General features: G+C 41.3%; 1 protein-coding gene across 1 annotated transcript; it reads right to left on the bottom strand.

Moving 5' to 3' along the window:
• Positions 1 to 7,144: 7,144 nt before the first annotated feature.
• Positions 7,145 to 19,552, bottom strand: PHAX (phosphorylated adaptor for RNA export). Its single transcript, XM_061376627.1, has 5 exons — positions 19,369 to 19,552; positions 15,474 to 16,093; positions 12,701 to 12,821; positions 10,795 to 10,878; positions 7,145 to 8,709 (listed from the first exon to the last, which is right to left on the bottom strand). The coding sequence occupies exons 1-5, from the start codon at positions 19,471 to 19,473 to the stop codon at positions 8,440 to 8,442; spliced, it is 1,200 nt and encodes a 399-aa protein (XP_061232611.1). The 5' UTR covers positions 19,474 to 19,552; the 3' UTR covers positions 7,145 to 8,439.
• Positions 19,553 to 65,123: the final 45,571 nt, after the last annotated feature.

The following is a 65,123-nucleotide window of genomic DNA, read 5'->3' as shown; positions in this document are numbered from 1 at the left end:
CACTTAGAGGACAGGAAACATGACACGCTTGTCAGGATTCTTTTAAATTAGGGGCTTGTACATGTGTGTGTGTGTGTATACATATATTAATTATTTTCATTTTCCTGTTGATCCTGAGCTAAGGGGATGGTGAGAGCCTGCATCTGAATTTCAGTGAGCCCCTAGCATTACTTTAAACCAGGGCTTATTGAGTTTGGTTCCAGGTACTGCTGCTAAGACCTCTGAACATATTTTAGACAATAGGGTGCTGGTTTCCTCAATTACTCTTCCTCTGAAGCTTGGAATCCCAGCACACAACAGAGACAGGTTTCCTCTTAGCTGCCTCACATTCTTAAATCAGAGGTGTTATCCTGCATCTGGAGAGGATTTCCTTCCAGAATGCAACTGCTTACTTTGGTCCTAATCTCACATTTTCAACCTGAAGTTCCATACTCACTGAACATAATTCTTTCCCGTATGTCTTTTCAGTTTAACAAAATACAACCAACTTTTCTCAGGTCTCCTGAATGACTCCTGGCAGCTCAAATACTCATAGCCCTGTGATACTTAACATTTGAACTTTTCTCCAGCAAGGTGGAGCAAGCTCACTCCTAAATGAGGCTGAGCTCTGCCTCCTTGAAGGTCTAACTCTGTCTTCGCAATACTCAACAGTAAATAGGGTACAAACTGTTGCTCTGATTTGATTTGAAATATTTAAAGATGTCCCAGGGGGCTGTATCCTGCAGCAGGAGTATGACCAACTTTCAACACAACTGGAGGAAACACTTGGTTGTACTTGCATGGGGAAGAATGACAGCCAGTTGCAATGAATACCAGTATTCCAGAGAGAGTTGTAAGCATGCAGAATTGCCATACTTGTATGGCAGAAACAGCCATATAAGTAGCTCAGGTGACACAGGTGACATTTTCTCACATGTTACTCTTGAAACACTTCCCATCCACACAGCAGCAGTGAAATCTCTCAAAGAATATCGCTATTCCCAACACAACTCTGTAGACAAGAAGGGTCTATCACTGCATTAGGAAAAACAACAACAACAACAACAAAGAAACCCCAGCTTTTTCTGAAAAGAGCTTTCTCAAATGGCCCTAGTACAATTTCACAAATGCCAATAACATTCCATTCCATTCCATTCCATTCCATTCCATTCCATTCCATTCCTCACACTTTTTAAACAGCTTGCTGAAGGAGCCTATTGATTTCAGTTTTAGAAATTTCTTGGGCTATCTCTTTCATAAGTGGTTTAATCCCATCTGTTTAACTTCTCGTATAACTGTTAACATGAACTCAGAATTACCTGTCTTGTGCACACACTCCTTTGTGGGGTTGCTGTACAGACAGAATTGTAGCAGGCCTACATCTCCTTTCCTCATGTGAAAGCTTTTTTTGCTAAGGACTCATGTGCCTGCGGGCTGTTGGGAAAAACTAAACAAAACTCCAGCAGGGAGGAAGGAAGCAAGGGAGGTTTGCCTTGAGGCCAGGGTACTTGGCATAGCGCTTATCCCATGTATGCATTTTCATCTATCTACAGGAAACTCACGGGGCATTAACACTGCCAAAGATAGTAGCTGAAAATTCTTGAGACTCGAGGCATACTGCCAGGGCAGGGAGAATGATGCAACAAAAAAACACCTATTCCGTTACCTGGCTAGAAAGGGTAGGGAATCCTAAAGCCTCACTTTTCCTGCTTGCATGGGACCCTCTTTTAATTCAACCATTCTGAAAAGTGCACAGATGATTACAGCTCTACAGCTCTAGTTCTCAGGTATTCATCTGCTCTATAGTCTTTTGGCTAAACTGCAGGCATACAAGCCTGCAACTGTTTCAGAAACCTAAGGAACCCAAGAATATCTTCAACTTGTAACCCTCAGAGGAAAGAGACTGAGATGTGATACCAAATACTGCCAGACAATTTCTGTGGGAAATTTTGCACAAGGGTACTCAATATTCTTTTACTCCCAGTCAGAAGTATTTTCACAAAGCAGTAGTCATAATTAATCCTTAAGAAAAAAACAACACCCAAAACAAAACACCAACCACCAAACAATCCCCCAGGATGTGGTAACTACCATTCTCTTTCCACACATACGCATTCGGGTTTCTTTATCATTCCAAAATGAAAGCACTAAAATAGAGCCCTATACAATCAATAATTCACTGCAAAATAATATCCTAATCACATTAAAGGTGTAGTTTACCTCCACAGATTTTGTTAAAATCAAGAAATGATTTGACCAAAGCATCAGTCTTTTGAGAGGTTCTGTAGATATTCTTGCTTAGAAACTAATCTTGAATTACTTTCACTGCATAAAATCTAGATAATGTAAGAAATAGAGCAAATTTCTGAGAAAAGGCCTCAGAGAAATGCATAAAAAATTATAACCAAATAGAAACAGAATAAGAGAAAATGCCACGTTTTCAGAGCAGTGTAATAGACTAACTTAGCATTAATAGCAATGATGCATTAGCTCCTTGTTATTAACTTCTGTAGAAAAGAAGGTTGTATTAACCATGTATTTTTATCCATTATGAAAGTTCTGCAGGGAGAAAAGAACCAAGGCACAGGGTAGAGTAGACATATTTTCCTAAGTAAACATAAATGCAGCTTTTTTAGATTTTAGACCATTTAATTAAAAAAATTACCCTATTTGGAGATCAGTATTTCTATGTACACAAAATAAAATGGATAGTAATGATGTAGGAATCTTACAAGCCTTTCTCCTTTGCTGCTGTGGCAATTTTGCATTTCTGTTAGTAAGTACATGTGGATTTGAAGCCAGCCTCTGTCCACTGAATTTTAATAGACTTGATTGGCTACAAAACAGAATATGAAGTAGTAATTTGGAATAAAACACACTTTTCAAGAAAGTAAGCTAAAATTAAGCTTTAGCATATCATATTTTAAATATGCTAAGACAATAACAGAGTGTCTAGAAAAATATTACAATAGACAAACTTGTAACATAGCAGCCTCCCAGTATCTGAAGGAGGTCTACAAGGATGCTGGAGAGGGACTCTTCATCAGGGACTGCAGTGATAAGACAAGGAGTAATAGGTTAAAACTTAAACAGGAGGAAGTTCTTTACTGTGGGGGTGGTGGCACACTGGAATGGGCTGCCCAAAGAAGTGTTAAATGCCACACTCCTGGCACTGTTCAAGGCCAGGTTGGACAGTCTTGGGCAACATAGTCTAGTGTGAGGTGTCCCTGCCCCTGGCAGGGGGGTTGGAACTAGATGGTCTTAGGATCCTTTCCAAACCTAACTATTCTATGATTCTATGTACTGCAAAACCAAACAGGTATCCAGGATATTTAAAAACACTTCCTGGAAAATTTACAAATTCTCAAATCCTTGCAAAATTTAAGACATTTCTCTTTAGATATCTCACTTGCCACCTTCCAGCTTGACGATTTTTTATTTACATACCATAATTGGAGTGGAAAGAAAGTCACAAGACAAAACTGAATGATAGCTACCTCTTCTTAGATGTATACATCTCATTTGAGCTGACAGCTCTACACAGAAGGCATTTGAAGGGCTGGAACCAACTGCTGTTATTTCTGGAATTTATTTATGTTATACCTGCATTTACTTCAGCTTATTCTTCACTTAGATATTCAGCACTATTTACCTGATGGCCCATGAGTGTCTTTCTGCATTTGTCTTCTTTTAAGAGGCATCAGAGACTCCAGATAAGAAATTTTTCCTTCAGAAGATCTTAATTCACTGTAGTAGGCTTGGGAATAATCTCTCCTACAGAGGATTTGAGTGTTTTATTTATGCATCAGTTAGGCAGAGAAATAGGAATACTACTTAAAACAAGTTAAAAAAAAAAAAAAGAAGTAAAAAGGTGAGGTGGGTCACAATAGTATCTCCAGAAAGGCAAGGAAAAAAAAAAAAGAGCAGGGCCACTTCAAACAGTTGCAGGAAGAAGAAAAGCAAGCTATCAGAACTTTATCAGAAGGAGCCAACATAGGATTGGGCTGTTACATCTCTCCTGTACATCTACATGGACATTCTGCTTTTCTGCGAAAATCTTGAGTGAGTCCAACATATTTTGGGTTCTGAGTTTTTTGTTTTTTCTTTTCTCTATAGAGCAAAAAGCCTACTTAACAGTTTGGTGCAATTTTGTATGTCATTTAAAAGTTACATACCATACCATATCAGCTTGTTTATAAAAGGAAAAAGCAGGTAATAATTTCTTTGCATGCAAAAGCAATCACATTTCCCCAGTATCTGGAAACATGGGAATGCATGAGGACACCAGAATTAATATTAACCAAGGCATTAATGTTTTTCCTTGGAGGCTTTTTCTTTCATTTTTCTTTCCCGAGTGCTCCAAGAATGAAGTGTCTTCCAGAGCCCCAGTATATATATTTCAGCAAGTTCTCTATGCTGAAGACATTCCAGTGGTTGAATGTTGTCAATACAAAACTTGTCAGCAGTAAGTAAACAGCAACTGTAAAACTACTTTAAGTAGCTGTACTATAATTTGAAAAATAACTGACAGAGCAAATGAAAGACTTGTGGGGGCAAATGAAAAAAAATGCAACTTCTGGGAAAACATGAGAACACCTTTCAAAGGGAGGATGTTTCAAACAGGAATGCTAATATCCTGAATGACAGATGAGCTTTCACGGGAAAAAAGTATCCAGTGAAAAGTTTTCAAGATAAGAAAGATTCTTCTGTTTATTTAATGGTATAAAAATGTTTTGCCTTTTTTTAATAACTGAAAAAAATAATCTCTCTGCTCAATGAAAACAAGCAACAAACCAACCAACCCACAAAAATGTAAAAGGTAGCATCTAGAATAGCTAACTTATGTCTAGAGCCTCCTGTATAACTTTAGATATGCATTTCTCATTTTTGCCAGTATTTAGGCCTGGATGTCTGTGATTTTAGAAATGTGTTTGGTTAAATCCATCACAGTTGAGTGCTCCTTCCTCCTTCTATAGATGTGAAACAGTAGCATCTATCAGTATAGTGGATAAGGACACAAGAAAGCTTCAAATGTGTCATTTCTAAACATTGGGAAGTTTTGTTCTGCAAGAACTTCCTAGGGCCTGGCATGTCACAGACAGGATGCAGCAGGCCCAACTATCAAGGGGCCACAGATTCTGCAAAGGTTTTGCTGCTGTGCAACATGTTCTTTAGCTGCCTGCTGAGTCCCAGAGGTGGTGTCCTAGGAAACCACTGCCATTGCTTCTGCCAGGTTCTTGAATCCCTTAACTATGATGCAAAGGCTCCAAGACTGCATGTTCCCAGAACCACTAAGTACCACAACAGTTCAGAAATAGTCTTGAACTCTGATGTGCTGCTGACCAGTAGGATTTAGGAACAGGAGTGGGGTACCAAGTAAGTCCATGTTGACTGGAGCCACGAATACAATTCTCCTCTGTACACTGAAATAAACTATGCTTTAAAAAAGTGCCTCGGGCAGACTCCCTGGTGTCAAAACTACAGCAGAAGAGGATGGTGTAAGTTAAGGACATAACTAATGAGGGTTGTGGTTTTATGACAGATCAAAAAAAGAAGCCTTTTGAAAACTCATTATTACTCAGTCTACCCCTCCACACCTTTACTCTAACAAAACACAAAGAATTCAACTTCTCCATAACAGCAGTTGTCGTAATTGAAGTACTTATCTCACTTTTCCTATAACCATTATACCCTGTTATTCCTGTTTTCCCCATCCTCTACTCTCCTGGCAGGTCTTTCAGAAACCACAGTCCTTAGTAAATGTAACCCCTAATGTCTCTAGCCATTTCTCATAACATAGCAAAGGAGTCAGTCACACTGGCCTTTTTTTATGATTAAAAAAACTCCAACTCAAACCCCAACAGAATAAGATTTAGACATGGTTTAAACAGTAATAAGCTTCAGGATGAATTGTTCTGCTACCAGTATGAAGAGGAATGGCAAAAGCATTGCCATCTTGCCTGATGTCTGGAACTAAATTCAGTAAAAGATGTTGCAGATACCCATCAGAACCATAGTCATATGGGACAACTTTTAAGTCCCATTAAGTTTTCGTACACAGTACAAAAACACTTGCTGATCTCAGTAACACCATCTTTAAATTCAAATTATTCTTCATACCTTCTTTTCAAGGCATCATAGCCAGCACTGGGTCTTTCCATGCTTGCCTGAAAATTTTGGCAAATAGCAGCTCATGGGTCTGGACAACATAAATACATTTTAATGAGACAATCTACTCAGAAGGGGAAGAGAAATTGAATCATTAACTAATTTTACATATGATACCAAAAAACATTGTTTTCTCATTTGAACTTATGATATAAAGACGAAAATCTTTGGTTACAAACAAGTTTTGTGTTTTCAAACCAGAGCACATTTCCCTCTTTCCCAGTCCATTGCAGGCAAGACAGAGACAGCATATTAGGCTGCCACAGCATACGGGATTGAGGGTGTTTATCTCAAGAGTCTACATTTGCAGTACAGATGTTGTCTCAACCACATCTGCTCAAAGAAACTTGGTAACACAAAGCATCCTTATATGTGCATTTTTTTGTCTATAAAACATCAGCTACTAGATGACAAAACACACCCCACACAATCCAGTTTAGGCACAAGTCACACTCAACTGACAAAAACCACAGAGCTGACATCTCTGAAAACATCAGATCAGGACAGACTAAACACAGTGGACATGGGGGAGAAAACCTCCAGCTTTACCCATGCTTCATACTCTTGCAGTACTTTTTCAGGAGTAAAAAAAAAAAAAAAAAAGAAAAAAAAAAAAGGAATGAAAAGCTGCTTGATGATGAAGATGAAAACAACCATACCTGAATTCCTCTCAACACCTTCCAGCACCTGTGCCAGATGCGAAGAGCCAGATCTGTAGCAATACACAGGAATGTACCAGCCTGTTCCCTCTCACTCCAGCACATCTCCATCAGTCTCTTTGGAAACTCTGGTGACTGCAACACCAGGCTCCAAAGCCCTGGGCTCCTCAGCTCCAGCACTGCCCATCGCAGCTTTGTTAGGGAAGTTAATGAACAAATCAAAACCTTCTGTTATTTCAGCAACTACTACTAACAAAGCCATGCTTCACGTCTGGTGAGCAACTTCCTAACACCAGGGAGCTCTCACATGTGAACATAAAAACACAGAAAAGTCAATATTCTTTAATCAATATTTAATTAAATTCAGTGAAGCATAGAATGGAATGTGCTATATGATTAAGAGTCCTTGACAGTAATGAATTGTTCATTATAACTTCACTATGTGTTTCAGTGATACGGTTTGCTTCTAAAGTCCAAGGACTCCTGGTTAACAAAATTAACATACAGATGTTTGTTGACAGGTTTTAAAGTGAATTCAGTCATACTTCAGAAATATTTTATGCTGGAAAAGTGTCTAATCAGAGAGAGCACAACTTATTAGTGAGAGTTTTAGATACCACACGTATCAGTGTTGCACTTGTTTTTCAGCTATATTCAAAATGACATTCAACACAGGAGTTGTCTTCAATCAAACTTAGAAACCAATCTTCTGCATCAAGGTAAAAAAAAAAAACCAAAACAAACAACTCATCATCTGCTACTAAAAACTTGAGAACTTCTGCAAGATGCACAATATTGTACTGCTCAAGTGAGAAGCATGGAAACAAGAACTGCAAGTTAATAGGTTTATACTTGCATGTGGAGTCTACAGACCATTGAGGGAAACACAGCTTAGTAAAACCTCACTGCTCAGAAAGCATCCAGTTGTATTTGTTTTCAAACAAAAAGATTGAAGATGTGTGTGTGTCTAGTCATGGAAAAAGTCTAGACAGAACAAGTAGAAAGCTCAAGCTACTATTATAATAAAAAGGATTAAACCGCTGCAGAAATTTCAAACATATACTGCTCAACAGTGCTTATTTACAAGATTGGTTTGTGAAACAAACAATTTTAATGGTCAGTGACTTTTAAGAAACAATCTGTTTTTCCAGGTCTTTAATTCTATAAACTCTGGTATTCTTCCCAACATACTGCATATAGGCACACAAGATCTTTTCTATCAAGACTAACTTTATACTGGATTTTCCTGTTCAACTGTATCAAGGAGCATTGCTCACTTCATGACTTTGACAGTGTCAACAAATTAAAATTGATGTATCTGATTAAAGCATAGCTTTAACTCTGATTTTAATCTAAAACATAGCTAACATGTGACCAAGAATTTCCTAAGGAAGAAACATGGTGATGCAGAGCTGTTACCTAGAAAAATTTTGAAATCATTTTGAGGACTCAGCAAACAAATAATAGGACAATTTGAATCTTCCATGCTGTAGAATTCAGCTAAGAATTATTAGATGTTGTTCAGCACCTAATATTTCGTATGTTTTTGCAGGTTATGAAAAGAAATCATGGGATTATAAATGAGCTAATTTAACATGTTTTACAGAGACTTTGTTATCAAGAACATTAGTAACTAGAAGATCTCCAAATCATGAGCATTATCAATTTCAATAATATCTTCAGGGTCCATCTTTGCTTCGTGATGCCCCTCCTGTAGATCATCCAGGGAAGCCAGAGCTTCGGTCGTATCGCTAGCGAAAGTCTCACGAGATGCGTCATCATATTCTTGCAGGTTGAGCCCTCTTATGGCTTTTTTCATCTTCTTTCCTAGAACTTGTATTCTCCTCTTCTTAGCAGCTTTTTTGTTTTCATACTCCTTTTGGTTCTCCAGGTAGAATATTTCCTTGAAAGAGAGCAAAACAAATTTGGGCATATTCAGTTTACTAGTGTTTACCGAAGAAAAATAAAGTAGTTAAAAAAAATTACAAATACTGTTCAGTAATATTTAACTAACATTATTGGTAATAGAAACATGAGGATAGACTGCACTTAAGGAAAATGCCCCCAAGACAATAAAAGGACTGGGAAGCTTGCCTTGTGAAGGAAGCCTCAGAGAATAGGGTTTGTTAAGCACAGAGAAAAGACGGCTCAGGGAAGACCTTATCATCACGTTCCAGTATTTAAAGAGTGGCTACAAAGAAGATGGAGATTCCCTTTTTACAAGGAAAAAAGAAGGGTACACAAAAAAAAAAAAAAAAGAAAAAAGAAAAAAGAGGAGATTCCAACTGGACACAAGAGGGAAATTCTTCACTGTGAGAACTATCAGCCACTGGAATCACCTTCCCAGGGAAGTTGTTGATTCTCTAATGTTGGACACTTTTCAGATTCAGCTGGACAGGGTGCTGGAACATCTTGTCTAGATCGTGCTTTTGCTAAGAAAGGTTAGACTAATGATCACTGGGGTCCCTTCCAACCTGGTATTCTATGATAAATTATTTTATTACATAAATTCCCAGCAATCCCACAGTATATGCAAATAAGCATCACTAAGTTTTCACTTCAAGTATCCTGGTGATACAAAACTGGGAGGAAAGGGTGGTTGACCAGAGGGTCACACTGGACGCGGAGGGACCTATTGAGGAAATGCAACCAAATGTTTTATCACAGCTTGAAAAAAATTTCCTCCACAACTGATATTTGAGTTCATATCTCATTATCTGTACTGTCAAGAAGTTGTGAACTTCATTAACATCTTCTCTACTGCAAAATATGACTGTTACAAGTTTCCTCTATATTTGAAGGAATGTAGCAAAACTAAATGCTGCTACAGACCCCTCTTTCTCTGGTTATTTTGTTCTCCCTAAAAGCTGCAAGCCAAGTGCAAAGGATGCACAAATCTGTGATGCTGGTGTACATGACAACCTCCATGATGACAGGATAACACATTTTTACCACAGTTTTGTATAACAAATGAAGTCCCATACCATCAGTGAAGCTCATTTAGTGAAAACTGCTGTCTCATTAAACACTTACCAGAATCACCAAATGAAGAATGAGACACAAAAGTGCAAGGGTATGGAAGAGGTGTTAGGAGAGCAATATTTTTTTTTTTAATCAAATTTGCAACTTTTTGCAGCTTTAAGCTATGAAAGGTTTTTTTGTTTGCTTGTTTGCTTTGGGGGTTTTTTAAATTTTTTTTTTTTTTTTTAAACCTAAAATGACAATCACAGTTTACATTTATTTGTTTCTCAATTCCCAGTACAAAAGGTTAGGATAGTTTGCAGAGTGAGCTGTAGCAGCAAAATAAGTATTTCTTTTATCGAAAGCTTCAATGAATTTAGGAAAAAAAAAAACAAACAAAAAAAAAAGATCAACCAACCAAACCTTCAAAAATCCCCCAAACCAAGCCAAGCTGTTTAAAGTGAATGAAAAAAATACCATCTTCATACCTTAAAAAGAAAGGCAATAATATTTACAAGCTGACCAAGCTGATTTGGTGAGAACAGAAATGATGCCAGTGAGCAATTCAGACTAAGATCAGACCAATATCCGACTTAATGGGAAATACCGCCTGGCATAACAGTTGGAGCTATATAGGAAAGTATTCTGTTATGAGAACTCTGTTCAGTTCATGCACAGTGACAGAGAGCTCCAAAAGCAGAAATACAACTGCAGATATCATTGCTGTGAGGTATACACAAACTGAAGAAAAATCCAATGTTCATCTCTTCAGATTCTACACTCTCAACATCCTCAACAGGTTTTTGTGACTGATAACATGTAAGAGGTGTTCTCACTACCTAGTGTAAATGGTGATTCATCTTCCCAGCCTCCCTGCATTCCCCATAAATTCTGAATATGAAAAGCTGGTTTCTTTGCAATATAGAGTTAGTTGCAGTAGAATTTGAAAGAGATTAAATCAACATTTCTTGTAAGAAAAAAATTAAATCCTTTGGACCATCATTTGCACTCTTGTTGACAATTTTACCTTGATTTGCTCTTCTTTGATACTAGGTGTGTTCTTCAGCAGGTTTAAATAAACGCCCCCTGGTGTTCTCCTCCGAGTGCCATTCTTAATAGGGAAAGAACAAATACATAATAGCAAGCTAAGTATGTAAGTGTTGATATAAATACAGCATCTAAGACGATTCTTTGTGTTGAGACAGAATAATAAAAAGTGTTGTACTGGGTGAGGTTTTACATTTCTGACTGAACTAGTCATAAAAAGTTCAAAAAACAGGTTAGTACATTTGGGTAGGTAAATTACAAGGTTGCAAAAAAATTGCTCTAGAACATACCAAACTGTTCAGCTACATACTAAAACTGATTTTAGTAGTGAAAAAAACAAAATGTGAATAGTATTCTAACTATTATCACAAGGATCTACATAAATGTATATGCTAGGTTGAATATTCACAACATTCATGACACCTAAGACCAGTAAAACATCAAAAAATGAATTTAATAAAATTATAGATAACTTTTTTTTTATTGTACTCTGCAATTCTACAACTTACCTGCATATCTCCAGGATTTTGTATTTCTGCCTAGGTAGGAAATGCAACACGTACTTTGTAGTTTCTCCCCATAACACATTAGTTCCATGCTTCAACAGTTTTTACTGAAACAGCAGCGGTGCAATATGCCATACCACACTGAAGCATGAACGGACTCCACTCTGAAACCTTTGTAAATTCTAAGCACTAATTATAATACTACTACCCAACTGCCCTTGGCAGTCTACGAAGTTGAACTGTTACTCCAGTGCTCTGATATTGTACTAAACATGATACTTTCTGCAAAATAACAAAGTAAAACAAAATCCAAAAGTTCCAAGAACAGAGAAGGTAATTTTTAATGTCCTTGAAGCAGGATGATAAAAGTATATAGCATTTGCTACCAGCACAAATTCCCAACAAAGAAAAACCAGTATGATCTGCCTTTCAAATAGTGTGCTCCGATCTGCAGCCAAAGGAACCTATGCCACCAGGATTGGTGTCCTTTCATCTCCTTGGTTAGCACTTGTCAGTAAGTACTGTAATATTTCAAGACAATAAACTGCTTCTAAGACAACCTGGTAGCTGTAAAGTTGTTGTCTTCTTGGGGTGGGTTTTTTTTTGTGTGTGTGTGTTTTTAATCATCCCCTTTCCTCATCTGCTTCTAGTGCTGGAACTTAAAAGACAAATTATAAACAAATGCCTGAAAGCGCTCATGAGTTCCCTCTTTTTTTCTTCTGAACTTTTGCAGTGGGGCTCATTATTTAATAATAAAAACACCCCAACATAGTGAGAAATTCCAGATATTTTTACCACAATTTTTAACAGAACTCAGTACTCATTTTTGCTCTACTTATACACAAGCCAAAGGTTCTCTACTAAAGCTGACATTCCCTTCTGAAAGCTACTCTTAGAACATGGCATTAGAAATGCTCACTGCTGAGTACGGTGAACTCTGATGGCACGCTAACCCACTAGATGTATGTTTGGCAGCACCGACCTATCTGACTTCTTGAAATGTGCCAGAAGCTTCACATTCCTAATGTCACAGGTTTTTATTCAAGCTTCAGAACCCATCCCACTTAGTTCTCTGCTGAAAGATTCCAAGGGGAGGCAGGGTAACAAATACAATGTTGTAACTGTAAATCAGTTACTAACCTCAGTACAAAGAATTGGGTAATTCCCAGGTTCATTCATGTTATTGTTCACTCAGATCCTGCTGGACGATTAGATTACCTTAATTGTCAAGCTTAATTGTCAAGAGTTTCATTGCAAGAGAAGGCCATGAAACTGTGTGAGAACCTGGCCAATGAGAAAGCTGTGCAATGGCCCTACATAAATATTCTACAAGTTGTGTGTCTCCTCACCCACAAACCCAAAACACCTCACATTTCTTACCACTATGAACAGTCCACCATTTTGTTCCACTTCAGATGTTTCCATAAGCAGTTCAATAGCTTTCCTCTTCCCAATTATTTTCACTACCCGGGCAATTAAATCTTTCTTTGGCTCACAAAGGCTGGGAGGAGGGCGGAAAAAAAAAAAAAGAAAAAGGTACATTTATTGTCAGTTTAATTTCTTGAGTAAAATGGACCACAGAAGTTCCACAATGAGTAATTCATTCTGTGAAATATAAACCTCTGCTAAAATTAAAGATCGGTATATTTTAATGTGTTTCAATGACTTCTTGAATCAAACTTCAAAGTACCAAGTTTCTGAGCGATATTTTTTTTCCTAAAGCATGCATTTTAAATTTTTTTCAGTGAAAATGCCTTGAGTTATTGTTTTCCTGCCACAGACATGTGAAAAATTAAACCAAGTAAGAAACTGCAAAGATCTATACAAATCTCTGAAATTAGAGTACTAAATTCTGTTGTGCATTTAACAGTTAAAATTGAAGCTACCTCACAGTTAAACCAACTATCCAGACACAACAGTAAGTGTAAAAGTTCCCCTGTATCATGTGCCATTCAGACAACAGTAAAAAAACCTACGTAGAAAAAAAAAGAAATCAGCCTACTGATTAATCCAAGATAACATATAAAATGCAAACAAGAAAAAAATACTGCAGTATTACCAAGTTAAATTGTATTCTGTTAGTAAAAATGACTTCATACAGAAAATTTTGTTGTCAGTCTGCGCGAAGGAAAAGGCTTACAAAGTACATACACTCTTACTGGAAAACACTGTAAGCCCACAAATCAATACCACTTGCCCAGAGCAAGAGTTCAAATGCTAATTCTCATTTTTTAATGACAAAGCTTCTCACTAAGCACTTCAGTCCTAAGCACCACAGCTCAGTGGTTTTACATTCTGGGGACCAAGAGACCACCATCATTACCAGAATTTCTTGAAGACAACCAGCAAGCCTCATCTCTTCAAATGACATTACAAAGCTATAAGGTTGCATGTGCTACAATAACTGCATATAGAAGGTGTCTGAACATAGTGAGGAACTATTCAGATCACCCAGGCTTACCTTCAGCTGCTTCAACTGTATGACTGAAGTTATCTGAAATTAAATGTTAAACCTCACGTTTTAGTGACAATTGCCCCAAACATGAAAAGGATTGCCCAACCTTTTTATATGACTGAGTTCTAAATTGTGGCTTACTGGAAGAGATGAAAATATTTCTCAAAGATGCAGAGAATTCGAGATAACCAGGACTCCTTAGAAAGCTGTTTAAATAGACCTTGTGTTAGCAGCAGTGGCAGTTTAAACGACCAAATCCCCACTTAGTGTTCGTTCTGGCCCTGCACAATCCTCCGGTATGCATGCTTTAACTAGCAGCTGTTCACTGCAACAGGAACTGAATGAGGTAGACAATAAATGGCATAACACGGCCAGAAGAACTCGTTGATTTCAGTTCACTGTCTGGGCCAGCACAACAAAAAGTTATGAATCCAGGCACAGACAGCACAGCACAGATGAAAGAATAGTGCTGTTACATGTATAACCACAATCCTACTGATGCAGTTCATCACTGCTACTACTACAAAATTGTGAAAGACAGGCTTCTGCCTTACTCTGATGAAGCTCAATACAGCAAAGAGAAGTTTATTACAAAAGACATGCTCAAAGTTTTCAGATTCATAAATGAGAAGACACTGAGAGCTAACAACAACATTAACAATTGTCTAACTGCTGTATTTCAGCAACCGGTCATACCAACTAGCACATGTAAAAACAACAATGACCAATAAACTCATGCTTTATTTAAAAGTCAAGCTATCAGTAAATCCTTAAACTCTTGTTCCCTGTTTAACCTAATTTTCTTCTGTGGCAGTTTAAGTCAATCTAGAGTAAGAATGACTGCAAAGCATGTCCCTCACTTGGGAAATTATGCAGCAAACTCGCTCAGGAGACAAATCTGTCTGCAAACTAGCACTTGAAAAGATTGGGAAAAAAAAAAAAAACAAGCAGCTTTTTTTGTACTCAGCTCACATACAATAAGTAAATAGCAGGACGGTGAAAAGAATTGGATGGTGGTAGTGTGCATATGGCCAGAACTTCTTAATCCTAACACTGGCTTCCATAAATGAACACAGAACTGCAGCTCAGTTTAACAACATAGAAAGAAACAACTTGATTTCAGTGCTACTGTCTAACCTTGGTACAGCCCTTTATTACAACAGCAGCAAAACGTTTTCTTCAGACAAGCATGTTCTACATTAAGAATATGTGTATTTCAGAAGCTGCGTTCTCCAAAACACTACACAACAAGTAATCTATAATTTTAAAGGGTTTATAACTTAGCCAGATTTTTATGGTGACCACAGAAGGCACTTATTGGTGTCCAACTCCAAATACACATTCTCACTCATGAAGTATTTCCTAAACACAGCCCCACTACTAAATCTGTACTGTGAGAAACAGGTATTTTTCCTTGCCATTGTTCTCAAATAACAGAATATTTTGGTAGACCTTAAGGAGGAGAGGAAAAAAAAAGGGAAAAAAATAGACAGTATTACTGGATGCTTCTACAAGAAGCTAGCCATAATGCTGTATTTTAATCGTAGGATTTTGGAAATACACACAAGGCACTCATGCTGTTGTAATGTTGAATGCCATCTTACATATTTAAAAGCAAGAAAGTTCTTCCCCCTCTTCTTTTCCATCAACAGTTTACCAATACCTACAGAAGTGAAGATATACTGCTACTAAACTCACCGATAAGCGATTTCATCTGCCACTTTTTCCTCTGAATCTTCTTCTGTTATCTCATACCTTCCTTTATATTTCATTTCTTGTCTTTCACCTAGTCTATCTTTCAGAGTTCGCTTCCGTCTAACAGAGCCGTGTCCATTTTCTTCTTCTGCTGGCAATGTTTTCTTATCATCGTGCATGTATTCATCCAGTTCTTTATCTAAAGTCTCTGCCTCCTTTTGCTTAGCTTCCTTCATCAGCTTTTTAGCCAGTAAATAATTGTAAGTCTCAGACTGCCTGCTTCTGTCAATACTACCATCCATGCCTAGAATTCCAAGCTCATTAGCCACTGCATCCTGACTCTGCTCCTGGAGCACCATACCCCAAATGTTGTTGACCTTCTTGCCACCTACAGCAGTTTGTTTTTGGTGGCTCTGGCTAAACTGAAAAGGCTGAGATTTAGCAGGAGGGAAGTTGAAACACTTTTGTCGTTTTCGTTTCCACAGACAGCTGTCATCATCAGATTCAGAAAAGCTTTCATCACTTGAATCTACACTTGTGGTTGTTCGGTAAGGAACACTTGGTGCACATGATGAAATGCTGCTCTGGAATGGTTTGCCCAAATCATTGCCATCAAGTGAATTCTGAAATGAAAAAGTAAATGCCCATTAACTCAATTACTCTTGTAGATTAAAACAGCTGTCAAATCACACCAAAGATTTGACTAGCTCACTGATCTCATAGGAGTCACTTTACGTCATCTTTGTTGACTGAAATTAAAATTATTATGAGACTGGAAAAACTACTAAAATTCCCAAATTGGACAAAGATACAACACGCACAGCACTTTCAAAATGTAAAAACCAAACCACCACAGCAATTTACCACGGTGTTTTGGTTTATTTTTTTATCTGCAAAGAAACTTTTTTCAGTTTGAAAGAGGTCAAAATTAGTGATCTGCTATGAGAGACTGATCTGAAATCAGACTCCACTGTCCACTATCTTAAAAGATCGGTATGAGAAACTGAGATGGGATTCAACCTATCTTTTGTCTCAGAGATAGGTGGGAGGAGTTAAGATTCCAATATCCATTGCCCGAGGGATGAGTGGGAAAGAGCTGAGGGAAGACTCTTGAATCCATTACCTCGGGGATTGGTGTGTGACATTGCTGCCCATTATTCCAAGAATTGCTGCAGACCCCTGCAGCTGAAGAGCTGACTGCAAGATCAGGGAAAATGGTCCACCAGGAACATGCAAGACATGACATGAAGAACACAGGCATGCCCCCCAGATCATTAGAAAAGGGGGAGAAAAAGTAATCTGTCCACTGATGACTACTATGGACCCTGAGGGGCACCCTCCATGAGACATCGCTGTGAGGGCAACTCCATGAGACACACTCCACTCTGCGTACCTTCAAAAGGATGACTCCAGAAGGTTGCCTTCACAGGGCCACCCACCTTCGATGACTACTGCAGACTCTTGGGGGACACCGCTCTGATATCAGCTACCATCCCTGAAGGGCTCCCACCACCAGTGATGACAGATCCCTGGGACACCACTGGATCCACTCTCTCACTGCACCCAGAATCCTTGCTTCATTTCCATCCTTTTTCCAGTCTGTCCTATCGGTATCCCCTTCATTAATAGCTGTCTTTTTGTAATACACCAACTGAACAATAAAGGTATTTGACCTAGTTTGTCTTAATTTCACTCTTGGGATCACAAGCTGAAACAGGGCCCGACACTGGGGTTTTCTCCAGTTGGACCCCGACACTTGCAACAACAGTCTTCCCAGAGATTCAAACAAGAAGAAAAAAATGATCAAAAGAAACCAAAAACAAACCCACAAAACTTGGATGCTGCTCAGACTTTGAGAAGCTAACAGTGCATTGCGATTCTGGTTCAACCAGGACAGCACATCATCAGCTGGGGACACTAGTACTTTACAAATTGAGGTTTGCTTCCTTTAAGCCAACAAAGCACAGACTCACTATGGCTTCTAAACTGATTAGGACAAACCCCTTAAAGTTTCAACATACTTCACAAAAAAAGAGTCCCATTGCTATAAAAATACTCACAAAATGTTGTTTCCATATACACCTGACAAATAAACATTAAAGACAAGCCTCCTCAAATCTGCATAACCTTCAAAAGCACCACAGGTAACATAACCCAGAATTCTTATTCCCAATTGCTGGAAACTTTCAGCCACGCTGTCTGTGCTAATCCGCAGTAAGAATTTTCATTACTCATAATCCCATTTTTTTTCCCAGCTGGCTTCCTATCTTAAAGTTAGGTGCTATCCCCTGATGTCCTGGGTTCAGCTCTAACAGTTATTTTTCTCCTTCTTAGTAGGGTGCAGAGCTGCGTTTTCGACTTTAGCCCGAGGACAGTGCTAGTAACACACTGATGTTTTTAGTTGTTGCTCAGTAATGGTTATTCCAATCAAAGGCTTTTCAGTCTCATGCTCTGCCAGTCAGGAGCAGCACAAGAAGCCAGAAAGAAGCACAGGCAGGACACCGGAGCCAGACTAGCCAAAGGGGTATTCTGTACCACAACACATCATGCCCAGTATATAAACCTGGGGGAGTCACCTAGAAAACCCAGATCGCTGCTCTGGTCGTACTGGTTATTGGTCGGCATGTGGCAAGCAATCGCACTGTACATCACTTGTGGTCATTGTTTTCTTTTCCCTTTTCCCTTAAACCACAACACATGATTTTTAGAAATGGCCTCTCTTCCTTTAATCTCAGCTGAAATTAAAAAAAAAACACCAAACAAAACCCAACTTTATTTAACCTTACTGCCTTCACCACCATTATAGCACCATTTCTTCATCCTCCTATTAGCAAACAAAAAACACAGGCCTTCAACTAATTTTATCATGTTATGAACTACAAACCGTTAATTTAAAATTTATTCTGTAAGAAGACAGGCTGAGAAAGTTGGGGCTGTTCAGCCTGGAGAAGGCTTTGTGGAGACCTCATAGCAGCCTTCCAGTGTTTGAAGGGGGCCCGCAATGGGCTCAGACTTAAACAGGTTAGATATAAGGAAGAAATTTTTTTACTGTGAGGGTGGTGAGGCACTGGAACAGGCTGCCCAAAGAACTGATAATTGCAGCATTCAGGGCCACGTCGGGCAAAGCCTTGGGCACCGTGGTCTAGTATGTGGTATGCTCGTGCCAAGGGGGGTGGAACTAGATGATCCTGAGGTCTATTCCAACCCTAACCATTCTATGATTCTACACAAAACACAAACACACAAAAATCCCATATCTGCAATAATTTGTGTTATTACACCTCCCAGAACTATACTGCTAATAAATCAAAATAACTACAGAAAATAAACATTCTTACACACGGAGCGTCGCATACTGTTTTACCTTATTTTGAAATCTCTTCCTGCCCACACACCACCATGAATTCCTCATGAACTCCATAACCCACTCTAACCTGAAAACACTGAGACACTCGGCAACAAATAACATCTCAGCTATTCTCAGGTGCAAGAGTTGTGAAGCGCAGGGAAAGCAGCAGCCGGCACTCGGCGTGCTTGCTACTACGGGTTAATTCTATTGTTCTTACAGCAGCCGGCGGTACCGGTGAGCGCTCTCCTCCGCTCACCAAACCCAGTGGCCAGCAACAATAACAACTCCACCAACCCGCCCCGCATCATGCGAGCTTCCCAAGAGAGGCACTGCGGACACAAGCCGGTTCCTGAGCCCAGAGCGACCTGTAAGTCCTGAAGAACGGCCCCTGATGCCCAGCCGCAGGGCCGGAAACTCCTCCGCAGGCGCTCCGCACCGCCAAGCGCGGCTGGGCATCAGGGGCCCCGGTCCGGCCTCTCGCTGCGTTCTCCCGGTAGGGCCTTCCTCCTGGAACCGAAGCCACGCCGCCGGCCACCTCGCCCTCCTCACCTGCTGCGGGTGCCCGGGGGAGCCGACGCCAGGCATGTCGGAGTCCGAGTTGCAGAGCTCGCCGTCCTCCACATCGCCTTCCATGCTCCGCACCTCCAGCGCCATCTCAACGACGCCGAAGCGCGCCGACAAGCCGAGAAAAACGGTGCGGGCGCAGCCGTGGCACCTCCCTCCCACCAATAGGGAGAGGGGGCGAGAGTGACGGAGGCCGTGGTGCGTGTCGGGAGCGCCGGCGAGCGGGTGGGAAGGCGGGAAGAGGGAAAAGAGAGATCTGTGGGGGAAGTGTGACAAGGGAAAGGGGAGCGGTTGGAGCGGCGGCGCCGCCGCCATGTTGTGAGCGGCAGGCGGGTGCGAGCGCTCCGTGCCCGTGTTCTGCCGCCTTGTGTCGTCGTTGCAGTAGTGGAAAGGCGCGGTGCTACACAAAGAAAGAAGTTAGGTGGAAACACGGCTTCGCTGCCTGCCCAGAGCGGCTGGTAGGGCCTTCGGTACCGGGTGCCGTGTGCGGTGCCTCAGCACCGAGGGAAACAACACCAACAACAAGAAGCAGCAGCTGTATTATCGAGTTAGTAAGATGGTCCGTTTTGATCTCGACAGCAGATTCTTGGGGCATTTCTTCACAAATCGTGAAAGAAAAGCGTATCTACTAGCACAGTGTCACTCAAAACCCCCTAGACGCCGGAAGAAACGTCTTGTTCCCTGCTAGTGAAGAGGAAATAAGTGACCTCCCTGGTTTCCTTTCAATGTAAATTACTATGTAGTATTATGCTTTTGTTTATGTATGACTCAAGCCTTCCATTTGTGCACTGTAAAACAAAATGTCACTCCCCGAGTCTGTAACTGGATCTTTAAAACAGGACACTGCATATTAGGTGATGTTCAGTTAAGGGATTGATACTCTGAAATTGAGCTATTTTTACTTACCACAGGCTGGCAAACTTAAATTTCTGTTCAGAACTTGTGTGAGCAACTAAAAGAAGTCTGGTCATGGAGTTTAAACTCTCTCCTGACCTTGTGTGTAATGACACATAAATGAGGTGGTATTTGGTGACCAAAGAATAAATCAGTGGAGATGTGAGTGTGAAAGTGATGAATGAATATAGACAGCATTGGTCAGATGAACCAAGTGTCCAGTATTCTCAGGTGATATAAACAGATGTAGATATACAGTTTCAGGTGAGGGCAGGCCTGCATCTCTAGAAATTTAAATGCAGTGCACATTTTACATCTCTGCTCATGGAGATGAAGAGAAAAAATCCATTTGATTGTCATGTCTTCACAAATTTTCATGGATACTGCTTCTTGATAAAGGGCAAGAAATCATGCTACCGTCTTTTGTCTAAGAACAGGTGTTTTACCCAGTCGATGTGCTACATAAATGGAAAGACTAAAGAGATTGCTGCTAGGCATCCTTTAATCTGAACTTGAGAAAACAAGCATTTACTTCAGTGATAGACTGTGATGGTCAGTGGTCAACAAATAAGGGAAAAGAAAAGCAGTGTTTTGGTGGTGTGTATGTTCATCCTGCAGGTAATGTCAGCAGAGATGATGGAGCAGACCAGTTACTAAAGTGCTCAAAGTATTTTTTCCTGTAAATAAAAATCTGAATTGAATCCCAGCCACAGACAATTAAAGACATTTTTATTTTTAGCTTTCTTCTTGAGCACACAGCACCTGGATGGAGCTTTTCAGTCTTCAGAGCTCCTGTTCTGGCTCCAGAGACTATTTCTTTCTTAGGGATCCCAGACAACCCCATCACTGGGCCTTCTGGCATTTTGAGTGGTATTTGTTGTTTGTTGTTCTGTAGGACTGTGTGGTATACCATTTTTCTCTAACACTAGAAAAACTTCTGAGCAAGTGCAGGCTGTTCATTTTGCCTAATTCAAGGATAAAATTATCATTAAGAATGTGGTTGGGACCAGTTAGGTCAGGAAGAACAAAACCCCTTTTAACCCATTTCTGAACCACCTGTGTTGTCAAGCTGTATCACATCCAGGTGCATGTCACCTTCCCCTGCGCGGCACTCTGCAGGTATTGTTCACATTCAGTGATCCAGATGTTGGGGCAGAGTGTACCCTTGGACAGCTTGCAGTTAGCACACAACTGGGAGGAGAAGTTCATGTGCCAGAGGGTCATGCTGTCAACCAGAGGCACCTTGACCAGCTGGAGAAAGGGGCTGAGCAATTGGAGCTGGCTAAGTGCCCTCAGGGTGAAGGCAGCTGACTGCATCCTGGGCTGCAGTGGACAAAGCATGGCCGTAGGTGAAGGGAGGTGGTCCTTCCATCTGCTGTTTCTGCTCTGGGCTCCCAAGGGGAAGCCAGACATGGCCACAGTGGAGAGAGTCCCCAGGGCCCGTGCCTTGCCAGGACACACCCTCTCTGCATTGATCAGTTGGGAGCCAACAGTCACCAGTGCTGGCAGGACAGAGCTGTAACTGGCCCAGAGCAGTGCTGGAGGGAGGCCAAGCAGCACTGCTACAGCACTGGCACCAGCACCTTGCTGCCATTCTCCCTGTGCCCAACTGGGCTGCATCCTTGATGCAGGGTTAGAGTCCTCCTGTCCCAGCAGGATGGGCCAGGAAAACCGCTGCTGTGACTCCAGGTGGGCTCCCCTCACAGGCATCTCAGGAGCACAAGCCACAGTTGGGCCCCACAGCAGTGGCTTTGCTCATGCTCTGGGCTCTGCAGGGAGGCTGTCACTGACTTGAGCTGGTGCTGAGCACGAATATGTAGCTGACCCGGGGCAGCAAGAGAAGCATGAGGTGCTTACTTCTCCTCCAGGAGGAGCTGGTCATCGCTAAACATGCAGTAAGACCCACCCTCAGGGCCCAGCTGCCTGTCCCCCAGCCCTGTACCTGGGATGAGAGCAGGGACCCATGGCATCAGCCCCAGCACCTGGGGCTTGGGTGCTGGATACACCAATGCGCATCCCAATGGCAGCTGGGGGACAGGGCTCTGCCTGTGGAGACCCCAAGGAGACCACCTCCAGCTCACCTTCTGCCTCTTCTCTCTGCAGCCATGGCAGCATCATGCGCCCACAGCTCTGCCAGGCCCTAGACCATCTGTGGGTGCTCAGTGGTGGGAAGGGGGCAGTGGAGCAGAAGAGGAGCAGGAGGAAGGCAGTGATGAGAACAGATCCTACCTTATCCTCATGTGGCCCACTGGCTCCTGTGTTGCCACTTCTGGGTGAGCTGTGGTGCCACGTGCCATGGCAGGGCAGGAGAAGTTGGTTCCAAACATGCCTATGCCACCCTGGGAATGGCCTCTGCCCTCCATGCGAAGCCTGGGCAGGGAGTTGGCAGCACAGCCCATTGCAGGGAGGGCAAGGGGTGTGTCCAAGCCTGGCATCTCCTGGTCACCTCTTGGCCCCCAGAAGGGAAGTGCAAAAGCAGCTGCTTGGCATGGCTTGGGCAGCACCTCTGTCCTGCCCCACAGGTACCTACCTCTGCCCAGGGGCTTGGGTACTGGGTCTTACACTGGTTCTCCTCTCTGCATCTCCTGGCTGCTGCAGGAGCCTGGGGTGGGGGGGGACAACACACTGCTGGGTGAGATGGGGGATACTGCAGGTACAGGCACATGGGGAACAGAGCTCCACAGCTGGGAAAAGGTGCCCCCACTGCTGTGGGCAGCTCTCAGGCAGAGCTGCCTGGTGAGAGACAAGAGGCAGTCTGGGGCTCCCCCAGCTCTCTCCCTGTCCCTTCCTGGTGCACAGGACAGCAGAAGGAGCAGAGAGAGCCCCAGTCACTCAGTTTCCATCCCTCAAACTCCTAGAGGAGGAGTTTGAGAAGGAGCAAAGCTGCTGCCATGCTGTGTCTCTGGTCTGGGCTCTCTCTGTCTGGGGAGGACCAAAGGGGCCTCTAAGGAAGATGGGGAAAGACTTTTTAGTAGGGCCTTTTGCGATAGAACGAGGGGTGAAGGTCTTAAACTAAAAGAGGGGAGATTCAGGCTGGATGTGAAGAAAAATTCTTTAAAATGAGGGTATTAAATGGCACAGGTTGCCCAGATTGGTGGTGGATGCGCCATCCCTGGAGACATTCAAGGCTAAGCTGGATTTGTTTCTGGGCAACCTGATCAAGATGATGTCTCTGCTCATTGTTGGGGGGTTGGAGTAGATGAGCTTTGTAGGTGCCTTCCAACCCAAACTGTGCTATGATTCTATGATTCTGTGACCCATCAATATGTGCTTGCAGGCCAGAAAGCAAACGGTAGGTGTGGCTGCATCAGTAGGAGTGTGGCCAGCAGGTCAAGGGAGGTGATTCTCTCCTTCTACTCTGCTCTGTTAAGACCCCACCTGGAGTATTGCATTCAGCTCAGGGGCCCCCAACAGAAAAGCCACTTGCTTGAGCAAGTCCATAAGGAGACCATGAAGATGCTCAGAGGGCTGAAGCACCTCTCCTATGGAGACAGGCTGAAAGAGTTGGGCTTGTTCAGCCTGGAGAAGGCTCAGGGGTACCTTGTAACAGTTTTTAAATTCCTAAAGGGGGCCTACAAAGAAGCTGGAGAGGTACTTTTTACAAGGGCAAGAAGTAATCAGACAAGGGAGGTTGGTTTTCAACTGAAAGAGGGTAGGCTTAGATTAGACATTAGGAGGAAATTCTTTCCTGTGAGGGTGGTGAGACACTGGCACAGGTTGCCCGGAGAAGCTGTGGCTGCCCTATCCCTGGCAATGTTCAAGGCTAGGTTGGATGGGGCATGGGGCAACCTGTGCTAGTGGGAGGTGTCCCTGCCCATGGCAGGGGTTGGAATTAAATGGCCTTAAGGTCTCTTCCAACCCAAACCATTTTATGGTTTTATGATTTTCTAAAATCAGGGGAGAAAAAGTCCTGATCATCAGCCTAGAAAGTTCAGGTCCTCTGAGAAGAATAGCAGCACCACCACATACTGAGACTTTCTCATTCTTGCAGGATGTTCCAATGTGGTAAACACAAATGCAAACCACAGAAGTTAATGATACTCATCCTGTCCTTATCCTTCTCTGTAAGAACTATATGTGCATATATAAATTTATGCATAAATATGTATCCCATAAATATGTGACGGTGCCTCCTCCCCCCTTTCCTTGGACCTCTCTGCTTCCCCAGGAGTTCTCACTAGGCGCCAGTCTTTGCACAGGTGCAGGGAGTTGGCCGGCTGGGCACTCTCTGGCTGTACTTGGATCTCTGGTTGCTTAGCAAAGGTGGGGAACGGCACACAGAGATCTGGACATTTTGGCACTCCTTTATTGTACCACGAGCTCTTTTGGGATTATCAGTCATTCCGTGACAGCCTGGAACATGGCTGTTGTGCAGCTGATGGAACTGACACGGAATTGAGGCCAGGATGTCCTGGTACTGATGTAAACCAATCACCTTACAACTTATGAATAGTGGTTCCAAAAGAGGGACCCTTTGAGGACCACAGTGGGCTGCAACCAGGTATCTCCCTCTTGAGTGGGATGTGTCTCAGAGTTTGTAAACTATCAAGTTTATGAAACAGGAGGACCATTTACATGAGCTGTTAGTTCTGCTCACTGATACTCAACTCTTCATCCATTGAGGAATGCTGAGAAAGCCGAAGTGAGTATTTTCACTGTGGCTGTGGGAAATTTTTAGCAGGATTCTTTGTGTAGACACACACACACATAAATATTGACCTGCCTACATACATACATTATCTATCTATCTACCTACCTATCTATCTGTCTTTGTGTGTGTGTTGGTTTAGGTATTTGATTGCAAGTGTGTGTGTGTTAGCTTTAATCAAGTGATAGAAATCTTGCGACTCACCTTAAAACTGCAAACTGCTACTACATGACACTTGTGAACCTTTAGATGAATTCCACTGGCCATCTCTGAGACTAAGGCTAGATCCAACTGCACCCAGGCTCTGTCTGGAGTTTAGAAAGCAAGGGGGTCTGTTCTGAACTGTGTGACTCAACAAGAGAATCTCCCTTATCCTTGGATGTAAACCATTGGCCACGTTTGGGACTAGAAGTGAAGCCACCTGCACCTAAACTGCTTTCTAAGAAGGAGTTTAGAAAGCAAGGGGGTCCATTCTGAACCTCTTCCTTATTCCTTTACATCCCCAGTTTCTGTATACATCACTCTAGTTCAATTCTGTATAACTTTAGCCCAGTTCTGTATAAATCATTACAATTTCTGACACAATACCCTTTTGTACGTAGTAGTGTGAACCTTGCCCTTGAATTCTGTTGAGTCACACTTTTATAAATTTGTATAAATTCACTTTTGCTAATATCTCTGACAGATAACCGCTCTTTTTGCAACATGTGTTTATACATACAAGGATAAACACACTTTACATACACACACACACATATATGTGATCCTCGGATTCTTGGAAAAATGTGTCCAGAAGTCATACTAGACCAATAAAAATGAAAATCAAATCTAGAGCAAGATCAGTGGTGGTAAAGGGTTCCTAATACAGAGCCAAATGAAGTTATACTACCTTGTGCAGTGCAGATAAACACATTTTACCAAAGGCACCCTCTTGTCAAAATGGATCAAATGGGCAACCATTTTTCTGTTCAGAGTTAAATCTTAGTGTCACTAACAACAGAACAGGAACAAGGACCCTTGCAATCATAGCCCTAAGTCTGCTGGAAGTCAGCTGTAGGCAACTCCAGTGCAGTCACTTAGCTTGAAGGTACCTCCTGGTATTTAGTCAAGGTCTTCAGGCAAAAGTCCAGTTTCCTGAAGTCTTCACATTGTGCTGAAAATTATTTTTCCTAATCCCTGTTGAGGTCTCTTGACACTGTTTGATGAAATCACATATCCTTGAGTTCATATTTGATGAGTCAAACTACAAAAAATAAGTAACACCAGTGCTATACATCTTGTATATGAAGGGTTGGCACAGTAGTTGGTGCAGTTCTTTGGAAGAATGTAAGGAGTGAACGATATAGTAATGTCATTTTGTGTTCTCATTCCTCAGACAAAAACTCAGAGGAAGTAAGAAGTAATTTTTAAGTGGCATTTTAGAGACAGCCTCTTTGAAGACATTTAATTGCAGAACCATTTCAGAAAGAAAAGTAAGAGGTAGCAAGTATTAGGTATCAGCTATTGTCTATTAAGAGCTATGAGAGGCCTCAAAAAAAAAAATGAAGTAAAGGTGCTACCAATAGTGACTACTGTTAACTGCTTAATATTTTTCTGTCTAGTAAGAGTGAAAAGCAAGCAGTTGTAGTGGCAGCTACTGCTGTGTGCATTCAGATCATGCAAGCTTCCTGCTCCACAACATGCAAGGGAGACACACATATAGACACGTATATCCTTAATATTAATTACAGCTTGGGAAAAACCCCCAATATCCAAGCAAATGTCTCATAATTCTTCAGCATGTATCACCTGCTATGTAGGGACATTTTACTAAACAGCAAAACAGTATTGTTGATAAATCAGTTCTACTGGGAACATCTTTTTGCATTTGTCTCCATGAGAACATAGTTGTGATTTTCCTGAGAACAGATACATCTTTATCTGAACCACAGCTAAACATTTAAGCCCTTAGGGGCATGGACCTGAAGACCCAACATATTTAGGAGAAGCAGTTTTCCATTCCCACTTTTAACAAGCCTCTGTCATGCATTTTAGATCTTATCTGAGGACTGCTAAGTACCAGTGCTGTATTGCCTCATTCTAAATTCCCTTAGTGGTCTAATTGGATTTCAGTGCCTGGACACCTTTAACACCTATGAAAATCATTAGAAGCTAGTTCTCATTATGAACTACCTGGTCAGGCCATGGAAACCCTACTTGACATTTTTCAGCATCTTTGGATAGCTACTTTCCTTAAAAATTTGAATCCTGGCCTTAATTCTCCTGTCATGTAGACTTGGAAGAGAAGTAGGTACAAAGTTGAAGAAAGATCAGGAACAGTTAAAGCTCCTTTCCTGTATTGCTGTCATTATTCAGCCTGGTACCTCATATCAGTCCTACTGCAATGCTTCAGAATTATTCAACAAATCAAGTGAAACCGAGTTAAATCGTTGTTTGTTTGTTTGTGTTCCCTTTTCCATCATATTTGCAATTAAGTCTTACCTGTGTGATTTCACCGAGTTACATGGTGTTCCTGGGCTGAAGCGGAGTTTCAAACTGTGCAGACGGGACATTTAATTAACCCTTTAGTAACTCCCATGAAAGAGTTCTCTGTCAGCTTAACACTTACATGATATTGCAGCCTCCTCGCCCCCCCAACCTTCAGGCTAGTTGGACAAGAATTACTGATTTAGGCCGTTTATAAAGCTTCCAGAAGCAGGACCAAGAAGATAAATCAGACCACAGAACAGTTTACCAGACTCAAAAGAAAAGATGACATTTTTTCCTCCCACCTCTGGCACAGTAGGGACTGTACACAAGACCCTGGTAGAGATTCAACAGAAAAGTTCATGGTTAAACACTGATCTGAGTTGTGCTCTCCTAGATGACTTTTATGCATGCCTTAATTTTTCCCTTTATCAAAACCAACTGAACTAATGAAAAAAGCTTTGAAAAAGCTGTCTGAACAAGTATAATATCATATTCAAAATATTTTAGTATACTGAAAACTCATATACTGAAGTTGGACAAAACACACGCCTGCTTTCTGTAGCTCCTCTCTGCTGTTTCCATTACTGCAGTCTTGTGAGATAGAAACCACAGCACTGTAAGTCCAGATAAAGCTCAAAAGATGATTCATCTCTGATTACAAAAGGTTTACTCAATCAAGGCAGGGTCCTACCAAATTTGTAGCCGTTACTTTTTCATATGCATAAAATGAAAATGTGCAGTATTATTTAAAAAAAGTTGAATAAATTGTGAGAAATTACTCCTCCCATGCTCTGGTGGATGGTTCTGTACTTCTTGCAGCAGTAAGTGACTTCGTTTTAACCTCTTTTTGTGTTTGTGGCAATCCCTCTTTACAGTCTGTTGTTCACCATTTACTGGCTGTATAGGCACTGTTCAAAAATTTCAGAAAATGTTCCCTAATTAGTGGATTTGTTTGTGAGATCTATTCTGGTTTCTTTGCCCTAATAAGCAAGTCAAACAGACGGAGAAAATTTATTTTGAGAAAACTAAAGCAACTGAGATTCTCATGGCTTCCTCACCACATCACAGGTTCAGTTCACAATAAAAAAGCCAACTCCTCCAGGATTTTTTGGAAGGGATTCAATTTGTAGAGATAAGGCCGAGCAATCTGTTCACCAGTAAAGTATATCCCAGTTTAACAGGATGTTCATTTGGAAAAGGCATTCATCAGAAACACTTTTGCTCTTTAGGAGGGGTTATAGTAACCTGATACTGTTCACCTGTGCTTCACTCATGAAAGATCTTGATATTTCTAATCCAGATTTAATTTAGCTGAAGAAGTTCTTAAACTTTCCAGTTAATTGCAGCTATATGTCATAAGCAGTCATCATACAACTCTAAATTTGACATGCAAATACCTGTTTAATGAATTCCTAAAAAATTATGAAAGAAGTTGGAAAAGCAGCTTGAGCAATGAGCTGTGACTTGCTTGCTGCATATTTGGGATACACTTGCTTAACTTCTTTATTTTTACACCTGCAATTTGGAGATCTTATGGATTTAACTTAAAAATTAAAAAAAATAATAAATCAAGCACTAATCATGCCAGAAGCTGTGATATTATCAAAACTTTGTTTCATAACAGAATCGTAGAATCATAGAATAGTTAGGGTTGGAAAGGACCTCAAGATCATCAAGTTCCAACCCCCCTGCCATGGGCAGGGACACCTCACTCTAAACCATATCACTCAAGGCCTCATCCACCCTGGCCTTGAACACTGCCAAGGATGGAGCATTCACAGCCTCCCTGGGCAACCTATTCCAGTGCCACTCCGAAGTGGCAGCACTAAACTTGCAAGTTCAGGTGCTGCTAATAAAGAAAAGTTGGCAAGCACATCACTTCAAGGGTATGCAGTGTGCCAGGGTGTCATATTTTCAATGTGGCTGAGAAACAGAACAGCAGAACCACTACCAGCATTTTCTTTTACAAGAAGATTTGTTCAGTTAAGTACTTTTTTGCTGATAAAACTAGATGAATATACAAACATACAAGTAACAGTAACGTAAATAGCTGCATTAGGAGAGGACTTCTATGGTGTGAGTTAGTGAAGACGAGTACTGGTCTTAAAGCTCTTCCAATGTATTTGCAATATGCAGCTGTGCAGTCCTGGTTAAAATGAAATCCTTTACAGTAATCATAAACTGAAAGGGATGAATATGCACACAGGCACTGAAATGCTCTTTAAGTGAGGCCGTGATGAAGAAACCTTTTAAAGAAAGAAACATATAGAAACCATCTCCTAGGTCTTCATAAGAAGAGTTTTCAGGTTCTTAGGCACATAGTTTAGTTACCTTATTTGTTTTAATTATTTTTATTATTTTTCACTATCCTACCTGGTTACAATGAATTGGTAATAATAAACTCCCTCAAGTCTGATTTGACTGTTTTGGTAGTTGGTAAGTAATCTCCCTGTCTTTATCTTGACCCACGAACATTTAATCATATTTTTCTCCCCTGTTTTGTTGATGGAAGGGGGGGGTGCTAGAGCAGCTTGTTAGGTACCAGGTCGCCAGCCAAGGTCAGCCTGCCACAGAAATAAATCTTAATCTCGCTATTTCAGTTAGGTATGTTCTTTCTACTGATTATTTTATTATTATTCACAGCACTGATTTGTGACTGTAGCCTGAAAGGCTGCAGAGTAAAGTGTTTACTGAAAAGTTCTGTGAAACAGGAAGGTGTTCTGGAAATACATTTGCACTTCAACAGTTACAAATAACTGTTTGGTTTCAATAAAGCAGTTACTGTAAAAATATAGGAGTAGGAAGGAAAAATGAACCTGGTCACTCTAAAATTTTTGCACCAGCAATAAAATGTTATTGTAGCATGTTAAAACTATGTATTTAAGACTTGCACTTGGAAATAAATAGCGTATTATTAACAATGCTTACCACGATTAAGTAGTTTTGTCAGTAGTACAGATGTGCCACCGGAGGATGAAACAGGTCCAACAGAAAACCAATTGAAAATTGCCAAAATATTTTTTTTATTTCCAATACATTCCAGTACTTGTAAAACAAATACATGAGTTTGAAGATTTAGGAGGGTGTTTTATGGTTTGTTTGTATTGGACCTGGTAAATTAAGTACTGACTTGATCTTCTGGTGCTGCACTGTTTTTAAGTATTTCAGACTGTTCAAGTCACAGAGTTCAGTCTCCTAAGTCAAAAGATGACACTGAGTTGTAACATTCAGGATGGTACACTCCCTAAGCTGCTAACCAAAGGCCTGTGGATTTGCAATGCTTCAGCATTGAAAAAGTAATCATTTGGGTAAAAAAGTAGTGGATATATTCCTAGATGCACCCTAGTTCTGGGCATTTAACAGATAGTCAGTCTGTTGATTTCCTTTGAACTTATGTGAAGATTTTCCTGGGTGTATAGATTATTTTGATAGTCCAGCTTCCATTATGCATCAAACACTCCACTATAAGTGATGGCTTTTTCATAATTTTATTAGATTATCCATTTTTTCCATGAGGAAGTGTGTTTCTGAGAAGAAACTGGAGTTGATTTCCCTTTCCCTCTGGAATAAAAAAATAAACAATTTCTTGAAAGTAAAATATTAGGTCCCTTAAAGGTAAAATGTTATGTCCCTTAAAGGTAAAATATTGTGTCAGTATGCATTTTCTGCTTCAGTGCCATGGAATAATGTATGGAAATATTTTGTGATTGAAATTTTGTCAGTGAAGTACATAATTACAAAAAATAAGAAAATAGAGACTTTGTCACTCAGAAACAATGGTTTCACAGCTGATAATACAGTGTATGTAGAAAATATTATCTGGAATAAGCAGGATTGTTAGAGACAGTGAAAAACTTGCAGAGTTTAAATCCTTTTGTTCCCAAAACACTTTTTGTTTGCCCTAGAAAATGCTTTTACAGTGAACTTGGGGAAAAGAAAAAAGTTATTCTTGGTTTCCAGATAGAAATCTTACTTTGTACTGGAATATTCCTTTTAATAATAATAATAAGAAAAGATACATATTTATTTTGAAACTGAGGGGAATTTGAACTACAATATATTGGCCCAAACAGAAGAGATTTTTTTTTCTCTATCCTACCTACTTTATTGTATATTCACTAAGAAAACCACCCTGGCTGGTCAAAGATACCCAGAAGTTTTTGTTTTATAGACCATTCCCCTTACTGAGGTCTTCATGCAGAATCCTTTTGGTAAACCCTACAAGGGTAAATCGTGCATGCATTACCGATCTGATGTAGCAGGAAACAACAGGAAAAGGTGATCTTGCATTATGTTTCTGCTGCTGCTAGGGGCCCTTGGGTATCTCAGACGTTTCAACCCACTGTAGATAGTGATACACAAATGAAAGCCATAAACTGGCCTTAGAAAGCTTGCAGTTTACCAAAAGCTCTCCAGGTTCATTTTTCACAGCATTGGAAGAAACTGCTCATGACGTGTTACACCCTGGACACTGAGACATGCACACAGTACAACCTTTTTTCCTGTTGCGGTTTTAACAGCTGCACCTCAGAAATTGGCCTTAAAGAGGTTATCTGACTGCTACCATTTGGCCTAGTGGCTGTTTGTTCTATATTTCCCAGGCTTTTTTTTCCACCACATATCTTCATCGTAGCCTGGGATAAGTTAAAAGAGACAGCGTTTTGAGGAGACAGCATCTGCAGTTCAGCATTCAGTTCCTCTGCTCTGATCTTTACAGCACCTTGGGGTAAAAGGCTATTTATTTTAGCTTTACTTGTCATGGTGACCTCTGGAAGAAAAGGCCCATTGTACAGAATGCTGTGTACCAGGATTGAAAAAAGACACAGCTTGGTTTATGCCAAGGTCTTAGATCTCTGTAGCATTATGTGTGTTTGCAGAACTGAGTACTGATTGAAGCTGGCTTTGAAATGGGAGCAGCAAGAGCTTTGATAAGTGGTCTAGACAAGACTGTCGCATTTCACTTACAAGCACAGATCTGAGTCTGAGTCTACAGATGTCGTCAGATGTCTGAGTGAGAAATATGAATATTTCAATGTCAAGCAAGATAATATCTTCACATAATCTGCTAGGCCATCCAGAATTTGATTATCAGAATATAAATATATGTTTACTTATGGGAGAGAGGGTAAACTTGTGCTACTCCCTTAATATGCTCAGATATTGCTAAATTTTTGTTACTTCCTTAAAAGACTTGATACAGAGGAGGCAGCTGAAGTAAATACCCACTGTTCCTAAAGGCATTTCATGGCACAGTTTTGGGATTTCTTATTCTTGATTGCTTCAGAATGGAAGCCCTCATCAGACATATGGCACAGTCCCTCAGCTTGCCTCAAAAAAATACTGTTTTCCGGTCCTAAATGATGAAGAGTGAATAAACCTGTTTGTACAGAACACTGTTGTGGGAGAAGGGAAAACAGAGAAACACAATTATTCATGCATGTAATTATATTTCCCATTCCCATTTAAGTTTCGCAAATGCTCTGAATCAAAAGGACTGTCACTTTTCAAGCCTTTATATTAACTGGGGAGTTGGATGAGTCTGCAGCACCCAGAAAGAGGAAACGTAAGCCAGTCTCTGTTTTGGATTTGCATGTGTGCATGAAGGGAAAAGTACCGGAGAAGAAAACAACACAGCTGTTCATAACATTAATAGCTCTCTTTTTAACGCTTTTCTCCTTTTTTTGATGGCGTTTCCTAATGTAACGTACTCCATATTCTGATGGAGAACTGTTAGAAAATACATGTGAATAAAAGATCTGAGCTTCATAATACATAAATAGCTTGGGGTAAACATGAACAGTGCTCTGAGTAGTTTCTAACACTATCTTTGGTTTAGGTCCTGCGATCACAAGAGGACACAAAGAATGAAACAGTTAAATGTGTTCATTTCATTTCCAGACCATCTTTGCTAAAACAATGAGTTGTAATTGGTTTGATTTTGGGTTTTTTTTTACAAGCTATAGGTTTTGAATTACGTATCACTTTGTCCTAGTGGGAAAACCATGTCAGATGCTGCAAAAAATGACTTCTCATCTTCCTAAGCAGGATATTTTTCTGAAATTGACACAGTTTAGAACTGGAACAAGAAACATCTTCTTATGAATAATAATGTTATCAAAAACCTGAAAAAATTACAGGACATATAATGCAGATTAATTATTTTAGTAGTTGGGGCATTTACCAATTAAATACAAACTATGCTTCGTATAGGAAAAATGGCAAAAGAGAAGTATTTATGATCTGGACTAACAATACAGGAGCTGGAAAGAGACAATAACCCTATAATGCAAGGCATGAACTGGTTGTTTTTTTAGCAATGAAATGTGATAATTTAGAACTGGAACTTAAAAATATGGTGAATTTCAGGTAAGAAGGAAAAACCAACATGTTTTAAAGAAAAAAAATGTGCAAGCAACAGTACATCCTATGTTCCCTAAGATCCTTAAGCAATTTACAGAGCAAGAAAAATACATAGATAAAAATAAACCCAGAGACTAAGCAGATGAGATAAAAAAAAGTTTATGGTAAAAACAAAAATGTGAAGGAAGGTGAGAAGTAAACAGAAGTCAGTGAACAAAGAAAAGAAAAAGTACTTTGAACACTAAAACACAGACAAAACATGTATCTTAAGGTGGTTATATTTTTATGCAAGACTATTCCTTTCAGGCTGAAGGGTAAAATCTTGGTGCAGGTTCATATCTTTGCACGTACCCCAGAATTATGAGTCCTTTAAGAATCCTTCTGAGAAGCACAAATAAGATATTTACAAAAACACTCCAGAGTCCAACGACAAATCTTGACCTGTAGTGCTCTTGGTAGGCAGCTGCTTCCAGCAGGATGCACAGTTAAAATAATCTCACAGAAGAGTGTCCATCCTAACCTACTCTTCATGTCAGAAATCTTTTAGAGACATTAGTCCCTAGATCTGAGGTGGCAAGCACACAAGAAGATAATGTGGAACCTCTCACTGAGTCAAATTTTCCCTTTACAGAAAAGGGGTGTATTTAGCTTTTCTGCATTGACATCTGTTTTTCTTTCTGAAGTGTACTGTTGTTCCTTTTGACTTATTTTCCTACACCTGTAGTGACCTTATTTTGCTGGCAATGGATTTTAACCAGTAGCAGGCTCCTACTGGATGCATTACTTTAGAGCCACTGATTTGAATGTCTTGGTACAACCATTGCAGTTATAGTCCGTTGACTATTGCTACCTTAACTACTCAGCAGCTATGATACTGAAGTCCTACTTATTGTAGAGGAGAATATATAATATCACAGTATCACAGTATCACAGTATGTTAGAGATTGGAAGGGACCTCAAAAGATCATCTAGTCCAATCCCCCTGCTGGATCAGGAACACCTAGGTAAGGTTACACAGGAACGTGTCCAGGCGGGTTTTGAATGTCTCCAGAGAGGGAGACTCCACAACCTCCCTGGGCAGCCTGTTCCAGTGTTCTGTCACCCTCACTGAGAAGAAGTTTCTTCTCAAGTTTAAGTGGAACCTCTTGTGTTCCAGTTTGTACCCATATCATATGATACTATGATACTGCAGCATCTTTGCAATACCAATTATGGTTAATGGTGGTGTATAATGAGACTAGGATTTTCTATATTGATAATAGTGTCTTGCTGGCAAAGTAAGATTAACAAAATCACTTAGCAAAATAGGAATTTGTATAAGCAATGCATTCCTTACTAATGACCCGAACCTTGAAAGAAGAACTGGAGGACTGACAAAGGGGGAACATGCTGCCCCAGAAGGTGACGAAGACTAAACAATTACTAGAAAAAAAGAAGTCAACAGAAACAACAGAGCTGGGTAAAAGGCAAAGGTAGCAGGGAGAGATCATGACCACGGACTCAAGGACTGAAAAGGCTGCCTTCCCCCAGCATGCATGTTAATTTACACAGCAAGCAAGGACAATTTAACCAATAGAAGATAGAGTACTAATTAATAATATATTTAATAACTTTTTGACTAACAAAAATTGATTTATTTGTTCTGTGAAATGTATATTATTTGATGTAGGCAGAACTAAAGCTTGCTAGCTTTTGTGGGGCTGCCACTGAGTACCTTGTCTTGTGGAAAATAGAAGATAAATAAAATACCTTCACTCTGTGTGTGTATTGGCATTTCACACACCAACTAGACAATCTTGCTTTCGGGACAGCAGTGAGAGAAAAAAACCCCAAAGGATATTTTGATGATGTCCGTTCCTAACATTCCTTTTTTTTTTTTTTTTTATTTTGGTAAGTAATTTGTAGCTATACAGAGAAAGATCAAATTCTTCCCCCATTTTTTTGTTAGATAGCATTATTTCCCTTTGGGCCAATATCTATCTTGTGTAATCATTGGTCAGTTGTTTTTTTTTTTCTCTGTGGTGAAAGGTTCTATGGCAAATAGATGACCTACATTTGGTAAAATGGGTTATTGCCCTTATACCACAAAATCTCATAATAATGCAGATTGAGGGTTTGGACACCAAACAAGCTTGAATGAATAATGCCATGGGAACTGAGGGCAATGGCCTCTCTAGGTAGACGCTTTTCCAATCAGAAATTACTGCCCAGCAAGTAAAACCAGAAAAGAATGAATAGGAACCAACAAGGAGAGGTGCCATGCTTGACCTCGTGCTCACCAAGAGGGAAGGGCTGGCTGGAAATGGGATGCTTCAGGGCAGCCTTGGTTGTAGCAATCATAAGATGGTCGAGTTTGAGATCCTCAAGACAGTGAGAAGAGCATGCAGCAAACTTACTTCCCTGGACTTCAAGAGACCAGACTTTAGCCTCTTCAGGAACCTGCTTAGTAAGGTTCCATGGGATATAGTCCTAGAGGGCAGGGGGGCCCAAGACTGTTGGCTGATTCAAGGATCACCTGCTACAAGCTCAGGAGGGTTGTGTCCCAACTATAAGGAAGTGCAGCAGGAGGGCCAGGAGACCTCCTTGGATGGATAAGGAGCTGCTGAGGAAAATTCAAATGAAAAAAAGGCACTTACAGAAGGTGGAAGCAAGGGCAGGCGGCCTGGGAAGAGTACAGGGATGTTGTCGGGGAAGCTAGGGACCAGGTTAGGAAAGCTAAGGCCCAGTTAGAATTAAACTTGGCTAGGGATGTGAAAGATGACAGGAAGGGATTCTATAGGTATGTAGCAAATAAAACACAGACTAGGAACAATGTGGGCCCTCTCCAGAAGCTATCAGGAGAACTGGCTACCCTGGATTTAGAGAAGGCTGAGGTTCTTAAAGACTTCTTTGCCTCATTCTTCACTGGCAAATGCTCTGACCACAGTGCCCAAGTCTTGGAAGGCAGACGCAGGGACTGTGGGAACGAAGAACTTAGGCCCACTGTAGGGGAGGATCTGGTTCGAGACCATCTTAAGAACCCGAACATGCACAAGTCCATGGGACCTGATGAAATCCATCTGCGGGTCCTAAAGGAGCTGGCAAATGAAGTTGCAAAGCCACTGTCCATCCTATTTGAAAAATCATGGTAGTCAGGTGAAATTCCTGACAACTGGAAAAAGGGAAATATAATCCCCATTTTCAAGAAGAGGAAAATGGATGACCCAGGGAACTACAGACCAGTCAGTCTCACCTCTGTGCCTGGCAAAATCTTGGAGCAGATTCTCCTGGAAGGCATGCTAAGGCACATTAAAAACAATAAGGTGCTTGGTGACAGCCAGCATGGCTTCACTAAGGGGAAATCCTGCCTGACCAATTTGGTGGCCTTCTATGATGGGGCTACAGAACTGATGGACAGCAGCAGAGCAGTTGATGTCATCTACCTGGACTTGTGCAAAGCATTTGACACTGTCCCACACCACATCCTTGTCTCTAAATTGGAGAGACATCAATTTGATGGATGGACCACTTGGTGGATAAAGAACTGGCTGGATGGCCGCATGGAAAGAGTTGTGGTCAATGGCTCAATGTTTGGCTGGAGACCAGTAACAAGTGGTGTCCCTCAGGGATCGGTGTTGGGACCGGTCTTGTTTAACATCTTTGTTGCTGACATGGACAGTGGGATTGAGTGCGCCCTCAGCAAGTTTGCCAATGACACCAAGCTGTGTGGTTCGGTTGATACGCTGGAGGGAAGGAATGCCATCCAGAGGGACCTTGACATGCTTGTGAGGTGGGCTGATGCCAACCTCATGAAGTTTAAGCATGCCAAGTGCAAGGTCCTACACCTGGGTCGGAGCAATCCCAGACACAGCTACAGGCTGGGCAGAGAAGAGATTCAGAGCAGCCCTGTGGAGAAGGACTTGGGGGTGTTGGTCAATGAGAAACTGAACATGAGCCAGCTTCAATGTGTGCTCAGAGCCCAGAAAGCCAACCGTATCCTGGGCTGCATCAAAAGGAGTGTGACCAGCAGGTCTAAGGAGGTGATCCTGCCCCTCTACTCTGTTCTCATGAGACCTCACTTGGAGTATGTGTGCAGTTCTGGTGTCCTCAACATAAAAAGGACATGGATCTGTTGGAACAAGTCCAGAGGAGGGCCATGAGGATAATCAGGGGACTGGAGCACCTCCCATATGAAGACAGGCTGAGAAAGTTGGGGCTGAACAGCCTGGAGAAGAGAAGGCTGTGTGGAGACCTCATAGCAGCCTTCCAGTATCTGAAGGGGGCCTATAGGGATGCTGGGGAGGGACTCTTCATGAGGGACTGTAGTGACAGGACAAGGGGTAATGGGTTAAAACTTAAACAGGGGATGTTTAGATTGGATATAAGGAGGAAATTCTTTCCAGTTAGGGTGGTGAGGCACTGGAACAGGTTGCCCAGGGAGGTTGTGAATGCTCCATCCTTGGCAATGTTCAAGGCCATGTTGGACAAGGCCTTGGGTGACATGGTTTAGTGCGGGGTGTCCCTCCCCATGGCAGGGGGGTTGGAACTTGATGATCTTAAGGTCCCTTCCAACCCTAACTATTCTATGATTCTGTAACTGTCTAATACACTACTTTGAAAAACTACAGAAAATGGGTCTAAATTATGCTATAGATGGGGGGGATGAGGAAGGGTGAGAGGAACTGAGAAAGACATGGTTCTGCTTTCACCCCTTCTGTAACTCTGAAAGGTATGCAGCAAAGGTATTTTTTAAAGAATAGCTTATGTTCCTGAAATTTATTTCAGTGTTACTGGTGCTAAAGTTTCTTTTCACTCACTGGCACAGCAACAAGATTATTTTGCCCAGCACCACTGCAGTCCAGCTTTCCCTCACTACTTTTTGATAAATGTTAACAGCTCCAATTCTGTAAAAGACACAAAAAATCTTTAAATGGAAGAGAGAGATCTGAATAAACAGTCTATGATAGACTTTATTTCCTAAGCTACTGGAACTTCCTGTACAACATATGAGGACAGAGTGATGGTATCTACTGCATACCAGGAGTTCTGTGAAAATGAAAATTTAGTTGTCTGCATGGAAAATGTCAGCATGATATTATGGACTAAAAGTCCATATTATGTGCAATATTAATAAGCAATGTCTTCTTCAAGAAAGCAGTCTAAATACAGAAAAGCACATTAAAGCCTCCCTACCTCCTATTTCACCGACCTCTTTAGAACATCTCGTATTCAGTTATACCTCTGTGTAGGTGCGTCACGTATTAGGTTGTATTGATTATGTTAATTATGAACATTAATTTTTCCTTTGTGATCCATTTGACCAGTTTCACATATGCTGTATCTTTGCCAATACTGCACTGACCTGTTTATCTCATTTAGAAATTAGATTAAATGGAACTCTAGTCATTATACTGGCCTTCCAGGTAATGGCTAGTCTCCCACTTGTGCTGGCTGATGATAGAAATGAATTTGCCTATCTACCATAACATTGCCAAAGTTTAAAGATAAAACTGAAAACAAAGAAGTAATGTGTTAGGAAACTTGACTTACACGATATGCATAATATTAACTGCAGACTTAATTTCTAGATTTTACTTTGAAACCAGTGAAAGTGAAGTACAAAAATATACATGTACTGCAAGTGATTGAGGCCAGAGAACAGATGTATTGGTGGGGTTTTGGTAGTGAGGGTGCTGCAGGGGTAGCTTCTGTGAGAAGAGACCTGGGGATGAATGCCTATGTGCCTGACATAGAAGGTTCTGGCTGGCTCCAAAGTGGACCCACCATTGGCCAAAGCTGAGGCCATCAGTGACACTGGTGGCAGCATGTTTAAGAAAGAGCAAAACCCATCATGCAGCAGGTGTAAGATCAGAGGAGAGAGAAAAATGTGAGAAAACAGCTCTGCAGACACCAAGGTCAGTGAGGAAGGATGGGAGGAGGTGCTTTGGGCATGAGAGCAGAGATACCCCTGCAGCCTGTGCTGCAGACCGTGATGATGCAGGCTATGCCCCTGCAGTCCATGGAGGTCCACGGTGGAGCAGATACCCACCTGTAGCCTGTGGAGGTCCCTGTGCCAGACCCACATTAAAGATGTTAATTAAGGACTGTCCCACGGGAGGGACCCCATGCCTAAGGAAGGAAGTGGCATGGGGGAATATGGTGATTCAGAGGGGAGTGTAATGGAGGAACTGAACAACCCATTCCCCATTTCTCTGTTCAGCGAGGACATAGAAGAGGGAGGAACAAAGTTAAGCCTGGGAAGAAGGGGATAGCGGTGGTGGGGAAGGTGTTTATTCTCCTCTCTTAGCAATTGACAGTAAATTAATCTTCACCAAGATGAGTCTGTTTTGCCCATGATGGTAGCTAGTGAGTAATCTCCTTGTCCTTAACTTGACCCATGATCTTTTAATCTTACTTTCCAGCCCTGTATTGCTGAGGAGGGGAACTGAGAGGGTGAGTCAAAGTGAGCCCACAAAAACAGCCAAGGAAAGATAATAGGGAAAGGAGCAGAGACAGATCTATTGAAAAATCGTTCAAAAACATCTGTGTGTCTATACCTCATAGACACATACAGGCATATGTACCTATGCTACATATGGGCATCAAGAGATGCATTTGCTCCATCACTGGTACAGCGTATCCTCATCTGCTATCCTCAGTTTTAGGATATTCGCAGCTTGGAGTGGCATTTTAATTTTCCTTTCTTTCTGTCTTCAATTCATAGAAAGTTTTCTTAATGCCTTGGGGTATTTTCCTAATGCCTAGGAGCATTAGGAAACTCAGGAGCTCTGTCTGACATTCCATGAACTGTACATAGCACAATCACTGCCTGAGATGAGTTTACAGTTTGAATAGTTTTCACTTAAAACTGTTTCTGTATGAAATACTGTCCATACCACTGTGAAAAGGATGTGCGCAGAAGTATCTATGTCATGAGATACCTATTCTTGGAAGAGTGAAAAGGCTGTAGAAGTAAGGGGAAGAGTGCTGTGAACTTGGTAAGCTCACCAATAAACGATTAATATCACTACATTAATAGATGTGAGAGATTATATACCTTGAACTGTGCAAGTTCTATCCACCTCTGAATGAGCTGAATGTGAATTAGTTTGGTGCCCAGGGCTTTATGCTGTTGGTTTTATGCTCCACAGCATTCATTGTTAGACCTGAGGGCTGTTAGCAGCTGTCAGTTTGATTGCTGCCTTTCCATTTTGATAAAAACCAGGAGCAATGAACACGACTAAAAAAAAAAAAAAAACTGATTAAAAACATCCAACAGCAACAGAAGCAATAGCAGGAACTAGGGACGGGCAATGACAAACGTCAAATACTACAGTGACACCAAGTGGTGAAATACTAGCTTTCATGATGCACGTTCAGTTAGGTGTCTTGACATTTCTCATCTCCTTTCTCTCCTATTCTGTCTTTTCTTCCCCTCCCATGCAAGTCAGTGTCACAGTGTCACTGTTAGAATCTATTTTCCTTAAAAAATACTGCTTTTTCTACAAAAAATAATTAATAAAACTCACCCCCCAAGTTCAAATTAACTCTAGTGAAAAAAACACAAGGGTTTGACTTTTTATGTTCTCAAATTGGTACCTTTGCTTGTATGGTGTCAGACAAAGGTGACACAAGTCAACAAGGGTAATTTTCTCTTTAAATTGCTGAGGATTTTGTTGCTTTTTTTTTTTTTTTTTTTTTTTTAATTTGAGAATTCTCTTCCTCTGTTCCTTCCTTGAACAATCTAGAGGCACACATCCTGCAAGGTCCTTCACCTGGGTCGGAGCAATCCCAGACACAGCTACAGGTTGGGCAGAGAAGAGATTCAGAGCAGCCCTGTGGAGAAGGACTTGGGGGTGCTGGTTGATGAGAAAACGAACATGAGCCAGGTTCAGTGTGCGCTTGCATCCCAGAAAGCCAACCGTATCCTGGGCTGCATCAAAAGGAGCATGACCAGCAGGTCGAAGGAGGTGATCCTGCCCCTTTATTCTGCTCTCGTGAGACCTCACCTGGAGTATTGTGTGCAGTTCTGGTGTCCTCAACATAAAAAGGACATGGATCTGTTGGAACAAGTCCAGAGGAGGGCCATGAGGATGATCAGGGGACTGGAGCACCTCCCATATGAAGACAGGCTGAGAAAGTTGGGGCTGCTCAGCCTGGAGAAGAGAAGGCTGCGTGGAGACCTCATAGCATCCTTCCAGTATCTGAAGGGGGCCTATAGGGATGCTGGGAATGGACTCTTCATTAGGGACTGTGGTGATAGGACAAGGGGTAATAGGTTCAAACTTAAACAGGGGATGTTTAGATTGAATATAAGGAGGAAATTCTTTCCTGTTAGGGTGGTGAGGCACTGGAATGAGTTGTCCAGGGAGGTTGTGAATGCTCCATCCCTGGCAGTGTTCAAGGCCAGGTTGGATGAGGCCTTGGGTGATATGGTTTAGAGCGAGGTGTCCCTGCCCATGGCAGGGGGGTTGGAACTTGATGATCTTAAGATCCTTTCCAACCCTAACTATTCTATGATTCTATGATTTTGTGATCCTTTTGAGACAGAGGAGAGCAGGAGTCCTTTGTAATTTGCCTTAAGGTCTTAGTTATATTGATTTTATGAAGAGATTTTCTCCATGCAGCCCTTTGTTTGAACAGGCCCACTCCCTCACCCCGATGGCCAGTTATAATGTATATGCTTCCCACCTGCGTTATAACATGGTAATAATATTCCTATGGGTTAAGTATTATCCTGGATAATACTTAATGCTCCTATGTTCTTAGGTCTGTTTTAGTTCAGCCACTGCTTCTTAGAGGCAACTTTTTTCAGCTTATTTTAGAAATAATACCAATGTAACATCAAAAGAATGAAAAAAAAGGTTTTCCTTGGTACTGCCATTGCATACGTAACATTTGATTGCTTGATATTACTATTTTTCTTAATATTACTATTCTATCTTCACAGCTGTTCACTCATATTTGTGATAAAATCTGTTCTCCAGTTCATGTTCTAGTAGCATCTAGTAGCAGTGCATGGCATAATTAAATTTATTCTGGCCTGCAGGACTTAAATTGGATTGATCCAGAAATTTGCTCCCAATTAATAACAACACTCTGAAACAAACTCTCATTCTAAATCACACTTAGAGCACAGATAGTCGGTATGACTCAGATGCTAATTCAGAAAAGTAATTAGGACTCATTAATTTGGATCTGAGCAGAGTTAAACACGTATTTTAAAATCTAGCTGCTAACCTAAAAAAAGTCATGTATTATTTTCATTGATTGTAAATACCTTAGCATATTAATCCATTTAATTATCTAAGAATGGAAAAATTGCCTTGCTTTATTACAAGGGAAGCACACCAACTGCAAGCTCATTGACACAGAATCTCTAGCTCAAAGGCTCTGATTTATTAAATTATGTCCTGCTAGATATGTATCTGTGTAAATCATGACAGGTACTCTTGATTTCTTCTAGCAATGTGGACAATTATTCAAGGTGAAATTGGAGGATAAAATATAATTTTGTTGCTAGATGAGCTTTCTTCTGGGAAACGTCCAGCCATCCACAGAGAGCAGGAAAAACTGTTGAAAGTGTATAGATCTTGTCTTTGCTTTTCATTTTTAATGGGAAAATAGAGTTCTAGTTTGCTAGTTCCTATTGCTCTTCCCACACAAATGAAAAAAGAATGAGAATGACAGAAAGAGAGTACATTTAATGAAACTCATTATTAACCTTCACTTCCCTTGCCTGGGGAGCCATCCCATATTTCTTCTCTAGGCTAATAAGGTGTCAGACAGCAAGACAAAGGCCTGGGTAGAGCTTACAAGGCTTATCTAACTTGTACAGCAGGCTCAGAAAGCTATTTTACCATCCTGCATTATGGACAAAAGTCAAAAGAGTGGGATAATTTATCTTTCTTTTCTGATTAGGTGACCCAGGTAAAAGAGAGAGAGTGAGAAATGAGTGATTTGGAAATAATGGAAATAATACACTTTTAAACCTTAGAGATTGTAAAGCCAAAAGTTTGGAAGGGAAATAGGAAAGAGTCTCTGTCTGTTGCCAGGGGAACATCAGAGAGATCTTCCCCTCATTGACTGCATGAATTTATATGTATGAGCAAGATTTTGCATCTGAGCAAGTTCCCTGCTCTTCATAGTAACAGCTTCCACACTAGACTGCAGGTAGTACAAATGCAGTTGGATGTAGCTCAGTTTGGAAAGATCTAGAGATCACCTTAATGTACCCCTGTTTTCTATTGGGTAAAAGAGTCATGAAGAACAAAAATGCAAACAGATGTCCACTCTCATGTTAAGATTGCTAATGCACTTGTCTGTCATGCTGAGCATTTTGATTTTAAAGTTTTTAACAGCATTGCTGGTCACCTCACTACGCCATGGGTAAGACACTTAGACAAAGCAGTGTTTGGGTATTTAAAGTCTTACAGCACTTAAGGCTTTGGAGTTGAAAGGCAATAAGTATGGGACACAACTTCTTGTGCACCCCAGCCTACTTGCTGGTGGGGTGGTGTGAGAGACAGAAAAGGCCTTGACTCTGTAAGCACTGCTCAGCAGTAATGAAAACATCCGTGTGTTACCAACACTGCTTCCAGTACGAATCCAAAGCACAGCCCCATACTAGCTACTATGAAAAAAATCAACTCTATCCCAGTCAAAACCAGCACATGAGAAATCCAATAAAATAATTTTGAAAGGGTAAGAATTTAATGATACAGAGATTTGGGCTTGCAAGTGTGGTTCTTAAAATGGCAAGCCCATTTTCTAATGGCAAGCCCATTTTCTAAAGGCTCAAATTTTGCAGTGGTTATGAAGGGCCAGATAGAAACTCTCACTTTCACACATGTCAGAGCAATGACAATCAGCTTCAATACTGGAGAGGAAGGAGAAAGCAACACTATGTGTATGTCCTTGTTCCTGAAGATTCCCTTAGAATGCTGAGATCTCCTGCAATGCAAATTGAAATGTCACATTTTTTCAGACTAGCTATGTAACATTACCTCACTACACTTCCATAGCTAAAATGGATTAAAACCCCTTCCTTTCTGTGTTGGCTGCTATTGCTTTTTCAGCATGATTGAATGTGGGTATAGCTGTTTTTTACTAAATGGAATATGTCTGATTTCCAAACAGGGAAAAAAAAAGGCATAAAATCATTTAGACTGCAAGACCTACATCTCTGTTTGAGTCATGCTTTAATACATGCTAGTAGGAGATAATGTAATGATTTTCAAACACAGAACTGTAGCTGTTTGTTAGATGAGAAGTCCACTTCTTGTCAAGTACATCTGAATTCCATGAACTGGAATTAACCAGGAACACCTGTTGCTTACCTATAGCAGATATTAAAAGGATTCTTACCAAAACTTACAAATATATGCATAAACAGATATATATATACACACACATATACATACGTACATATACATACACATATACAGGTATACATAGGTGTAAATATCTTTAAGCAGAGAGTGTATTTCTCACCCTGAAAACATGAACAGCCTGAAGATGTGGTGAAACTGTAGCTGAGGTGATTTCCAGACCTATTTCCAGACACTTCTAAAAGCAAGTCTGACTGTCCTGTAAGAGATGCATGGCTAGAGGGTATTCCTTGCCCTGGAGTCAGAAATGGGGTAGAGCTACATCTTCTTAGATGTGCAATGGGAAGCTTGACAGCTCCCAGCTGAAACTGTCTCTCCCCAGGCTCCGGGTGTTTGGACTGGGCGACCTCAGAGAAGGACTGGACACTGCCTGTGCTGGGTAGTGCCAGGGAGGGTTGAATGGCAATTCACATCAAATAAGGACAGTCTGATGATGAGGAGTTAGAAAAGCTTTCCCAACCCAAGGGTTGCTCTTAGCCTCACCAAGCCTCACAGAATGCTTGGCATTGAAGACCTGGTAATTTTCTGGTTTGAAAATATATCAGTGCAAGCTGCAGAGTAGAACTGACTGAAGTTTCACTGTGATTTGAGAAAGACAGCATTAAAAGTAGCAGAGATTAACATAAATATCATTAGCATTGACTTCTCTGGGTGCACACTCTATTTGCATTTTTATTCATAACTGTACATGTGCCCTAGGTGGAAAAAGTCACTGACTGGTTAAACAGTAGCATATTTTTATTCTTCACTTAAGGAGCTTTTAAAAGTGCCTTTGGATACTTACTGAGTTTTAAATCTGATTTTGATATTTTTCTTGGAAAAGATAAAATAAGTTGTAATAAATTTCTGTAATTACTCAGTTTTTTTTCTAATAAGGTAAGATTTGGAGTTTGGTATCTTGTGTGCTATCATGAAATAAGGACGTTGTGCTTTAGAATTCTAGTAAGAAGATTTATAGAGTCATAAAAGCCACTGCAGATACTAGGTTTTGCTACAGAAGTCTCTATCTAACTTAGGAAAATCTGCATTTTATTGTTTACTGCAAGCAATACTTTCCAGTTTTCCTCAAAGCCTAAGAAGCTAACACAGAACAATCATATCATGAGGCAGTCATAAACATTCCCTTCTGAGAAAGGGAAGATGTTGTATTTTGTCAGCCCAGCGTGGACATGCCCAGTTACTTCTGAAATATTTCTACCTATACTGTTAGCAATTTCGTGATAGCACAATTTGGAAGCACCATTCCTGATATAAAACAAAACAGAAAAATCACTACAGTTGTCATAAGGTAGTATCAGACATCTTGCTATGAGTAGTAGCAGGGTGATGGGTCTGAACAGTTGAAAAAAAATAGCAGAAGATATAGAGGTAAGACTGACTTTGCACATACACATCCTACATTACTATTATATTCCAATCCTTGTTGGAGCAGTGGCCAAAGCTATGGTTAAGCTGTGTAGCAGCCCATGGTCATTCTCTGAAAAGGATACAGAAAACAGATGTGCGCAATTGAATGTGCGCAACTTCTAAAGACCCAAGTATTAAGGTAATGTCATGTCATCTGCTAAAGCTAGGAGCACAAAAAAAAGTGCATCATGATGAACTGGTTACTGATGTACCAGGGCCAGTTTACAGCCACCTGCAATCACCTGTGCTTGTCTGGAGGGCTGAACTCGCAGCAAGACTAGATGCATTTATTGAGTCACAGGGAATTTAACAGATAAAGATTTGCCCAAGAAGCACATTCGCTGTAAGTCGGAGATGGAATTTGGATGAACGTAATTTGTCATTATGTCAGCAAAAGGAAACTTCCACATCTGTTATCAAATTGTCTGGGTAATTTAGTAGCAAATCTAGTGGTGAATGCAGAGCCTAGAGCAACCATTTTGCAAGTACCAGCTGTTCAGGCAGATTTAGGTACAGTGGCTTAAACATAAGAACTGAAAGAGCCTTAACTGCTCTCAGAAGCAGGTAAAGGTCTGATAAATAGACCTAATTGAATGGTAGGGCTTACATTTATCATTCAGTACAGCACAAATAAGGCTATTTCTGCAAAGATTTAATGTATGCAGTCAAATGCAGGAGTTACTCACAAAAGCACATTCTGATCAACATTTTTAAGAAGTCCCTAAAGACTTATTGTGGAGGAGCTTATTAATGCATAGGCCAACCTACTACACAAAAATATTTTATGCAAATATTGAAAAGATGACCTTTGCCTGTAGAAATTTCTGTCAAACTTAGAACATCAGCTGTCCAGCCAATCTAGTAATATGACAAATGCAAGAAAGTATTTGTCATCACATATACAGTATTTTAGCCTGAACAGAATGCCTGAAGAGACAGTAAAAGAAGACAAAGAGTACACCTCTGCAAACAGAACTGCTGTTCAAACCCCATTCAATAGATGATTTATATTGAAAAAGTGTTTGTTAACATTGCCATTGCATTGTGAAGTGCTAGACCTTCTGCAGAGAGAGTGAGATAATGTCACAACTGGGAAAAAAAATCTGGTGTGGTGTCTTCACATTTATAAACTAAGACTGAATCTATAATGCAGATTTTAATACTATAATGCAAATTTTAATAATATTATGAGAATTTCTGCTACACTGAAGGATCTATTGTTAGCGATGTTATGCAGTGATCGCTGAATATTGTGCAAGTACTACAAGTAGCAAACCATCTCTGTGTTCAAACTCTCTTTGGTAAAAAAATGGGAGAAAGTATAGAAGCAGTTTTCCAAAGTATTCTCAATGTGACTGTTGTTTCTGTTTACAACTGGAAACATCTCAGGTATTTAGATTCTTGAGAAACTTGCATACTAGCCTGCACCATAGCTTAAAGATCTACCCAACTAGTCAGACGGAGAACATTACTGCAACCATGTAGTGCTGCTGTAAAAAAGCCTGTAGTAATTGTTTATCATGAGAATACTATCTTTTTGATGAAGAATGGTTTATGGTGTTGTATTTTATGATATTGTTTGCAGAGGAAAAATCCATATGGAATCTGTGATACTTACACCTAGGTTTTGTAAGATGCAGCCTTTTATAATTATTCAGTTTTCACAAATTGTGTTTTTTTTTTTAAAAATTAAAATATCAATATAACTGCTTGGAGGTTGCACATGGTCAAACACAAGCCATAATTTCAGGAATAATGGATAAATTCACATAATCTAGAACCAGATTCAACAAGCTGTATTTTTGGTTAAAATCCTGAAGAATAGCAAAGCACAAACTGCAGAAACAACACATGTGAGGTCTCTCTGCTTGCAGCTGGTCATATATATAAATGAAAATATATTAGATTGTGAAAATCAGTTCTAAGATCAAATTGTAGAAAGTACATACTGCTGAAGACACAGATGTTCTTTGTTCTGGTTTTGTTTTTATTGATGATTTACCTTGCCCAGCATATACAAAAATGAGAACACAAAAATGGATCTTAGCAGTTGTCATGCTTTGATTTTTTAATATTTCTTGTTTAAGTGGCATAACCTGCAAGGAGGGGTATCAGGTGGCCTGAAATCTTGTGTAGACTTTCTCAGTTTGGAGCACAATACATGTTCTTAACAACCTATGTGCGGCAATACATCTAAGAAACATAATATTTTATTTATAGTAAAGTTAAATAATGAACTAGATTTCTTAACTGTATTAACAGTTTTGTCTAATTAATCCAGTATCTGGTAAACATGTGGTGAACAAATACACCTGGTGGCTGGAATGGTGCTGTCATTCAGAATACAGCTGTCAGGACTGAGCTATCGTTCAACCAGGATAATAGTGAAAAAAAAAATAAATCTGGCAAATGCACCTTTTCCTGTTGCACTAAGGCACAAGAAGGGACTCTGCTTAAGTCAAGAAACACACCTGCTTACCTACTTCTCACTTCCTGAAATTACTTCTTTGTGTGACCATTTTGACAAAGCGAAACAAGTGCTGTAAGTTTTCAGGAAAAATGCTACTTATTTCAAAACAGGTCTGTCACAAATATGATGTTCTTTAAAAATCCATCAGATCTTAATAGAAGCCTCAGGCATCTGGAAAAGGCAAATTTAGCAATCACAGAAAGAACCCGTATGAAAAAAAAATACTTATTTGCTCTCATTGGGAGAACACATCTGAACAGGGCTCCTGCAGGCAAATCAGCACAGCTAGATTTCTTATGGCTTATATCACCTTATAAAGTGATGTCTAATCAGCATTTTCTTTGCACTGGTGGAAGAACAATGTGGTTGTAATAGATGATGCTCCTGTGGAGCTCAGGCTGTGCCAGTAAAGCTTCTCAACATCGTGTTCCATCTTGAGTTTGACCTGTCTTTGTAAGCAGTCTTCTGCTTTTGTGCAGCAATCTCTTTTGTGAATTTATTTTCTTAGAAGCAACTTCTCATTTCTAACCTGAAACAGGCTGTTGTAGGGAGCATAAAACATGTTCACTGACAGAGATTTCAGATGAAATGTTTACGATATCTTTCCCATCTCTGTTTTCACATGGTACTTTCCTTTGAAGGCAGAACAAGGCTAAAAAGGGCTTGTGATATATCACAGCTGTCTGTTTTCAGATGGAAAACTGCAGAAAAATGTCAGGAGCTGGTTTGGATGTTTGAGTCAGCACCTTCATTAGTATGAGATGCAAAAGTACATGAAGATATTTACTACCGTTTTGTCCAACAGCAACAGCAGAGGTTGGGTTAAATCCAGATATGACAGAAATGACATTTCCACTGTAACTAAAATTATCATTGATTAGCTAAATTAGATACATGCTAGAGAAGATGATTATCATTAGCAAACCTGGGAAAAGGTTGTAATTATTTTTAACCGACATTCTGGCTGTAACTGGAGAAGGTAAGAGAACGGGAACTGAAGAGTTCAGAACTGGGAAGGATATAGTAAAACCCAGGTGCTTTCATGCTTAATCACTTTTTTAAGGAATTAGCAACATTTTCCTCAACTGAACTACCATTTTCCAAACACATTATGTGGCAACATCATCCTTCTTCTAGAAGATAATTTCTGAAACACCATATATTTATACATCAGTTTACACCAGTATTTTGAAAGTGCTAGGGTACTTAAGTTAGAAGTGAGTTGTAAGTAATCATCTAGTTCTAATAGCTGTAATGCTGTGTATCAGGTCAGTGCCTGTGTGCACATACGGTTCACTTGAGTCAGTTCCCTGCGTGGTCTGAAGTCCACTACTGGTTGTTTTCAAGGATGAGGTAATGAACTGGTTTGAAAAAACAGACCAACCTGAAAATGAGTGACTGATCTCCTAGCCACCTTCGTAGCACAGTACTTGACTAAGTGGTGCAAAAGGTCTCTGGGTGGGAATTTTTGACAGTCCTAAAGAATGCCTCCCAGGGAAGCTCCTGCTGTGCCCAGAACAGTTTAAAAGGCTTATTTGACGCAGTAGGTAGATAAGCGGATCATTGCAGAGACTTCTCTTGGTAGTTCTTGCTGTGCTTGAACATAGGTGAGGCACTGGGTCACTAGAAACTGGTCCTGCAGGTGGACAAGGATTTACATAGAATGGTCCTTCACGTATGGATGAGTTAGCAAGATGCTTTGCATACACTTTCCATATCAGTAAGAACTGATGCATCATGCATGTGCTGGAATGGCCGTGAAGAACTGTGGGTCATCTGGATGGTTAGGACCAAGCCTAACAGCAGTTCAAGGAGTCCCGTTTGTTACAGCTGAAGACATCATTGCAAGAGCCTTGCAACAGACACAACTTCCAGCACCTAGCTGTGATCAACCCCTACTTGAGACACTTGTTTGCCTGTATGAGTATTACTTTATAACAAGATTTAAACAAATTAGCTTTGTTTTTCTTTCAAATAAATATTCTGTGCATGAGTGTCTGCAGCAGCACCCCGCCTCTGTAGCCTGAAAGATGGGAGGCAGAGCCTGCTACACACCTGGGCTTCTTGATGTGCTGGACCTTCTCGTGTTTTTGCAGTCCCATCTTCTCTCTTCCTTCTTTTCTTTTCTCCTTGGCATTGCCTCTTCCTCTGACCAGGCCTCTTGTCTTTTTCTTCTGTTTTCATTTTGCTGGGGGGATCCTGCAAACCTTCCCATCCTGGAGTGTGACCAAAAAGGTAAAGCCAGGATTGACTGGAATGCATGGATTTAGCCACAGCTGACCCATTTCACCTTCTTTCCTCTGAAAGGCTCTTTGACACATGCCAGCGAGCCTGCCCTGCTCTTGAGGGTGGTTGGATTTTTCTGACTCCCTCTTTTTATCTGGTGGGGAATTAGAGCATAGAAAAACCAGTACAAACAGTGTAGTGGTAGAATCGGCTGTGCTGTGTGGCAGGTTTGCAACTATAGTAGTGGTTATCCCAGAACCATGCAGAAACAAGAGGAACTTTGCAAGTGGTACTCTGAAAGTTTCTCCTCATTTTGGTTTTAGTAAGAACTAAAGTCCTTGCTTTCCAAGAAAATAGGAGGAAATGTTTGCTTCTGCGTTACTGCTGTTAATTTGGAGGCCTGTTTGTGGAGGGTTCAGTTAATACCATGACTAAAATTAGGACAGGCTATCTCTGCTGCAGTATGGCAGAAGAAGATCTCCAGCTGATATCCAAAACTGTGATTCTGTGACCCAAAGGCCTGTGAATTGAAGCAGATCACTTTTCATTCCTCAAAAGGTCACTTGACCAGCAGTCAGCGCTTGTTAAGGGCAATGCTCTTAAAAGCAGAATGACACGTATTGCCTGCAGACCAGGAAAGGAATTACAAGTTCTTTTTGAAAAGTAGGTATAACTTCCTTTATCTTTCAAAAATAATGAATTGAAATAGCATAGCAATAAGTTTGTTTCCAAGATAACTCTCAGTGGTCATTGCATGATTGTGGGTCCTGGTGTGGCAGTATCAGTCCATGCATACAAACAGTATGATAGGCAACAGTTGTGCAAACAGAGTTGACCCTGTTCCTGGCAAGCAGTTAAGTGTGTGATGATGTCATACTGTTTTTGTTTGTGAATGGCACTTCCTGGCTCTGCTGGGAGTCTGCATGCAAGTCTGGAATATCTGTGCTGCTCCCCATGACTGGCAGTAGTTGCTCTGTCTCAGTGGTGGCATGGATCTTTCTAGTTTTTAGCAATAGTTTTTTAAAACTTGTGATATAAACCATTAGATAAAACAGTTACAGTCAAGTAATGATTTATTCATAGACTGTAGATCTTTTTAGAAGCTGATTGTCAGTCAGGAAGCTAAGATTATTTCTGCATGTACAACGGAACAAGGAAAAGATAGTTGTGTATTACAGGCAAGTGATACTGATGTAGTTGTTCCATGAAAACCAAAAGAACTGTAAAATTGAAGAACTTGGAATTTTCACTTTGCTAAAGCAAGTAACGTGCAAATATTTACCAGACAGCAAAAAGTTTACTTCCTCTGCTTCTTGAAATAACAGCTTGTGTTGTGAGGTATTTTTTTTAGCCCTGTTCCTTGAAGAATAAAACTTTGTAGATGCAAAAAAGTATTTGATGACATGACATAGTTCTGAATCTGTTAATCCATGTTATCACTATGGATTTTTCAGAGATAAAACAGTTTTTCATATGTTCTTGCTCACCTCATTGATGTAGCATCTTTTAATGCAATCAAATTAGTGTTTGCTCAGAAAAACATGTCCCTCTGAAACTTCCCCACACTCAGATTGCGCTGTCACAGAACAGTGAGTTTTAGAGCTGCCTGGTGAATGCTGGCAGTGGTCCTTTTCAAATACCATGTTTAGCAGATCCAGAGTCATCTGTGTGGAGATTGGCAACCTCTGTGAGCAGCCCTACCTGCAGGAGTTGGCACTTGCAGGATGCCTGTTCAATGCGATCCAAAAAAGTCCATAAAGATCCAGTTACGAAGACACCAGTGTGTGCCTCCCTGCATTGCTGTGCAGACCATGACCACACATGTGGTCTGGGGTGCTTATCTGACCAAAGCTGCTGTGTGGCATGCTTGTCTTTTTTTTTTTTGGTGCCATAATGGCTTCATTAAACTTCCATGCAACATAAAATGGAAGTCATAAAAGATGAGCCGTACCCGAGTTCCTCAAGTACAGGAGAGGTATGAAAGCCCCTTGAAATATTAACACGCATATATATATAAGCACAGGGTTTGAAAAATTTATGTTCAAAGTTAATGTCCGTAAGAGCCAACATTGGTGAATGTAAGTATATATTAGTAAACAGTAAATATTTGAACATTTATAATAAATGGTAGAGCCTGATAGGCAAATTTGACTTCTCCACAGATTCCCTCTGGTGCTGTTTGGCAGTGATAACATGCTATTTCCAAGTACCTGTAAACCCTACATTAGTCAGGTTTATATCTGTACCGCGTTCTGTGTTTTAATATCAAGCCAACATTATGTGGGGCATCCAGGCTGAAGCTGGAATTCTTTAGAGCACACGCATTTGAGCCATACCTTTGTTTTTTACCCACTTTTTGATCCTCAGCAGGAAGAACCTGGAAGTTCTGCTGTATAAAAACTGTGTTGTTGCTGCCTACTGGATTCAGAATGCCTGTAGTTCAGTAATATGTTAAACATCAAAATAGCATGAGTATGTCCGTAACCGTCATTAGTGTATGCTTTATTTTGACTCCTAAAGGTCTTTAGGAAAAGCAGGTGTAGTAGTTTTTCATAGACTTCTGGCCAGGAAGATAACAGCTGACTGGAGACCCCTGACCTTTTGACAATTTCATGAAGCCCATGCTCCATCCCTGGTGGTGTTCAAGGCCAGGTTGAACAGAGCCTTGGGTGACATGGTTTAGTGGGAGGTGTCCCTGCCCCATGGCAGGGGGGATGGAACTAGATGATCTTAAGGTCCTTTCCAACCCTAACTATTCTATGATTCTAAACCAGAGACACTGGTGTCAGCAGGTGGCTGGGGATGCACTGGGGTGCTAAGTGATGATTTGCCAAATTGCTGCGTCAGCTCTACAGAGAAGAGCCCTTCGGCTGCTTTGAACAGCCCTTTCTGCCAAAGATGGGCCTGGCTTTGGCACACTGTGTGCACACAGCGGGGTGATGCTCCATTCCTTGGTGGGGGCCAATCAGCACGGAGCCTGCAGGCCCTCTCCAGGCCAGAAAAGGCCGGCACGCTCCTCTCTGCCAGGGTTTCTTCTGTCCTCCGAAGGCAGCCCTGAGGTTACCTCTCTGGTGCAGCACCACCGCCTGTGGTGGCAGGCTTTGCTTTTGAAATCTGTGTCTTGTAGGCGCTTTGTTGGTGTTTGCTTTGGTGAGGCACATGCCTCAGGCACTGGGGGGAACAACCTTTCCAGCTTTAGTTAAAATGCATGACTCCGGGGGGAGAAAAAACCCAACCACACAAAGCCACAACAGACAAAGTGCCGGAGAGAGGGTCTGCAGCCACTTGCACCATCCAGAACTTTCCTCCTGTCCAAGACATGTTATCCCAGTGTTTCTGGAGCTGCCATACTTCTGCTGTTTCTGATCCCTCTGTTGCTTTCTGGAGGATGAGCACAGAGGTTGGTATCAGGGAAGGCTTTTTCCTCATGCTCCACATCTGCTTCGCTTGCAGGGTCACGTTGCTTTTCCAAAGGCAGCTCTGGCAGGCAGAAGAAGGTGCTGCAAAGTGACTTTTTGGAAGTGAACAAGAGCTAAAGCAGAACTCCCTGAAGCCCTACAGCAGCTCTCTGCTCAGGCTGGGACACCTTTGTATCCTTCTGTGGGAGCTGGTGACTCCTCGGCTGATGGACAGGAAAGCCCAGCCATCTCCTCCCCAAAGATGGCAGGGCAGTTTTCAGTGAAGAACGCTACCAGTGCCTTCACCTGCAGACCTGCATCATAGCCTTGGTTTCAGCCCAGGTGCCTGAAATCTTGTGGAGAAGGACTCGGGAGTGAAGAGAAATTGAACATGAGCAGGTTTCAGTGTCTGCTCAAAGCCCAGAAACCAACTGAAGGTCCTGAAGGCCTTGCCACGCATGGATCCTGAATCTCCACTTTTTCAGTTTAAAACCATTTCCCCTTGTCCTGTCACGCAGGTCATGCTAAAATGTCTCAATCTTCTTTATAGGCCCTTTTTAAGAACTGAAGTGCCTCAAGAAGTTCTCCCCAGTGTTGCCTTCTCCAGGCTGAACAGCCCCAACTCTCTCAGCTGGTCTTTACAGCAGAGGTTCTCCAGGCCCTGGAGCACTTCTGCAGCCCTTCTCTGTACCCTTTCTGACATGTCCATGTCTTTTGTCTACTGAGGACTTCTGAACTGCACACAGTACTCCAGGTGGAGCCACATGAGAGCAGAGTAGAGGGACAGGATTTACCTGCTTGTCATGCTTCTTTTTGATACTGCCCAGCATATGGTTGGCTTTTTCTGCTGCAGATGTGCATTGTCAGGTCATTTCCAGGTTTTCATCTGCTTGTACTTCCTTGAGGTGGGTCCCTCTGGCAGCTGTCTCAGACTCTCTACCAGACCAGCAGCTGCTCCTTAATCGCAGACTTCCCAGTTCCTGGCACCAGGACATACAGCCCCTGCGTCTGCAGCCCCATGGCAGCTGATGGGACAGACCATGGTGCACATGCACACACACATGCATGCACAGACATGCGTGCACACACGTGCACACAGATGCACATGCACACAGAGCAGGCTGGGATGCCCTTGTCCCCATATCTAACCCCCTTGTGTTCATCCTGGCTCCCACCCACTTCACCAGCCCAGCGCCACATCTGGCATGACCTTAGATGGCTCTTGCACACTCACTTGCACACCTACACTCACTGTGGTCACTTCACCAGGCACATGGAGCTCCCGCCCACCCTCTGACCCCAACCACTGCACTCAGACCCCACGTGTGTGTGCACAGACACGTGCACACAGACACACACAGAGCCATTAGTGACGGAGTGAGGAAGGGTTGTGGCGAGCGGCTGGGACAGGCTGTGTGGGCCAGGCACGGGCCATGACTGGTGAGCATTCCCACCATCCAGCTACTGCCTGCCACTGGCCCTTGCTGCCACCTGACCCTTCATTTTGCCGCTTCTGTTCATCCCCAGCTCACCTAAACCCCTTTTCCCACCTTTGATTCCTACCCCAAACATCCCATGATAAATCCTATGGGATCCTGAGCTGCCGTTCCCTTGCTCCCCCAACATGTCCCCCAGCCCTTTGCAGCAACAACCCTCAGTTGGAAGCATGACCTGGGGGTGCTCCTGGTGGCCGCTGGTGGTGAGTTTCATGCTGGGCATGGGCTGGGGCTTTCCTGGGACAGCCCTGGCAGGGCCATGGTGAAGTGGCTCATTCCTCAAGAGCCCTTGATTTGGGTTCCTGACTGCCATCCTGCCCCTGAGCTCCTTGGGGCTTGTGCAATGGACCTTTGATGGGGTGGTGGGCCTAGAGGCAGCCAGGGCAAGGTATTATTTGGAGTACCCCTCCTGCTATTGTTGCTCTATACTCCTTTGTACACATGCAGATAAGCTTTATCACATAACAGAAAGTCCTGCAGACACTGGGAGACCACCCTCAGACTGCAAAGGGCAGCTGGTGTTTAGAGAGGTCCTAATATGTTTTTTCCCTTCTGCTTCATGGACACCCCATCAAACTATTCATAGCAAATATAAAAAAGAGAGGTCAACACAGAAAGAATAAAGAGGTCATGGGAATAAAGTTATCCCAACACATTTATGAAAAATGTCCTAAATGTTTTTAGTGACTTAAGTACACTTGGTAAAATAGCCTCCAAAGTAACCAGCCTGACATAAGCAGTTGCTGTTTGCTTATTGGATCTGGCACAAACCTTTCACCACAATATAAATTGCCTTGAAAGCAATCAGCAGTCTTACATTGTGGGAAGATTTAAATACCATTCAATAAATTGTCATGCAAAAAAACTTTACTCTCTGTTAAGAGTGAAATCCTGAATCCTAGTAGCAAGTTAATTTATGATGATCATTCAAAATCTGACAGGATTCAGTTTTTACTTCTAAGTCTCTCGAAACTGCACAATGACCAGCACATGAATTGTGCCAAAAAAAAAAAGAAGCACATGTGTGCAGGTTTAGTATCTATGTGTTTCCCTGACATATGCCAATATATAATTAGTCTGTGAATCATTCCCACACAGTGAATTGTGATTATGTCTTTTATTATAAATGCAAAAACAATCAAAGAGAAGAAAAAAATCTGTCTTTTCAGTTCATGAATTCAAGAGATAAACATTTGCAAAAGCAAATTAATGTAACTAGTTCCCTATATTCTGACATCAGTAACCCTATTTTCATTTGATAATTATGAAGATTTCATAAGACTATATGGACTCTATTATAAAAAGCATATTGCTTTGTGGGTTTTTTTTTGTTTGTTTGTTTGTTTGGGTTTCTTTTTTTTTTTTTTTTTTTTTTTTACCTGTTACCTTCTGGGGCTATAATAAATCTAGATTTGTGATTCAAAAATGCAGTACCAGCATGGGATATGTAGGTTGCTTCATAAGCTTCTTAATAGGAAACACATAGCGGAGATATTTATTCTGCTGTTCTGATCATCCCGATCTTCTGAGGCTCTCTAATGTGACGTAATAGCAGGAACCACTGCCAGCAAAGGTCAAAATGCCTTCCTTGAATAAAATCTTTCCCATCCTTACAGCTATTTTAGAAATAAAAGAACATGCATAATGAACAGAAGGTGTGCCACCACTCTGATGGCAGATTAAAAAGGGCTAAATCAAAAGTCACGAAGCATGTAGAGAAAAGGACTTCTGAATGTAATCCAATATATTAAATAAGGAGGAGGCAAGGTCCCCTTATCACCAGCTGTGTAGGCCATGGGGGCCATCAGCCTGTAACTGTGGGAAGTTCGTGAGAATTTGAGCTCACAGGGACTTGCATGAAAGCAGCCATGCTGATGACACAAACTGCAGTCAAAATTTCAAGCATTTTGAATATCTATCATACCTATTTTTGTGAGATAAAAAATGCAGCTTAGGAATTTACCACAGAGGAATTAAGGAAGATACTGGATTTGCCATTTCAAGACAGATAGGCTCCAAGACAGTGGAAACCAAGATGTCCTCTTTATTTCTGACTGCTTTATTATACAGCAGAGGATGTCATCCTTGGCTGTTCGTCTATTTAACTTCTAAATAACCTCAGTGAAATAGAAATCTGCCTAAGAATCTGCTGGATATGGGAAAGACAGGGAGAATACTAAGACTGCTCTAACATCTTCTTTGCAAAGTCTTGAGCTTGCTTTCGTATTAAAAAGTAAGTTTTAAAAAAGTTAGTGTCAGGTACGCAGATTGTATGCTGAATGCAAAGTGGAAAATAAGCCACTTGCTATTACCAAGGCATTGATCTGTATAGACCAAAATTTAGACTGCTGTCCTTGGGACATCTGTGCAGGGGTTTCACGGACAGAACAGTTATGACGTACCCTGACCTGTAGTACTGAAAACCTACATACAACTTGTAAATCCTGTACTGTGCAGCCACTGAAAGGAAGAAGATCTGTCTTAAAAAGTCCTAATCTCTTTTACATGTTGAAGTACCAATCCTTTTTTTTCAAGGTTTTCCCAGAGTCCCAGTGTTGGTTTGGGAAACAATAGTGCCTTAATTGTACAGTCACTAATGGTTCATCAGTGCCAGTCACATTTCTCTGTTGGAGAATTTCATCATTCACTGTCGCCATCACCAGATGGTGATGAGGGCTAGGCAGGTGATTAGACATTCACATGGGACTTACTCTATCAGAAAACATGCTGTCACCCTGACCAATTCTCACTTTCGGCTGAGGATGTGTGATCTCTTGTGTCAGACTCTCTTACAACTTCAGCGGGTTTCGGTTGTTTTTGTTTTTGTTTTTTGTTGCTGAATGACATACCCATTTAGCCAGTGAAGATCACAACCTCTACAACACTGAGTGCTGTCAGTCACTATTGCTGCTTAATTCACAGGAGGTGTTCAGCATCTGCTGGGACCGGGTATGAAGAAATTAGAGCTCATGTCTGCACTTTGTCTTAATTAGGATATTTTCAGTGGAAGAAGATGGCACTGGCAGGCAGACATCACCTATTTGACAAGCATATGATCCAAGCGGACATTTCTTCTCCCAAAGGAAGAAGTGAATATCACAAGTCAACAGAGCAAAGTTTAAGCTACACTGCAGCACCAAAGCTGGCAGGGATAGTCTGTGTCTATCTGCTTTCCCTGCACTATCCAGGCAACTCCCCCTTCCTCCACCCCCTGCCTCAAAATTCGGCTAACTGAGAAAGAGTGACTTAAAAATAAACTCTCCCCATGTCATCTTCCTGGTCTGTAATTTGTTAAGCCAGATTTGCCTGTCAGACCTGCACAATTGCTGCAGTATTTTAAGAAGAAGCTAGAAACTTAACCAGACCAGAGGGGATGGGCAGAATGTGAAGCCTCCCATGAATATTGCTTTTATTGTAAGTATTTTTAAATCCATTTGGTATGGAAAATAGTCCTGCACTGCTTATCCTCTGTCTCACTCTTAAAAGGCCAGGCTGCTAGCAGGCTACTACTGCACACATCCTTTACAGCTTGAATTGGTCAATGGCTCAATGTCCAGCTGGAGACCAGTAACAAGTGGTGTCCCTCAGGGATCGGTGTTGGGACCGGTCTTGTTTAACATCTTTGTCGCTGACATGGACAGTGGGATTGAGTGCGCCCTCATCAAGTTTGCTGATGACACCAAGCTGTGCGGTTCGGTTGATATGCTGGAGGGAAGGAATGCCATCCAGAGGGACCTTGACACGTTTGTGAGGTGGGCTGATGCCAACCTCATGAAGTTTAACCATGCCAAGTGCAAGGTCCTACACCTGGGTCAGAGCAATCCCAGGCACAGCTACAGGCTGGGCAGAGAAGAGATTCAGAGCAGCCCTGCGGAGAAGGACTTGGGGGTGCTGGTCGATGAGAAAATGAACATGAGCCAGCAGTGTGCACTCGCAGCCCAGAAAGCCAACCGTATCCTGAGCTGCATCAAAGGGAGTGTGACCAGCAGGTCAAAGGAGGTGATCCTGTCCCTTTATTCTGCTCTTGTGAGACCTCACCTGGAGTATTGTGTGCAGTTCTGGTGTCCTCAACATAAAAAGGACATGGATCTGTTGGAACAAGTCCAGAGGAGGGCCCCGAGAATGAACAGGGTCTGGAGCACCTCCCATATGGAGATCGGCTGAGAAAGTTGGGACTGTTCAGCCTGGAGAAGAGAAGGCTGCGTGGAGACCTCATAGCATCCTTCCAGTATCTGAAGGGGGCCTATAGGGATGCTGGGGAGGGACTCTTCATTAGGGACTGTAGTGATAGGACAAGGGGTAATGGGTTAAAACTTAAACAGGGGAAGTTTAGATTGGATATAAGGAGGAAATTCTTTCCTGTTAGGGTGGTGAGGCACTGGAACAGGTTGCCCAGGGAGGTTGTGAATGCTCCATCCCTGACAGTGTTCAAGGCCAGGTTGGATGAGGCCTTGGGTGATATGGTTTAGTGTGAGGTGTCCCTGCCCATGGCAGGGGGGTTGGAACTTGATGGTCTTAAGGTCCTTTCCAAACCTAACTGTTCTATGATTCTATGATTCTATGAATTGTAGCTGCCATGCTGGACCTCCCAGCATCATACAGCAGGCCCCAGCCACAGGAGGCTGATCAAGCCCTTCACATCTGCAGACAAATGACACTTTTCCCCCATGGCTTGCTTTTGGTCCAGGCCTGTTCAAAAAGCTTCTCTAAACAACAGTTTTTAACAGTTTTGGTCTTGCTTTTGCAAGTGAAGCTCATGTACACCCTGAAGGAAGGGTGAAGAAGGTGTAAAAGGTGAAGAAGGTGAAGAAGTAATTTTTCTGCACAAATAACATCCAGCTATAGGTTTCTTTGAAAAATACTATTCTGTCAGAACACACAGTGTAATTTACAGTGCAGCTGAAAAGGAAACTTCCTGAAATACCACAATTGGAGATTTGAGTGAATCTCAGGGACTCTTGTTTTATTGGAAAATAGCTTACAGCTGACACAATATCGTTGAATGGTGTGCTAGGCCTGAGGTTAAAGGTAGTGCCATCCTAGAAGGAGACCAGGAGCAGGACCACCTAGGGAGCACTAGTGATATCTGCCAGGCTCCAGGGGAGATAAAGAGAGCAAGCATGGATGGGACAGGCAGACTTTCCCAGGAGGTGTCAATTAACTCAGGAAGAAACATACTGGTTGTCTTAATGAGAAGATTAAGGGTTGTATAATGCAGAAGTCTGCAATCTTGTCCTCTCATTGTTCTGTGTTTGATGGACTTATGGATGCAGGCAAGAGGTTATAGGGGACACAGCTCTTGCGGATAAACAGAGCAATAAACCAGCCCTATCCCTGTGGTAGGTTTACAGAAAATAACTGCAGAGCTACATGTCAGGTGTGGGCTGCTCTGCAAGGGCAGGGGAGCTGGAGCTGAGGTGTCAGGATGCTGCTGGGGCAGTGCCTTTCAGAGCAGGACCCGTTCTGGTGGCCAAGTCAGGAGAGCAGGGCAGGTCTGATGACAGCAGCCTGGGTCAGCTGGGGTCCAGGAGCCACCCAGCAGACCTGCAGAGATGGTGTTAGGTCCAACGTCAACCCAGGAAGTCAAGTCAGTGTGTGATGATCAACAGAACGCATCACCAGGCATAGGTATGGCTGCAATGTAGTTCAGGAAAAGAGCACCAGGAGGGAAGACATGCCTGGTGGAGGCCTCTTAGGGCTCTTCCTCAGCTCTTTTCATGACACCACAGCTGATCTGCTATTCCTCTAGTATGCTATTTCCTCTTCCTGCTGTGGAAAAGGGACTTAATCCTGAAAGGTATTTCAGCATAATTGCTAATTATATATTTTTAGGTCTGAATTGGATTTTGACATTTTCTAGAATTTTGCATGTAATTAATTGGAAAGGTATCAAAGCACGACATCATTAAAAATGAAGACTTTTTTTTTTTTTTAATGATGGGGAGAAGGAACATCTTCCATTTCAATTGATACAAGAACTACATACAGGGTGAAAAATTAAAACTAAGCTGTTGAAGAAAGAAAAGGGAGAGCCTAGGGAAAGGAAAGCAGACTTCTACTGAAAATGTGTTTCCTCTCTATTTTTAATATCCTCCTTTTCTTACTCTTGGTATTGAATTCTTTACTAAGACTTTTCTCCATGTACCATGATAGCTAGTTTTGCTATTTTTAGACATTTTACTTATTTATGATAACATTTCAACACAAGCAGTCTTACCTCCTATGAAAGACAGTATATACTCAAAAAGCGACAAAATCCAATCCAAAAATCATTCCTACCCTACATAATAAAAGTCTGTATAGGTACGTGCTGGTGAGCACATATGGGCTGTGTACACACACACACAAAGGCAGGAATAGCTTTCTTACCAGCTTTCTCAGGACTGGATGATCCTGGTCCAGAATCTGAGCTGCTCTTTTCCATTATGTGGTGCATCAGAAATTATTTCCTACCTCCTGCCAAACGCCTCCAACTGAAAAATTGCTTTTACATATGCTGCTACTGCTTAAAATGTCCAGGCAATTCCTTCTTCTGTGGTCCCATAAATCCAGACTTTGGATTATTTTCTGGGTTTTTTTAGTGCAAGCCTTCTGAGACCATGACACGTGTGCCTTCCCTATGTGTGTGTGTACTTTAGTTGTACCAGCATAAGAGTGTAAAGGAGAACTATGTTTTATTTTGCACCTGGATTTTTAAGCCATTGGCAAGTTGCAAAGAGGTGACCCGAGGAACGAAAGTCCTGAACACCTTTCTTATTTTTGTGTCCTTATTCTATGCCCACACATGTTGGTGGATGGCTCATGTTGCGCTCAGTGAGTGCTGGGCTGTCACAGAAGGGCCTTTGCTCCCATGGGGGCCTGTATCTCCAGCAGATAACACAATGTGCTCTTCTGCTGATCATGATCAAGTGATAGCTGGCACTGGATGTATCTGAGGTTCCATTTTCCACATCAGAATTGTGGTGTGCTTGTTCTGCAGAGAGGATGACGGTGCAAAGGACAGGAATGTACTATAGGCGTAGATAAAATACCTAACAAATTCAGTAACTTTTGGGAGAGGGAAGATACAGTATGCATAGGAACCAAAGGAAAACTTTCCTCCCTTAAAGAAGGAAGAAAATACTCCTTTCAAAATACAATACTGAGTTGATTCTTCCCCAAATGAGAACCTTGTATCTGTAATTATATACAGATGTCCTCTTGAATTTTCAGTATTGGCACTTGTTATGCCCTGCCACAATCCCCTATTCACAGTCCGTGTGGTCATATACAGCATATACAGAAAAACCATACGCCAGTTAAAAAGTTTTATTATTTTTTTTCCTCCTGTCAGCTTTCAGACCTCTGGAGCTGTCTAGAAAGGAGTGCTTTCCTCACTCAGGTGTCAACCACCAGTCTTACATGTGAAAGAAAGAAGAAACTTAGGTTAAAGAAGCACCTGATGATTAGTGAGGATTTCAGCTAACAACAAATCGAGTTTACAAATAGGGAAACCTGTTCAAATTGCTCTGTCTTCTCTACGTGTTGCTATGCTGTGGTTATTAGCCACTCTGTGTCAGAGGCTGGAGGTGATGTAAGGAGAGTTTATATTTGAGAACTGGCAAGCTAACATGCTAATGTCATCAGAGGAAGGTAGTGAGTGCCACGTGTCTTTTCTCTTTTGTCACAATCTATGCCAAACTGTTTCTCCTAGGAATGCTATGGGTTCTGCATTTTGACTTGAGGTTGGTATTTTGGTATGTTTCAGTCCTGGTTTAAGAGTGGCACACAGCATTTCACACCATTCCTGTAAATTCAGTGTACATCTCCTCAGTGTTAACCAGCAGTGCTGGGCTATACAAGTGGAATTTTTAAATCAGACAACATCAAAAACAATGAAGAGCTTGAAATGGGTTCTTTGAATATGTGCTAAGTCCAGGAAGTGGCTGTTCCCATGTAATCAGAGGTTGAACCTTTATTTTTAAATTATTTATTTACATAGCATCCCACCTAGGAAGAGAGTCTGGTAAGATGCTGAGCTGAAGAACAAGTCACCTGTAGTTTCTCAGGCATTGGATATGTGTGGGAAGTGCTTGCTCAGTTTCAAAGAAACATCCTAGAGATTCTTCTCTGACATGCAGTGATGTTACAGAAGGCAGTAATTCTGTTTAGAGCAGGCACTCTGAAAGCCTTTCCTTCAAAATTCTTTCAAGTCAATGGGACATTTTCCTCTGACCACAAGATAAAGACCTCATCTGGATCTTGACTTTCACTGAGTTGTTCTAGAGTTTGACATTATAAAAAGATGTATTTGGAAGAAGATAAACACATAAATGTTTGCAATAACCTCTTTTTGTGTGTGATGTGTGCTTTAGTTTTAAATTCAGTGGGGATGAAAATAGGGGAAAAATGCAGACACTCATTTAATCACATTCAAATTTTTCTTCAACTCACTTAATGGATTAACTTAATGCAATAACAGAGAAATTATTTTAATCAAAGGTTTATGTTAAATACCATTAAACTGAATATAGGGATGGTTATTCATAGGTCTTGTTTGTTACCTTAAGCTATTGATGAAGACATTTGAATACACTACTTTGTAGAAGTCACGTGTCTTCAGAGTTTTGAAAATATGACCTGATAAAGTCCAAGATTGATCTCAAAAAATACAATTTAATCCAATTAGGAAGAGCATGAGCAAAAAGCTGTGTTTGGAAACAGTAACTAAAAGTAATTTTTTCTTCATTTTGGGAAAGCAACTCTTGCAGTTTCAGCACATCTATGCCATAAATAACTTCTAAGAAATCTCACCCAATTCTTGAAGGTTTTATGATTCATATATTCATAGTTTTAAAGCCAGAGAGACCATTAAATCATCCAGCCAGCCCTACATAACAAAGTCCAGGGAATTCCATGCAGTTACTATTACACTGAGTCCAACAGCATAGGCTGTGGGCTTAAGCCTACCTCTGGAACAGTATCCTGATTTGCCTGGACAGCTGTAGGAGATGGAGAACGTGC

The sequence above is a fragment of the Neopsephotus bourkii genome, unplaced genomic scaffold (genome assembly GCF_033783945.1).
Source record: "Neopsephotus bourkii isolate Nb327-2 ecotype Australia unplaced genomic scaffold, CSIRO-AGI_Nbou_v1 NB_30, whole genome shotgun sequence".
NCBI lineage: Eukaryota > Metazoa > Chordata > Aves > Psittaciformes > Psittacidae > Neopsephotus > Neopsephotus bourkii.
The sequence above is the reverse complement of the archived record's forward strand: the minus strand, read 5'-3'. Positions and strand labels throughout refer to the sequence as shown.

Bases quoted from the DNA above. Each gene is read 5' to 3' on its own strand.
- PHAX (XM_061376627.1), bottom strand. From the start codon at position 19,473: ATGGCGCTGGAGGTGCGGAGCATGGAAGGCGATGTGGAGGACGGCGAG. The intron at 16,094-19,368 runs GTGAGGAGGGCG...TTTTCATTTCAG, and splicing joins CCCCCGGGCACCCGCAGCAG to AATTCACTTGATGGCAATGA. The intron at 8,710-10,794 runs GTAAAATTGTCA...CTCTCTTTCAAG, and splicing joins TCAAAGAAGAGCAAATCAAG to GAAATATTCTACCTGGAGAA.